The sequence below is a fragment of the Ambystoma mexicanum genome, chromosome 4p (genome assembly GCF_040938575.1).
Source record: "Ambystoma mexicanum isolate Mex_15411 chromosome 4p, UKY_AmexF1_1, whole genome shotgun sequence".
Taxonomy (NCBI): Eukaryota; Metazoa; Chordata; class Amphibia; order Caudata; family Ambystomatidae; genus Ambystoma; species Ambystoma mexicanum.
The window spans coordinates 928,324,650-928,396,738 of NC_090927.1; positions in this window are offsets into that span (position 1 = coordinate 928,324,650).

Here is a 72,089-nt window from a genome sequence, read left to right on the forward strand (position 1 = left end):
TAGATGCCAGGGCGACAACTGCCAGCACAACTAATCAAAGATGCAGCCAGAGACCTGTCACCATTTATCACCAAACTCATCAATGCAACCTTTTCAACTAACACTGTCCCAAGTAATTTGAAAGGATCCTGGGTCTTACCCCTGCTGAATAAACAAACCTTAGATCCAGCCATTCTAGCTAACTACAGACCCATCACGACGGTTCCCTTTCTTTTAAAGATACTTGACAGAGTAGCGTACATCCAGATACAACAATATCTGGAAACAAATCATCTCCTCAGCACCCGCCAATCAGGTTTCAGACCGCAACATGGCACTGAAACTGCATTGATCCATTTAAAAAAAACAAATTGAGGCACTCACTTATAAAGGGAAAACTGCCATGCTGCTCCTCCTTGACTTGTCAGCTGCCTTTGACTTGGTGGACCATGAAATCCTTTGCGAAAACCTTGCCTCAGTGGCTCACTTCTCTAAGGAAGCAGTAGCATGGGTTCAATCATTCCTCAACAATAGAACCATGAGAGAATTCCCCCTGATAGGCTCAGCAGATCCTATCTCAATAACTTGCAGCATTCCACAAGGATCATGCGTCTCACATGTAAAATATCTTCATGAAGCGATTGTTTGACAAATTGGATAATATGGGGGTAATCTACACCAATTATGCAGATGACACCCAGATCCCCATACCCCTTTCGGGCAATTACATCACTGACACGGGTCTCGTGAACAAAATCTACCTCCTCATTCAGGCATGGATGGCCATGCACGGCCTCTGCCTGAATGACGACAAGACCAAACTCCTACTACTAGGTCCCCCGACCAACCTTAAAAAACTCAACAACGAGTACTCCTCCTTCAACATTGATGGCAATACCATCAAGGTTGTAAAGGAAGTAAAAACACTTGGATTCTACCTCGACTCCACCCTAACCATGAGGAAACAAGTCAACTCCCTAGCGTCCACATCAGCATAGACATGCAAACTAATTAGGGCATGCAGACCCTATCTATCCCCAACTAGCTGCATTACCCTCGCTAATGCCCTCATACTCTCAAGATTGGACTATTGTAATGCCCTCTACATGGGGTCTAAAAAATACATCTTAAACAAAATTCAAATGCTACAAAACAACGCACTGAGAACGGCACTAAATATCCCAAACAGAGATCACATATCTGCAATCAGAAGACAAAACCACTGGCTGTCAATTAAAGACAGAATTATGCTAAAAACAACTTCCCTGATCCACAAATGCCTCAACAATGCCGCACCACAGTACCTCTCCGACCGGATAGCCAAGAAAACTACTAATCGCCTGACTAGATCCTCCAATGCTTGCTACTTTAGCGTACCGCGTTTCGACCTAGCCAAATCTGGCGGCAGAAGTTTCCCAGTCATGGCAGCCCAAATATGGAACTCACTCCCCTACTCACTCCGGGCTGATCAAACTTACCCCAGTTTCAGACGAAACCAATGACGCTCACCCAACAACCTAGTGTCAAACAACAGATCAAGCCAGTATCTGCCACCATATAAACTGACACCGAAATTCCACCTCTTATTGCCTTCCTTAATGCAACTGTATATATTGTAATGTATTGTATATATCTGTAACTGCCTACCGGTAACCTGTGACCGGTAATTCTATGACTGTGATTCTATGACTGTAATTCTATGTATCATTAAGCCTAAAGCCTCCTTGTACTGCTTGTACTGCTTGCGCCCAGCTACCTGCGGGTTTGGTGCGCCATATAAAAACAATAAACAAACAAACATGTCAATGGTGATAAAGGGAGGTGGTGGTGGCGGGAGCCCGTTCTGTAACTTTGCACTCCTTGTGAGGACCAAAACCAGGATAATGACGCACCACTTCTGGTCTTGTCCGCTCTACATGTCCTCAAAGCTGTGAGAAGTTCCAGCTAATACATTAGACTTTCCCACCACAAATTACATGTCTGAAACCAGTCAGTCTTTGAAGAGAATGGGAGTCTGCAATGAGATGACACCAACAGTGAAGTTCGTTTTTGAGCTTGAGAGCATATGGATCTGTGCACTAATATATTTCAGTGGGTGATCGGGTACACATTCCTTTAGAGACAAAGGAAATGGAAGTTTCCCTTTGCTCTAGTTGCACATTGAGAGTGGAGCGGGTTAGGAACTGAACCCTTCTGGCTCATCCATATACACACTCAGACATATTGGTATATATATTCTCAACCATGTCATCCTTTTAGAATGGTCACACGCCATTTGATGTAGAGGTAGAACTTGCCCTGAAAGTATTCTGTACTTTTCTACCTCGTAGACTACAAATATTGCACTAATGCAATCATTTTTGGGTCTTCCCAGAACACCCCTTCCAGTTTTGGCAGATCGGTAAGATTGTGGACCACAAATATGGCATTGATTAAATATGATCTGGTTTCCCAGGATTTCACGTCCAGTCTTGGCTCATGGGTAACCTACTAAAAAGGCAAACACAAGCGGAGCTAGATTTTAGTCGAACTTGTGGGACCAAACATGATATAAGCACTCTAGACAGGCGCAAACAGGAATATTATTACTGAGGAGAAAGTGTGGGGACAAGTTATCAACATACATGTTTTAGACATTATAGATTTATCTCATTGTGTTTATCACAGACAGATTTGAAGGAGATGGAATATGAAACGTTATGCTAAAGCAGAAACAACATCATTTGACATGAGAAATAGTTTGATCAATACTATATATGAGTGAGCACAATATTATCATGTAATTATCATGTAATTGATAATGGTAATTATAATTACCTTGGCAGTCATTCGTGGACTTTTTATTAATGGAAGAGATATATAAAGGAGTTACTATTCTATCATTGGAGATTTTCAAAAGATTCATATAAGAATTGTGGTGAGTTGTATCGTGGGAGTGAGGTATGCAATTTTAATAATACTCAATAAGATGTGAGGCAAGGCACTCATATATATATTTGATGTATTTTCAGAACAGTTTTTTAATATAAAATTGATGAGATCCAGTTCCTCAAAAGAAATAAATTCCAAAACATATATAGAAATGCCATTAATTGAGAGTGTACTGGACAACATAGAAGATTGTGTTTACAAATGTGCAGACAACACATTTGTTTTATGAATTTGGTGTTATTATTGGGCTAGTCAAAATATCAGGTTTTTGAGTAGAGATTGAAATATGTACTTGTTAAAGAGATAACATTTAATTAACTAAATGAATATAGGATTTCTCCTAAGGAGAGTCTGTTGCCTGTCAAACAGATGGTTTGTGATGGAGCAGTGTACATTTACATTCCCCATGTTAGCTTTACTTTGGATGCCAGTATAAAATGCATTTGCATGGCCCATTGGGCATGTCAACTTGGTACTGAAGCCAGCCCAGGCACGCTCCCTCAAACTCTTCCTGCAGCTTAGGCAGTGCATAGTGTTTTACTGGGCTGACTTGGCTCAACCATAGTGGGTGGTAGATCAGTGCCCCTTTGTGCAGTATGGACGAGCCGCCCCTGGTTCTGTCTCGGATGAAGTCAAAGCCTTTAAATGCGGGAGGAGTCCAGCAGTCTCTCACAAATCCCTGATGACATTTGCTTGTAGCTTTCTATAATGTGGCTCTGACGTTACCTATACTATTTTGCACTTTCAAAACAAGAACGGATAATGATTTTTTTTTTTTACTATTTTTGCGTAGCTTTCTCCTTTATAAATCTGCTGATCTGCTGGAGCTCTGAAGGAAATAAGTAGTGGGATGGTTATGTTGGTGGGTTTGGAACCAAGTGATCTGTATTCTAAGGCGGCTCTCCCCGTTTGAACCGCTGTGTAATCCAATAGTTGCCTAAACCGTTGAAAGTCAATTAAAGCAAAACCACTTTACGCACATGCAAGCTTGTGCCTTTCGCTGCCAATGTCTGTGAAAGTTTTCTTCTAGAAAATATAACTTTTTATGAAGTACGAAAATGACTGGCTTTTAGAAAAGTATGACTTTCACTAAGCCAACATTTTAAAGGAACCGTTTGGTTTGAAATGCTATGGAAAGCAGAAGTGTATCCATCCTACCAGGACTCAAGTCGAGGGTACGGGTGGACAGAGTCCACCTACTTTTTTCACCCATTCAGTCCCCCCCAGTTGAAATGAGAAACATTGAATGTCCTCTTTGAATTTATGAATTAATGCGGACCTCTGCAATTGAACCTGGAGCCATCGGGTTTGCAGGCTGGATGCTTCCCCACTGCACTATATAACCTGATAAAAAATAACAAACGACTAAAGGTGAAATGTTCCATTTCGGTACTTCAACTTCCACGGAAAACATTTGTATTGGTTCTTAGAGTTTAAAACATGCACAACTTTTAACGTTTATAAATACACTATTAGAATCAAATATGCTCTCTTGGTTTTGTGTGTGTGCTGATTTTATGAATGGCACATGTCATTCGTCCTGTTCAATTTGGGTGGTTATGCAAAGCCAATTTAATGAAATATGCATATTTTTCCTTCATATGCTAATTGCTGGCGATGTCACATCCCATTGTGTTTGTTGATGAGTCCCCCCCCCCTTTAATTTCTAGGACTTGACCCTTGACATGCAACATAACAGGGGCATCATTTGGGGGTCACCAGTGGTCGCAAATGCGATCCCTGTGGTTTCCCTTGCTACCCCTGAGGTCTCCCTTTCTACCCCAAAAAACAACGTTTTTTTTCTTTTTACATTGAAGCTCCTGGGTTGTGGCCAGTGCCATGTGGCTCTTTGTTTCTGGAATGGCTGGAATTTATGTTGCGCCCTCTTAAAAAACAGTGTCACACTTTGAGCAGTGACCCTAAATAAGAAAGAATAGGTGAAAAAATGATTTGTCTTTCTGGAATACTAAACAATAATTGCTAGACTAATTAAAGGGGTGAAATGTCATGTTCTATCACTTCCCATGATGTCACTTCAGGGTGGGGTCAAATGACATCACTTCCTGTAATGTCATCCGAGGTCAAGGGGCATTTTTTGTCATTTCCACTACCCCTGGCATTTTGGTGAAATGACGTCCATGCAATATAAATCACACATGTGTTGCAAGCTTAATGACATCGCTGATATAACAACATTATGGGCAGAATCAATCAATATAAGATCTTTAAGCCACAAAAAAACGGACCTTTAGTTACCTGGAAATCTGCAGCTATCATTTAAAGAAACAGCAGCAAACACCCTATGTATACAAACCTGTAAAGAATGCAATCTTAAACTTCTTCAACAATGACGTGGTGTACATCACCTGACACAGCTCGGCTTGAGCCACATAACAGCAATTTGGTGTATGTAGGAAGTACAACGAGAGTACTAACCCCAGATCATTTCAGAATCTTCAGTACAAATGAACATGTAAATCAACGTAAGATTTCAGGAGCTATGAATGTTAATTATTGCATATGGAGTCTTGGGATCAGGTTTGCTGTGCCGCCAGAAGACCGCACAAACCGAAGAGTTACCGGAAGAAGATGAACCAGGGTCACACAGGGAAGCAGGAAAGCACTGTAAGGATGAGGGAGAGGAAGGAAGGGGGACAACAGACAGCAAAAGAATCAAGTCAACAATGAATGGTAATGGGGGCCGTTCGACGTGGTATGCAGGGTTTAGGGTTTTCCACTCCCTGATGAAGACAGGATGTCTGATCGGCACCAGGTAGAAATTGCACAGAAATAAGTAACAGCATAAAAAATGCTGCCTTACTTCGGAGCAACCTCTAGCAGGCGACAAACAAACCGCCATAGAACCAGCAGAAGCACATAGTTTAGTTGTGTCAGTTTGGTTCACACAGGACATGATCGTTATGTAATATCTACTTTCCTGGAACGCCGGTGTTAAAAAGATAACGTAAGACACTGTAGTCAAAGCGAGTCTATCAGCGCATTGTTTTTCTTTGTGTATGGCTCTGTCATTCACAGCTTAGGCTCAGTCAGACAGCATTTCTGTCAACATATCTGTGTAGCTGTAAATCAACAAGGTTTACAGCAGCTTGAGGTAACTAAATACCCTACTGTCAATGATTACAACTGTTACACATCATTGAAGTTGATAAATAGTCACTTCCAATTTGCATAATTTGCAGGGACCATCTGGCTCCGCCTGAGGGGGAGTAGTCTACATCAACTTGTCCCAGTCTGCAGTGGAACTCCAAGCGATGCATTGTGATAAGGGTTTTGCTTTGATTATGCACCGCGATTCAAACATTTTCCTTTGATTTTCTTATTGTAACAGAAACATATAAGACCTGAGAAAAGTCCTACTTATACATTTAAGACTTTAGAAAAGTTGCATGGCAGAATGTTTGTTTACCCGGTCACTTTTTGGGATTGTGTTTTACTTCCCACTGTCCTTTCACAGGTGCGTCAAAAAAGAATGATATAGAGTAGTGGCGTTTGTGTGTGGCCACTGTTGCCTATGAGGGGTTTTTCGGGAGGTGATAGGGATTGGCTAAGGAAATGTCACATAAGTGGGGAACCGTGGATGAAGGACCGTGGGAATTGGAAGCCCGGATAGCTGGACCATCTAAGAAAGTTCATGATCAGGTAGGTACAGCTGAAAGCAAAACAAAATATATATATATCGGTGCAAAAAAGTTTGCCAATAGCTGTAAAGCAATCGAGCCCACTGAAGGTCAAAAAGAAACAGGGCAGCTCACATTCCTTCTCCGAAGTCCATTCATGGGGAATGCTTCTGGCAATTCACTTTGTATTCGGTGAATACACTTGATATTATATTTTCACTAATTTTCGAAATAATGGTAGACCTTTTACCTCTACATCACGTGCTGCCTTTACATGTGAAAACAGAATCAAAATGTCCTCCCTCGTAGGGACGCCGGGCGTGAGCAAGTACGGCATAAAATAATGTTGCGTAATCGTGATGATCAGCATCGACGGAACTCAGAAATAGAGAAAGGCCACTGCCAAAATCAGGGAAATCTCAGTGTGGCATTCAAACATGGTTAGTGCAGGAACAGAATGGCAACACCCAGTCTGCAGAGCAATAAAGCAAGCCCTGAACTAATGGAGAACTCACAATGTGCAAGACCACAGAACAGAAGCACGGATTCAGGAGGCAATGAGCATGGCTACAACACAGGCACTGCAAGATTGTACTGCTCGGCAGCGGTCGAAGTGAGCGGGGACGGCCGCGCACGGCTTTCCACTACTTTTCTTTTGTACTATTAATAGTTCCACTACTTTTTGCAACCATTTTCACCATTCCGGAATTGTTCTTTGTGAAGTTAAAGCGCACTTCTCCACTTTACCATCAGCTAGCAGTTACAGCTAAACTGAAATCTGTTTCAACTTAATTTGCTGTCAGTTAACATGGCTGCAACTCTTGAAAAATGTTTTGGGCATTGCTCCCTTGCTGCCTACCCTGTCCCTCGACGGGGCACAGTTCCACTACTTACTGTGGCAGAGTTGTACCACTGCTCCTCAGCAGCATTGAGCAGCATTGAGCACAATCGGCATCTCCTTGCTGGCTCCTCTTTGAGATACTCATACTAGGCACGTGTACAGATGGTGGCCTTACATTGCACTAATACAGCAGTCATCTGGAACCAACTAAAGCTTTGCTCTGCAAAGGTCTCAATAAACAACCAGTAAGCAGAAAACACACATTGCACGAACCCACCGTGGGCAAAGGTGTCCAGATCTGATCTGATCAGAGCGCTGAATCTCATATGCAGTTCTGGAAAGCACACAAACCCTTCCTCTTCTAATCCCCCCCCCACTAAATGCTATGCCCTGTACGCTTCCCTCCCACGCCCGATCTTGCCCAACAACTTCCCTTCCAGCCCTCGTCCTCATATCGCTCTGCTCTTATCGCCAGTACCAAGAAAGAATTCAGTGTGCAGTGCCCACAGTATAAATGATTCTAAACCTTCCAGCCATCACCTCTTTTGTTTTTGCTATGTCACCCCGAGTGGGACGGGTATGCCCAGACGTGGGTCCCGTGCCTGCTGGGCCTAGAGACCCAAGCTACTCCTCACTGATGAGCCCCAACAAGGGCGAAACATGTTTGGGGATGCTTGTGGTCTCGTGCAGAAGGGATGTGGCCTAGCAGTTCGGGCTGGACTGCCCCTTTTGGGGTGGGGCCAAGCCTGATTTGCATATGGTCTTTCCCTTCTGTAATGGCTTGGCAGGCGAAGAACGGTGGTCTGGAGGGTTGCCCAGAGCATTGCCAGTGGTTAAGATTAATTCTAAACCTTCCAGCCATCACCTCTTTGTTTTTGCTATGTCACCCCGAGTGGGACGGGTATGCCCAGACGTGGGTCCCGTGCCTGCTGGGCCTAGAGACCCAAGCTACTCCTCACTGATGAGCCCCAACAAGGGCGAAACATGTTTGGGGATGCTTGTGGTCTCGTGCAGAAGGGATGTGGCCTAGCAGTTCGGGCTGGACTGCCCCTTTTGGGGTGGGGCCAAGCCTGATTTGCATATGGTCTTTCCCTTCTGTAATGGCTTGGCAGGCGAAGAACGGTGGTCTGGAGGGTTGCCCAGAGCATTGCCAGTGGTTAAGATTAATTCTAAACCTTCCAGCCATCACCTCTTTGTTTTTGCTATGTCACCCCGAGTGGGACGGGTATGCCCAGACGTGGGTCCCGTGCCTGCTGGGCCTAGAGACCCAAGCTACTCCTCACTGATGAGCCCCAACAAGGGCGAAACATGTTTGGGGATGCTTGTGGTCTCGTGCAGAAGGGATGTGGCCTAGCGGTTCGGGCTGGACTGCCCCTTTTGGGGTGGGGCCAAGCCTGATTTGCATATGGTCTTTCCCTTCTGTAATGGCTTGCCAGGCGAAGAACGGTGATCTGGAGGGTTGCCCAGAGCATTGCCAGTGGTTAAGATTAATTCTAAACCTTCCAGCCATCACCTCTTTGTTTTTGCTATGTCACCCCGAGTGGGACGGGTATGCCCAGACGTGGGTCCCGTGCCTGCTGGGCCTAGAGACCCAAGCTACTCCTCACTGATGAGCCCCAACAAGGGCGAAACATGTTTGGGGATGCTTGTGGTCTCGTGCAGAAGGGATGTGGCCTAGCAGTTCGGGCTGGACTGCCCCTTTTGGGGTGGGGCCAAGCCTGATTTGCATATGGTCTTTCCCTTCTGTAATGGCTTGGCAGGCGAAGAACGGTGGTCTGGAGGGTTGCCCAGAGCATTGCCAGTGGTTAAGATTAATTCTAAACCTTCCAGCCATCACCTCTTTGTTTTTGCTATGTCACCCCGAGTGGGACGGGTATGCCCAGACGTGGGTCCCGTGCCTGCTGGGCCTAGAGACCCAAGCTACTCCTCACTGATGAGCCCCAACAAGGGCGAAACATGTTTGGGGATGCTTGTGGTCTCGTGCAGAAGGGATGTGGCCAAGCAGTTCGGGCTGGACTGCCCCTTTTGGGGTGGGGCCAAGCCTGATTTGCATATGGTCTTTCCCTTCTGTAATGGCTTGGCAGGCGAAGAACGGTGGTCTGGAGGGTTGCCCAGAGCATTGCCAGTGGTTAAGATTAATTCTAAACCTTCCAGCCATCACCTCTTTGTTTTTGCTATGTCACCCCGAGTGGGACGGGTATGCCCAGACGTGGGTCCCGTGCCTGCTGGGCCTAGAGACCCAAGCTACTCCTCACTGATGAGCCCCAACAAGGGCGAAACATGTTTGGGGATGCTTGTGGTCTCGTGCAGAAGGGATGTGGCCTAGCAGTTCGGGCTGGACTGCCCCTTTTGGGGTGGGGCCAAGCCTGATTTGCATATGGTCTTTCCCTTCTGTAATGGCTTGCCAGGCGAAGAACGGTGGTCTGGAGGGTTGCCCAGAGCATTGCCAGTGGTTAAGATTAATTCTAAACCTTCCAGCCATCACCTCTTTGTTTTTGCTATGTCACCCCGAGTGGGACGGGTATGCCCAGACGTGGGTCCCGTGCCTGCTGGGCCTAGAGACCCAAGCTACTCCTCACTGATGAGCCCCAACAAGGGCGAAACATGTTTGGGGATGCTTGTGGTCTCATGCAGAAGGGATGTGGCCTAGCAGTTCGGGCTGGACTGCCCCTTTTGGGGTGGGGCCAAGCCTGATTTGCATATGGTCTTTCCCTTCTGTAATGGCTTGGCAGGCGAAGAACGGTGGTCTGGAGGGTTGCCCAGAGCATTGCCAGTGGTTAAGATTAATTCTAAACCTTCCAGCCATCACCTCTTTGTTTTTGCTATGTCACCCCGAGTGGGACGGGTATGCCCAGACGTGGGTCCCGTGCCTGCTGGGCCTAGAGACCCAAGCTACTCCTCACTGATGAGCCCCAACAAGGGCGAAACATGTTTGGGGATGCTTGTGGTCTCGTGCAGAAGGGATGTGGCCTAGCAGTTCGGGCTGGACTGCCCCTTTTGGGGTGGGGCCAAGCCTGATTTGCATATGGTCTTTCCCTTCTGTAATGGCTTGGCAGGCGAAGAACGGTGGTCTGGAGGGTTGCCCAGAGCATTGCCAGTGGTTAAGATTAATTCTAAACCTTCCAGCCATCACCTCTTTGTTTTTGCTATGTCACCCCGAGTGGGACGGGTATGCCCAGACGTGGGTCCTGTGCCTGCTGGGCCTAGAGACCCAAGCTACTCCTCACTGATGAGCCCCAACAAGGGCGAAACATGTTTGGGGATGCTTGTGGTCTCGTGCAGAAGGGATGTGGCCTAGCAGTTCGGGCTGGACTGCCCCTTTTGGGGTGGGGCCAAGCCTGATTTGCATATGGTCTTTCCCTTCTGTAATGGCTTGGCAGGCGAAGAACGGTGGTCTGGAGGGTTGCCCAGAGCATTGCCAGTGGTTAAGATTAATTCTAAACCTTCCAGCCATCACCTCTTTGTTTTTGCTATGTCACCCCGAGTGGGACGGGTATGCCCAGACGTGGGTCCCGTGCCTGCTGGGCCTAGAGACCCAAGCTACTCCTCACTGATGAGCCCCAACAAGGGCGAAACATGTTTGGGGATGCTTGTGGTCTCGTGCAGAAGGGATGTGGCCTAGCAGTTCGGGCTGGACTGCCCCTTTTGGGGTGGGGCCAAGCCTGATTTGCATATGGTCTTTCCCTTCTGTAATGGCTTGGCAGGCGAAGAACGTTGGTCTGGAGGGTTGCCCAGAGCATTGCCAGTGGTTAAGATTAATTCTAAACCTTCCAGCCATCACCTCTTTGTTTTTGCTATGTCACCCCGAGTGGGACGGGTATGCCCAGACGTGGGTCCCGTGCCTGCTGGGCCTAGAGACCCAAGCTACTCCTCACTGATGAGCCCCAACAAGGGCGAAACATGTTTGGGGATGCTTGTGGTCTCGTGCAGAAGGGATGTGGCCTAGCAGTTCGGGCTGGACTGCCCCTTTTGGGGTGGGGCCAAGCCTGATTTGCATATGGTCTTTCCCTTCTGTAATGGCTTGGCAGGCGAAGAACGGTGGTCTGGAGGGTTGCCCAGAGCATTGCCAGTGGTTAAGATTAATTCTAAACCTTCCAGCCATCACCTCTTTGTTTTTGCTATGTCACCCCGAGTGGGACGGGTATGCCCAGACGTGGGTCCCGTGCCTGCTGGGCCTAGAGACCCAAGCTACTCCTCACTGATGAGCCCCAACAAGGGCGAAACATGTTTGGGGATGCTTGTGGTCTCGTGCAGAAGGGATGTGGCCTAGCAGTTCGGGCTGGACTGCCCCTTTTGGGGTGGGGCCAAGCCTGATTTGCATATGGTCTTTCCCTTCTGTAATGGCTTGGCAGGCGAAGAACGGTGGTCTGGAGGGTTGCCCAGAGCATTGCCAGTGGTTAAGATTAATTCTAAACCTTCCAGCCATCACCTCTTTGTTTTTGTTACAGTATAAATGACAGCAACATCAGCTTCATGAGAAAAAGTATGCTGGCTACTACACAAGGTTTCAAGGCCACGCACCAAACGCCATCAAGTTGCATTCTGTGGTGCTCACAACCACTGCAACAGGTCGACAATTGCCAAAGAGCAGCTATATTCCTGCTGACATAACTATGGAACAAGACCAGGTGTACCTGTCAACAAAATACACGGCATCCACACCCAAAAACCCAAGCCAGGCCCACTTTCTAATTCTAACTTTGCTTTCACCTCACCGCCCAACCCTTTTCTTTCCTATCTACAGACCAATGTCTGGCGACACCCTGGCAGGGTCACAATATGCCGTCTCTCAGACAAGGTCGGGCACCATAAGACCTCTGCGGAGGTGACAGGGCACTGTATAAATGCTGGATAACATAACAAAACATAGAGGCACCTGTATTGCAAGTAATGTGAGATTAATGTTGCCAGAGAACAGCCAGAACATATCATGCAAGACACTACCCACGCTGCCTGCTACAGCCATCCACCTGGGACAGAAACACAAAATGGCAGGAGTAATAACTGCCCTGGCGCCACTACCAATGTCAGCATACAATGATCTAGATGAGCATCCAGCCATCACCTGCTTATCACAGTTGAGGGCGCTGAGCTCTTCAGGCACTAAACACCATCCATCATAAATAGTTGAGAAGATGTCAGCATATATTGCATTACAACACCAGACACTAATCCATACAAAAAGCAAAAATGTGACCATTTAACTTAATAATCACAATACTAATGAACCTGGCATGGCTGCTGGTAACAGCTGTACCAAAATCAGTCACAGCAGCCTGTGTTCTGGCTCAGTATAGAAGGAAGCACGGGTCAGATGCTGGCTCAGAGTCCCTACATGAAACAATGCACAATCAACCCACACGCTACACGTGAGGTTAACCCATGAAAAGGGGACAACACAGCACGTGAAACCTGCAAGCATCACAATCCTCACAACAACAGGTTAGAGGAGACAAGGAATCACAGAAGAGCAGGCCCCTGAGAACTCAAACAGCATATGTGACAGCACCTCGAATACCAGGAACAGAAACATACCACTGGCTTAACCGGGACCCCTCAGCCCCTGCAGTGTGGGGGCCCACTAGCACATGACCTGGAGGGGGCCCACTTGGAGAAAAAAATGAAAAAATATTTTTTCAAATCTTTTTTTAAAAAAATGTTTCTTCTTGAAACTTTCGTTTTGAAGTCTGAGGGCTCCCCCTACCCCATGACATGGAAGACCCCAAGCTGGAGGCCTCCATGTCATGGGGTGGGGGGAGCCCTATGACTTAAAAAATAAATAGTTTATTTTTGAAGTCACGCTGCCTTCATAAAGAAATTATTTCCATTATGGTTCGGTCCTTAACGGAAATAACTTCTTTATGAAGTCAGAGTGAAATAGGGCTCCCTTCAACCCCATGAAGTGTGCGTGTGTGAGTGTATGATGAAGGGTGTACACAAATGTATGGGTGGCTGGATGTGCATTTGTGCGTGTATGGTGAAAGGGTGCACACTTAAATGTATGGGTGGCTGCCTGTGTTCGAGTATGGTGAAAGGGTGCACACTATGGGTGGGTGCCTGGGTGTGTGTGCCTCTATGGTGAAAGTGTTTACTGTACGGGTGGCTGCTTGGGTGTGCCTGCATGGTGAAAGAGTGCACACTTAAATGTATGGATGGCTGGGTGTGTGTATATGCTGAATGGTGTGTGGGCTTGTGTTCAGGGGTGTAGCAAAACCTACATTTCGGGGGATCTAATCCTTCAAATGTTGGGAGAGGAGCTAGCTTCAAGGGTGGTGGGGGAGAGGTAAACTTATTTGTGTGGGAGCATCTAACTTCTTTACGCATTTTAATGAGACTATTCTAGTGCACCTTCAATGTTAGAAACAGTTAACTCTCTACTTTAAGTCTCAATGCACCCACTTATGGACTACTGTGATAATGAGTGGTCTCCTGTTCCCTCTCTACCCTTCCAATCACTCCCCTGGCATGCAAGTCCTAAACCCACATCACAATTTCAATTGCCTAAATAATTTGGCATTTTAATGCAGGTACTAACAGTGAAATGCTTTACGGTGATAATTGCTGGGCCCTTGTTAACACCGAAAACCAGGTGCTGTTTAACATCTGTGTCCTATTCTGTCCGGCAACTGCTCTGAAGGTCAGCCAGGTTGAGTCAACATAGCCCAAAATTTCAGGGGGTGAGTGCTGAACCCCTGTCAACTCAATGGCATTGCACCACTACTTGTGTTTAATGCCTTGATTACTAGATACTCGTCATTACTCCTAGCCCTATTCTTCCTCATCCCTGTACCTGTGTATGAGGCAGATTGCCTGGGATGAGGTAGAGGTGCATGTAGGTAATGCTTGATTTAGCTACCTGTAATCTTCATTACTCCTAGTCCCACTCTTCCTCATCCCAGTACTTACCTATGAGGCAAGGAGCCTCATACGTAAGCTCTGGGCCAAGATAGAGGGACATGAAGGCAATTCTCGGCCAAGGAGCTGATTTTGGATGTTGGGGTAGGGGGTGGGAGGGAGAGGGGATTTATGGGGGGCGGGGTTGTATGATAAATCATAATGGTTGTCCATGTCCAGGCTAAGCAGTCATGATATGTGATATTAGTGACTAGAGTGTCATTTTGGTGCAGCCAGTCTAGTCATTCCTCAGTTTGGTATGATTTTTTTAACTGTACATTTCTGATAAATCAGTCCTGCTAAGTGCAATTACCTTGTTTGGGCATCTGTAATAAAATGATATATGATATGATATGATATGTCATTTATAACACGTCCATACACAAGTGTTTCTAGGTGCGACAAGACAAGGGAGGGACGATAGAGGGAGGACAAGACAAATGATCTTACTAGGCCTTTTGTCATTCAGATTGTGCAAATGCGAGAACGAGAAATGCAAGGTGAAAGGGAGGTGGGGAAGTGCAAGGAAGAGGGGAGGGGAAAACAGGGCAGTAATGCTCTGAGTAAGTGCAGCCAGGGCAGCATAGCTCTGGGAAGTGCAAGGAGAACAAGGGACTGTAGGGTTACAGTTACAGCCCCTAAGTGCGTAATAGGCCCGGAGGCAGTGCAAGGGTGACTGATCAATAAAGAGCCTGGACTCAGTGTGACTCTGAGGGTAGCCAAGCAACCAGTTGGTACATCAGACAGGTAGGTCAGGTAGGACAGCAGGGTAGGGAGAGAGAGAGAAAGTAGAGAAGAGGAACGTTTTGAGCTGCTTCCCGAACTTCAGGTGGTCCACTCAAGTTTGAGAGGGGCAAGGAGGCCATTTCAGAGGGAGGCACTTGCAGAGGAAAGAGATCGACCCTCCCACCCCCTCTCTGCCTGGAGAAGCATCTAACCCTTAGAGAGTTGGAGGTAGCTGGGGGAAGGGCCTGAGAAGGAAGGTATTTTGGAAGAGAGTGTTGGACCTAGTGTGGGCCCCGACCCCAGAAAGCCTTGTGGACAATGCAAAGGGTCTTGAACTTGATCCTTGCAGCCACCGGGAGCCAATGGAGAGCTTTCATGGCTGGAGAGATCCCTGGGCTTGAGGCAAAGGATAAGCCTTGCAGTCCTGTTCTGGATTAGTTTCAGACAGCAGAGAGTAGTGGAAGGCAGATTGAGAAAGAGGCTGTTGCAATAGTCCAGCCTAGAGAGAAACAGGGCTATGGAGACACTGACTTCTGGGGGAAAGTGAGAAAGGGAAGAGTCCCTTTGAGGAGCTGCAGCTGGTAGTGGGACTTCTTGGGGATGGCCAAGATCTGAGGAAAGAAAGAGAGAGTGGAGTTGAAGATGACACCAAGGTTTTTTGCCTCGCAGGAAGTCGAAGGAAGAGGGCCCAAGGTGGGCAGCCAGAGTGGGAGAGGGAAAGCAGGGTCAGGGGTGTCAATATGGTCCATAATGGTTCTGGAGGAGCAGGCAGCACCTGTTTGGGCGACACTTTCATAGATCAGAGTTGTCTAGAAACCTTGTCAGGTGTTGTCAGAGAGAAAGAGGAGAAAGGAGTAGGAGAGGTAGAGTTGGCCAAAGGGGGGCCAAGAGAGGAAAAGGGAGAGGAAGAGGAGATAGAGAACAGGATGTCCTGAGTTTGAGCAGAGAAGTGAGAGGCTAGTGCCATAGAGAGTGGCTGGGAGGGAACAGGAGAGGTAGAGACCGCAACAGGATTGACCAGTTACTTGCAGATTTTAAAGACATTGGCCGTGTTTTTTAGAGGCCGCAGAGACCTGGGCTTGAACGTGTGCTCTCTTCTTGATGAGTGTTATTGCTTAGACTGGCATTGTGTTTCAACCAGTCTAGGTATATCTAAATGTGGCCTGGCACGCTTTACTTTAATGTTATTACGTGTCTACACTGGTCTACATTCTGCAACCAGTATGTTTTCAATGTGGCATGGCATTTTTAATAGCAAAGCATTAATGTTCCTCTGCACTGTTGGTGACTTGCTTGTATTGGATTCGTGTTACCCTATAAAACAATTGCAGACACTCTGGCTTTTTAGACATTTTTTCTCAGAAAGTGTGCTGTATATTGTATTAAAACACATATGTATATCTTTCTCCTAGTACGGTGTGCGCAATACCACTTCAGCAGCACGCTCGTGAATTTTGTGCAAGCGTGATGTTGGGTGTTCTGACCCACGTTTGGACTATTATGCTACAACATTTGGTGCTGTGGGCTTACGAAATCCAAGATGGCCGAAAAAGCCCACATGTGCGCCAGAATCTATGAAAACCGCGCAGTTTGTACGCACACCAAAATGGTCGCCTGACTTGCCACCCCCCTGTGCGGGTGTGCTGGGTCAGAAGAGCCATGAGGGAAATGGGGTGCCAAAGAGAAAAACAGCAGTGCCTGTTCGCTAGAAAGCACTTTAAAAATCACCCTTTGTTTCTCTGAAGGCAAGCTCAGAATGCCCATTTCAAACATTGCAGAATATCCAACAATCTCACTGAACACCAGCAGACATTTGACAGAATAAAGTCTTGTGGGCATACAAAATCTGGAAAGAGGATGAGCCTAAAATAATGTTCATAGCAAAACTGGCTGAGCTGTGGATTTCAGCAGTTTAAGTAAATTTGGACTGAAAGACACTAAAAATCTAAATGTTTAAAATAAATGAGTGACCTACTTTTGAGTGTCACATAGGTTTCAATTGTTTAAATGTCATAGTTTTAAACTTAGAATCAGCATTCTAGCTGCATGTGTAAAAATTGTTAGTTCATTTGAATGCAGAAAACTGGGTAACTAGAAGTGACATTAGCTGGGGCCTGGCTTAAGGAACTGAATTCTGCCTGACATCTACCCCCACAGGAGTTAAAACCTGCTCATCCACTCTTCCCCTTGCCAAAAGGAGTTGTCACCTCTCTGATTAGATTAGGGGTGGAGCAGCTACAGGGAGTTGAACAAAGGCCTGTCCTGGGCCCAGGCAGATGGTTTATTAAGGTAGTCGTAAATGGCTTCCTTTTGAACAATGGGCCTTCCAGGGCCCAGGGAGATGGTTTATTAGGGGGACAGTAAAATAGCTTCCTCTTGGCAGAAGCTGGGAGGGGCAGGGTCTCTGAGCTTGGCAGAAACTGGATAAACTGGTTTCTACACCATGTGACCTGGGAAACCACACCCCTTTGGGGCCAGAACATAAATCTAAAAAGATGGATCATTCATAGAGCGGACTTGTGAAAATTTTATAAGTGATATCATTATTCTTGTGATTTTTCTGTGCACATTTGAAGATGTGTTAGGGCCCGGTGGTATGTTCAGGGGGGGTTTTAGCGGAAAAGAGGATATTACTCTAAATGTATGTATGTTAAAAATCTGACACTCCACCACCTAATGCCCACATGCTTTGCGAACATTGGTGTAAATGCGGGGACAAATCCAATATTGGTAACCCGACCAAAAAGTGAAATATGTTGCCATTTTTGAACCCAAGCCCCCAGGAAGAGCAGAGTTTGAACAGGGTATACCTCATGTGATATGTGATGGGTGCATGTAATTTCAAACCACTGTGTATCTATGAAATATGTCTTTAGGTCAAATATAGATTGTGTGTAATTTGACAGGGGAGTGTCCTTTCTGCAAGCCATTAAATGACATCGCTCTGACACTCCACTTCTTTTCCCCAATCAAGAGAGAAAGGAAAGCTTGACCAATGGGCAGTTCGAGAGAGGGGCTGGCTAGTGATGCTGCACACACACCCACTTTCAAAAGACATAAAAAGAGCCACTGGAAGCTAGAGAGGAGATGCTATTCCACCTGCTGCGGGACGCTCTGCCGGGAAAATCCATACTTTACCTCCATCAACCTCCAGAGAGCCAACATAGAAACTTCAATCTATCCACCTTCAGAGACCAAGACTTTACTTCAGAATTTGTAGCAGAGAGGTCAACTACAAGCTAAATCCCTCTTTAGCAGGCCTCAAATCATTGCCACTATTCACAGCCAGGCGAGCTGTTTGAATTCTTTGCAAGAACTCTTGCCATTTGCCAGAGAGCAGTGTTGTATCCAGAGAGAGACCAGCTGAACCGGAGACCGCTGTATCCAGACCCACAGACCTGATCAGAACCAGAGACCCAGACCAGACCAGCAGAGTAGAGCTGACCCAGACGCTGTGCGCAGAAACCGTCCGTGGCGAGTGAAGAAAACCTGTTGACCAGATCCGTGGCGAGGCCCATTCCTTTTAAAATTACATTGTGAGTACCTAGCAGAACTGTGCAGAACCAATCTCTTAGTTAAAATAATATAATTCAATCTATTTTAATCTAACCAGAACTGCCTCCTAACTGTCACCTGTCATTTGCAAAGCTGTCACTTGTCATTTTCTAGCTGCAAGCTGTAACCTGTCGCTTTGAACTTTTAAAATTGCAAATCCGAAAAACTACCTTTATTTAATCGTCCGTATCTCTGGAACCGTTTGGGCTAGGAACTTGGTTCAACTTTCCTCTGAAAGCTTAGAATCTCAGCTTTTCAACAAGCCTAGAACCGACGTCCTACTCCTCATGCTTTTGCCGTAATCACGATTCTCGCACTCGCGAATTTTACCACGATTTGCAATTTGGTTAAAAATCCAGCCACATGTGAAAACAGCAGCTTCATTGCTTTCCTTTGGCAAAAATGTGTTTAACCTGCTAGTTACTCCTAGATCCTTGCTAAAGTGAGCCTGAACTCATCCCAAGTATATTTCACTCACCCTGAACCTCCTAAAGGGAATTAAAACCATTTTCAGCATATTTCTCACTGCATTGTCACCATATTCAAAGCATTTTGCCTGTGTTTCAAAACTCCTATCTGTTGTATAAGCTGAATTGAACAGAATTCTATTTGATTGCATTCCTAAGAACTGTGTCCTCTTCATCTCCTTACAGTGCATAAAAGGGGGGGGTGAATTGTCCAAGAAAGTGTTTACATTGTCTTTTGCTGAAATCCTATCAAGTTATTTTCTGTACTGCATTTCATTCCACATTGCATCCATTTGAAACCATAAAAGTATTGTTGCTATCGTTTCCATCCTATAACCACTCATCATTGATTATAAAGAAGTGTGCTAGTGCCGGACTATCCATTATTGATTACTGCTCAGATTAAGTGTGATATTCAATTATTAATGTATTATAAAGTGTGATATATATATATATTGTTTAAATTATCAAATAAACCGTTTAAACTTGCAAAACAGAACTACTTCGTGGCTCAGTGGGGTCAGGGGGATTCCAAGAGAGGGGTGTTATATAGGGGTAGTCATCCAGAACGCATGAACTGGACGTAAAGATATATCAATAAGGGTTTCCATTCAGTATCCCAGACTAGGCATTGACTTAGCTGTAGTGTTGAATTGAATCCTCTTACAGTGATAATCTAGGTTGGCCCAGAGTGTGGCACGACACATGATTTGTTGCCGAGTAAGGTGGGAGACCACTCAGCATGGCTCGCATGGGGGCACCAGGAGTTTGTGTTACGCCACTGAAACATACTGGCCGGCATAATGCCGAGCCATACCCATGATAGTAAATGATTGATGGGTGTTCTCACAAGCATTGCTCCTCTTATGTTGTGTTGCTATGTCCAGATGCTCATTCCTCCCTCTCTGTATGCAGAAAGGCTCGAGCTAAACATCACTAATGTGGCCCGACTGACTCTGGGGCTGCTCCTTGTCTCACATGAAGTGGGGGACTTGGCATTGTGGTTCAGTACAAGAGTGTTTTCTTCGGGGCGAGGTTCAACTGACTTGCATAAGGTTGTTGTTCTTCAGTAGTGGCACATGAACACAAGAATTCCCGGCAGTTTAGAAACATTGGCAGAACCATTTTTATCATATTTGTTGAGGAAGGATGAACACCACTTGTGGCCAACCCCACTAGGCCTACCACCGCAGAAACAAGGCTGGTGGCACTGGTATCTCGAGTTGACCAGAAGGTCAAAAGTGCCAGACTTTAGGAACGCAGCAATGCCAACACAAGCAAATGAAGCCTATTGCCAAACTAACCATATCATTCCGGAAGTCAAAGAAAATCTTGTAAAATAGCATATGTGCAGTGATTATGAACGCATATACTGTGAGAAGTCAGTGGCACATTTTAGTAGTGGTATAAGATCAGCACACCTGGTTACTGCTACGAGTTTATGATCATTCCATCTAAAACCATTGCATCTAATGCCATTCCATCGACATTTTTCCATCTAAAAGATTTCCATCTAATGCATTTTTTTGTTCTTTTTTTTTTCTTGGGGGGGGGTGCTCCCCTCAAACCTCTGTTTTATACCCTTTAAAAGACACCTGAACAAAAATTAACCCATTACCCCCCAAAAACATGCATTAGATGGAAATTCTTTAGATGGAAAAAATTTGATGTAATGGTATTAGATGGAATGGGTTTAGATGAATTGACTAGATACCCTGCTTACCTATAGGTTAGTCTGAATAACCTGAAGGTGACGCATAGATCCTCAGAATATGTTTGGCAGTAACATTAACAATAGGCCGTACGTCAAATTGTGTCTAGGTTTAGAGCCCGCCTGATTATGTGCATGGATGTATAAACAATATCCAGTTTTCCCTGGGAATACCTCATGCAGTAAATATACAGGTCTGGTCCTCTTACGGAAGATCAGCTCTCTGAGGGCATTCTGTGAGTCGTGCTGCTTCTGGGCTGGGCATATGCCCACCACGTCCCTGTAGTCCCTTCAGGGGATGGTTACTCACTTTCCTATCTTTTTCTTTTATTATTTTTTTGGGGGGTGGAGGCTCTGCTTACACAGGAGAGGTCCATATGATCCACCTGTCCTCCCCCCCTCACCCCAGCTTCTGCTGTTCCTTTCATGCCACCAGTGCACTGCCACATTACAATGGTTGCGCAATGGCCATCCACAAAAAAATAAACACAGTAAGGTGGCACGCAGCTGTAAATACTGCCTAGATATGAGGCAAAACCCTTCAAAAGATCTGCCAATGTCTACTTCCAAAAGGGTTGAAATCAATATTGGAAAACACAACTATTTTGTAAAAAAAAAACATTTTTCTTTTATGAGGAGAATGCTCTAGCGCATCACTGCACGTAAACGTACCCCATGCGCAGGGCAGACTCCTAAAGAGGGTGAAAAAGGGGTCTCTGAGTTGCCCACCTACTCACCAACATTCCAACATAAGGCACAGAAGGGTCATCATCGGCCCCATTGTTCATTTCTAAACATGGCACAGGAGCAACATTTGTTGCTACTATTCCTAAACCATTTCCGTCACCCAAAAAGAGATAGAAACGGGTTATTTTTTAAAGTGGGAAAACATCACATGGTGATTTTCATAAACACTGGATTGGGTATTTCTGAAAATCTGTATCTGCCCCAAATGGCAGAAAAGCCATAATCAGATGAAGGCCGGCAAGTCACTGCATGTGTAAATGGCAATCACCATATACTGTACTGGGGTCAAAAGACCACCATGACAGTGCTTTAGTGGCACGGTTGCATCAATTCACACCAGCTGAAAGGTATCACAACAAGACCTTAAGTGAACCAGAAAAAGGGCAAACGTCAAAATAGTTGCCCACTATTCCAATGCACTGCCCGTCAATGTGTGCAGCTATGCACTTTTGAGGGGCACACATAGGGCCTCATCACGAGTTTGGCTGTAGCCCTTAAATGCGGTGGTAACGGTATTACATCCGCATTTAAGGGCTGGCCCTATCAAGAGTTCGGCGCTAAATCGACTGTTTTACCTCCAGCTTTTTTCTGGAGGTGAAAATCCCTGTTTTCAGCTGTATTACAGCCGGCTGTATTAGCCCGCATAATTAGCGCCGAAAATTCCCCATTGGATCCAATGGACCCAATCAGGAATTGGGATTTACCGTTAAGGCCCAACTCGTGATCCGGTGGTAATACCACCGGACTGGTCGGTGTTAGGGCTATTACAGTCGGCTGTATTACAGCCGGGAATACAGCCCAACTCGCGATGAGGCCCATAATGTCCGTCAAAGCATTGAATTCAGCCTTCATGTAAAGAACATTGGCTGGGGTAGAGTCCACTGCAATATTCACTGCACCTAAACCACCCGTAGGCCCTCATTCATTAGTTGGCCGGAGTGGAGCTAGCACTAACAAGAATTGCACTACCACTTGAAATACAATCAGATGTTCCAGCTCTTGGCCAAATCCTTTCCACAGTTGTCGAAGAAGACAGTGCCATGTGTAAGGTCTGTCCTCTACCAGCTCGGCTTTGGCATGGCTTTGGCATGGTTTTCTATTTGAGTTGCACGTTAAAAATCTTTGGGTCTCATTAAAGGTAAAAGGCAGTGCCACTCCACCAATGAAAGTCATCCTAGAAGGGAGGAATATAGATCCAACTTAGAGCAAAATCACAAAATCAATCAAGCCCCTAAGTGAGCAGGGCACCCTAAGTAGGGAGAGAAATAATGTGGTATAACTGTGCAGAGCACCTCTGCAGCCACACTCCAGGCTCAGCCCATTTACCTACTAGCACTGGACGGCCACACGGAGGGGGAGAAGTACACCTCCAAGTGCAACCACATGCATGACGTGCACCATTCTGAACAACAACAAGGTATACATTCAGATGGTCATAGTGATTGTGTTGGGCTGCCTCTGGTCAGCGGGACGGGCCACACCATGTGGCGGGATCACCCGACACAGGTCCTGGGGGCTGCGGTCACGCAGCTCACGTGATGCAGGGATCACCCTGCCCAGTCCGGATCACAAGACGGATACCTCTGCTGGGGGCACCGAGCACTTGGCGGCCACGGCTGTGGGGGCACCCAGGCCGGGCCAACGCACACAGGCCACGAACACGTGCCAACCCTCACTTCAACAAACGGGACACAGACACGAGTTGCCGCTTTCTGGGGCTCTGCTGCACTCCTGTGTCCATGCCAGCAGAGCCCGTTTTATAAGAGAGCCGTCATGCGAATGTCATGACACTCTCTCACACGAAAACACTAGACCCACACATAACAGTGAGCATGTCATTGCTGAAATTTAAAACCCTTCACACCATAGCCTTCTAAATGCACCCTTTCAGATGTGTATTTTGACCAACGCTAGCATTCCTAAGCACAATACAGCTGAAAGGACATTTCATTGACAGCCAAGCATGTGTATGTGTACCGGTTTTACTAGGCGAATTTGGAATCACGTTGTGTACCCAATGTGTAACCAGGGAAACAGACGCCTATTAGTCATCCCATGCAGCCTGAATCACATCCAGAAGGCTACATGAAGACAATGGGTTAAAAGCCATGAAATGATATCGGTGCAGAGGAAAACAACTCTCTATTACAATGACATGGAAGAACTGTGGGGTCGGTGGCTTTATGCATTTGCAAATATTGGGCCATTGCCCAACAACTGCACTCAGTGCGAGGACACGGGGGAGAACTCCACAAAGCTTTGAAAGGATGACACCATTCAAAGCAGCCGGGCACATTCAGGGAGGGATGCAGCAAATGGACAAAGAGTCAGGACTTCACGAGACAAACATTGTATGCACATGGGGTCAAGGAAAGGAAAATGGCCCAAGTACAGAGTGGAAAAAACAGTGTGCAGTGCTAGGCTGAAGACAACAAGCATGGGGCAGATGGGGAGAGTGCTGCAGGCAAGATGGGGTTCCTAGATGCCACAAGTTGGTTTAGTAAAGCTGATATCATGAAATCCTTGATGGCACTCTTCCACATGGTTTCAGCCCCAAAAGGATTGTGGAACAGCATGAACCTCTTTAAAATATCATAATTCATTATGTTGACTTCACTCTGCCATATGTTCGTAGTTGAGGTAGGACTCACACAACTGCACTTTTTGAGTTTTTGAGGCCTCGTTTTGCACCTAGCATTTGCATCTTGTGGGTGAGGGAGAGCTTGGCCCATCAAAAGTTGCCCCAATCCATATGTGGTCTAATTGCAGAAGAGGGGTGGTGAAGCCTGTGTTCAGGGGTTATTGGCAGGAGCTTCAGGCCAAGGGAATGTGGTCACAATTAGCCTTAGTCAAGAAGGAACTGGGCCACCTGTCACTTTTGTTTTTGACAAACACCGAGTTTAGTTAAAATGAAGTGTTCTCCTACACTTTTGGCATTTCAAGAAAGTTCCTTAACTGTGGGGTAACTAAGACCTCCAAGAGCTTCCTATGAAAGGGGACAAGAGAGATAGGACGAAAACATTAACGGGAATGGAGACAGTTCTGCCTCGTAACCAACAATTGACGAACGTTTGGTTCACACTTCTTTTTTAATGTTATAAAAGTTTGGGATATCATCCGTAACATTGCATTTTGTGTAACTATTGCATTAAAGGCCCTCCAACAAACCCCTCTGTCTTACTTTCTAGAGATGGCTGCCATTATGTACAACATTGACACATTGACAGTGGGTGGTTTCGGACTAGGAGTCACAGCACTACACTGGCAAGGTGGCATTCAGGTCTCTCCCACAACAATCTTTTGGTCTTAGAAGTGTGTGTCATTTATCTTGGGACAGGCCTGCTTTGTAATATTGAGATACTATCCTTCTCCTCCTTTAACCCTTGCAAACAATAAGCAGTGGTGTGGGATATAGGGTGTGACTGTGGTTCCCCCGAGTTCATTCTGTGAGGTTTCTTTTTATGGATATATTGCTGAATTTGTAGGTATTTGTAGACTCTTTTGTGGTGGATGTCAAATTCCTGAAACAAGTCTTTGAAGGATCCGCTGACCCCTTTTTTTTACCATGTATTGTGATATTTCCCAAAAGCCATGTGTGTCCCACTGGTCTCGAATCTTGTGTTTTGTTATTTCTTTGAGAGCTGGGTTCCCTGTCAAGCATTCTGCAAGTAGAATTTGTGGTTCCAGGTTTGCCCTGGATACCGTGTTGTGCAACTTGCTCAGAGTGTGGGACATGTTATGTGATATAACATGTGTATGTGTCATTATTCATAGGCACTATATGGCTCATTATACTATATTCTATTGCCACTCATGCTTCCTCTCCTGATTCGCACATCCAGCGTACAACATAACAGAATTGTGCTGCTTTAAAATAAAAGTGCAAGGCTCCGCGTCCATTTAAAGGGGCCATATTGTGCCTGCTTATTTTGATGTCTTTGCCTTCCCATGTGAACATAGAGCTAAATCGGTCTATTTCTAGGTACAGCTGGCTCCGAGGTGTAATGGGCAAGAATTGGAATAGATAAAGGATCCCTGGCAGGGTATTAATTTTTACTATTTCATTTCATCTTCTGATGGAGTGTAAAGGAGACTCCAATGCTGCTCAAGGTCTTCCCACAATTTGTTGATGACGGGCGTATAATGCTCATTATATATGTATCGACTGTCGATTGTGGTTTTTATTCCCAGGCAGTTTCTGGATTTGTTTGCAGGCCCTGCATTGAGTTTGTATCCAGATGTTTTGCCCTATGTCATAATAATCTTTTCCAGATCTTTTCCAGGTCATTGAACATTCCTGTTCGGATAGAAACATAGAGTGTCCTAAAAAAGGAGATGTTGTCCTCTATACCCAGTATGGTTATATGTGTTGCACTGGAGTCTAGCTGACTGTCTTCGTCAAGGGACCCTATTGATATCACAACCTGGATGTGGGGCAGGAGAGACCCCTGTCCAGTCACCCTCCTCAGAGCAAAAGTCTAGAAAACACATAATTCACCCTCACCTCATAATGGTCTGACAGTGCAGTGTCCTGTCTATGAAGGAGGGTAATAAGTAGTGTTTTCCTGAGGAATGTCCACCCCACCCTGACAAAGGCCCTCTTTGTATTGCGAGCTTGGTCAAACGTGTGTTCTGACATGCAGTTAGCCAGAGTTTGTATAGTGACTGTTATCCCAACCCGTCCTGCCTCACATAAAATCTGATTGGTCAAAAGCAGATTACGGCAGAAATGTTGATGCTCAGTCTGTTGTTTATGAACTTAGTGTATATTTTAAAGCATACATTGATGAGGGAATATAATTCTATGCAATATGCATTTGTTCACTCGTTTTCCAGATTTGGGGAACACCATTATGGTCACTTGTAACTATTCAACAGTGGAGGAGAATTTCCTGAGTGCAGTTAGAGTAGTGGAGGCAACAGGTAATGATCCAGGGGATACCCTTGTGGACTATAGGCTTTCACCTTTGTGAGATCATTCATCACTGATTGTAGTTCCTTGTTATGATATTTTATTTGTATCACGTTCATTCAGAAGTGTTTCAGAGCGCGACGAGGTCCAGGACGGGGAACAAAGGAGGCCAGAAGTGTCTCCCGATTTCTGTTCTACTGTTGGAAGTACACATTTGTCCATGAAGTTAGCAATCCCTTGAGAATCTATTGGAGCGTCGGTGTCATCATGGAGTTGTATGAGATATTTGACAAAGCAAGCTGTAATGCCCTTGGAGTCAGTTACACATTGGCGAGCCACTCATCAGTCATGTTCGTATCGTGGCTCTTGGCCCCCTTCTTTTTACTATGATGTGATGGCGGCTTTACTGCTTTATGTCCTTGTTTGCAGAATGTGTGGAACTTAAAGCACATACCCATATCTAATGTATCATCTGATAGAGCATAGACCTTCTGCCTAGTTTCCCTACTTTACTGTTTTAGCTTTACTGGGGAAGGGTCGCCTGTTGTGCAGCCTTCACCTGTTTCCTGTTTGTGGCATGAAAGATGTGTTCCCTCAGGAACATTCTTAGTGTGTCTCCTAAGACAGTGGGTGGAGTGCTTCTGTCATTATTGTCCATCATGAAGGTTTCATTATGGCCTTGTATCTGTGGGATGAAGGAGATATCTCCAAGAAATAGTTTATTAAGTCTCCATGTAGTATCTTTTGTCATCTGGCACGATGTAAATGATGCCAATACCAATGTGTGGTCAGAGAAGCTTATTTGGTGGATGTATATGGTATACATATCATAATTTACTTTCCCTGTTAAGATCACTCCCCTTACATGTGCTGACAGCATTACCCCCAATGGCATCTGAGGGTTTCTGTTCTCGCTGCATAGCTAGTGTTTATCAGCTCGGTAGCCTCCCGATATGGCAGCATGTTCCGTGCATGCCCATTATGCTGTGCATAGTCCTTTATTCTTGGGAAAGACTAGACCAGCTGGAAGCCTCGATTTCATGCTGGCATTGGCAGAAATATCATGACCAAGCAGAGCCCTGCGTTGCAATGCCTCTAACTCCTGTGAGGTGACCTTTGAGTAATTGATGCCTTATGTCTCATCTGGGGGCCTGCCCCTAGTTCTGTGCCTTCCTTTCTCCTCTATGCTTGGTATCTGTTTCTTGTTGGATTTTCCAGGCTGTTCCAGGCAGGCTGTGCAATCTTTCTCTGCCTTCCTTTCTGTGCCGATCTGCTCTTTTGACTGCCCATGTTCAGTGATCGCACTGTCTCAACACCACGCTAATATGTGGATGATCCTTTCTTCCATGGTGTTGGGAGTCTTTTCCCCCCTTATCCAGGTGGTGTTATTTTGCTCTTTTCCCTAGGTGGCAGGAAGCTTTTTATCCAAGCTATCCACTCGCAGGACTGGATGTCCCGGTTAATGACCTGCACTTAACTGTCTAACGATATGGATAGCAGGTACCAGGAAACAAAGGGGCGGGGGGGGGGGGCACAACAAATATTTAGTCTCAAGCCAATGCATGCACATTTCAATACACCAGAATCATACTAGTGTCCTTTGAAATACCTGATGTTTAAAAAAATATATTATTCAAAATCCATTTCCCCAAAGAAGATACACACAACATATGACCCCTTATGAAACCAAGTTGTAAAAGAAACCACGCCAGTAACCCAACACCACGAGGGATGGCCGTATATAAGCTAGAGACATCCATGGGGAAGAAACTATCTGTATCAGAGTTGATGGTCCCACCCTGAAGACTTCTCAAAATATGACCATTATATTTCCAATCATTTGTAGTGTCTTGTACAAATGGTTGTTGGATCAAATCAACAAACTGGGAAAAAGGCTCCAATAAAATTCCTGCGATTGCTACTCAAATCAACAAACTGGGAAAAAGGCTCCAATAAAATTCCTGCGATTGCTACTCAAATCAACAAACTGGGAAAAAGGCTCCAATAAAATTCCTGCGATTGCTACTCAAATCAACACTCTGGGAAAAAGGCTCCAATAAAATTCCTGCGATTGATACTCAAATCAACAAACTGGGAAAAACGCTCCAATAAAATTCCTGCGATTGCTACTCAAATCAACAAACTGGGAAAAAGGCTCCAATAAAATTCCTGCGATTGCTACTCAAATTAACAAACTGGGAAAAAGGCTCCAATAAAATTCCTGCGATTGCTACTCAAATCAACACACTTTGAAAAAGGCTCCAATAAAATTCCTGCGATTGCTACTCAAATCAACAAACTGGGAAAAAGGCTCCAATAAAATTCCTGCGATTGCTACTATCAGTCTTTCAAGTGGTTCACTCCGAAATGGATGTATCTTAAGTAAAAAGTAGAGCACTGGAGTAAACAGAAAAGATCCTGTCAGAAAACGACATGCTGAACCGTTGTTCCAAACTTCATCTTCAGCTTCAGTCAATAGCGAGTTGATGAAAACCTTTAAGGATTCTGTGGGGTCAGCTGGCAGATCGCAGCACCAAATGAGGATCACGATCACTCAAATGTCATTCACATTCTCGCATATGGCCCTGTATGTCAAGAATAACAGTAGCTCCATCTTGATCAGCTGATTTAATTATAATAGAATGCTTATGTCTGGGATACTTATTTTACGCTGTGATGCAATTTATCATGCTCAGCGACCGTTCATTCCGTTATCTTTGTGTCGCAAAAGATGTGTGGCGCGGTCGGAGGAGCCAAAGAATCCCCACCTCTGTGGTTCAAAACAGATACTTGTTCCACACAAAGAAAAATGAGCCACACATTTTGTTGTGTTATCAAACAAACTTGTATTTGTGAATTGTATATAATCATTTGATTGCCCTAGAACTTTGTAGACACGTGTTTCGTATTTGAACTAAGCCTTTTTCAAAACATAGAGGGCATATATTAGGTCATCTCCATATCACTACAATTCATCCATGTCAATGCATTTGACATATTCAATAATGTAAATGAATGCATTTTAATACCCGGCGAGGGCACAATCAGAATGAAAGAGCCATTCTGATTGGCCCTCGCCGAAGCATTACCCTTCGATTCTCGGCCGGGATTCCAGCCACCCTGTCCTTGCCGGGGGGCGTGGCTGCCCCTCATCCAATGAGGAGGCTCGAAGCAGGGCCATCCCTGCTCCAAGCATCCCCACGGCTGAGAGGCTGACTTCGTCACTGGCCGGGGACTAAGGTACGTTTTTTTTCCCCTTTCCCCCCTCCTCCCACCTACTTGCCCTCCCCACCCCACTTACCTTCTGTCCCTTGGTCCCCAGTGGGGACGATGGCAGCCTCCGGCAGGTGGAGACTCAGAGCGGGGCCATCCCTGCTCCGAGCCTCCACATGGCTGGAGGCTTCCATTGTCCCCCACCGGAGACCGCAGTACGTTTTTTTTTTCTTTTTTTTCCCCTTCCCCTCCCTTCCACCCTCCGAACCCTACTTACCTTACTCTTCCGCAGCATTTCGGGACAAAAAAAAGCTTTTAGTGCCCCGGTCACGCAGTTCTTGCGGGCCGGGGTACTAATAGCTAGATCCCCTCGCGGCAGGGGCATTACTGACTCAGGTAATGCCCCAGGGCTTTTGTTAAGGGTTGGTAATGCCCCCGCCGCTCGGGGCATATTGCTTTAGTATATAAAAAAAATATTTTTGACAGAGAAAAAGGAAGGGCAGAGGGGTTGGATCGGATGGATTGAATAAAAAGAAAGAAAAGAAAAATTCAATGCAAAATAAGCCATGCGTGAGAACATATAACAAAAGAAAAGAAAAGGGAAACTTTATAAACAGAATATGTATACATTATGTATGAAAACGCTAGGAAAAATCATTGAGTCATTCATTGTTCCCTATGCATTTGTTTCCTTTTAGTCCTATGTTGAACATTGTACTTCATATTACATACAATCATGAAATTAGTTATTCTGTGTGCGCTAAAAATAGGAAACTGAAACCTTCTTCACATTTTTCATTACCATAATGCACCCAATATTATATTCTATGACAAGACGGGGGCGAGCATTATGCTTTAACTCTTGATTACTTTTCCCACAGAAATTTAAAGTCAACTTTATATATATATATATAAATATATATTTTTTAAACTTGTAACTTTTTTTTTGTCCCTCCAGGACCTCCTGGAAGTATAGAAAAAACAAAACAAAGGTAACATAGGTTGAAAAGTCCATAGAATGACTCTGAACTACCAATGCCCACAGTCCTCTGGGCCTCTGTAGTCCTGTCTCCCACTCTTTAGCCAATCCGGCCCAGCCTGTCCCTATAAGATGTCCTTTGCTGCCGCTCTACTCATCTTTCTTTGTTGCTGTTCCCTAGAGATAAATATTTAATCCATATTTCACTACCTTATCCTTATAACGCTTTCACGCTATCAAAATGCATTAGCATATATTTTCTGTAGGAAGCGCTCGCTCTAGCATATACATTTTCTTAAGCGCACGAGTTACTGATTCATGAGTTGTTTACCTTTGGTAATTGTGGCGCTACCTCATACGAGATCCCGAGTGATCCGCAGAGCGTTTTTCCCACGTTTTCTGCATAGTTTTCCTTTACTGAAGGTTTCCTTCTGACATAATTATAGGAGCCGCGGCCGGAGCCGCGGGCGAACGCACTCGCATTATACTCCCAGCCCCGCCTCCTCCCTCAGCCGGGCATTGTGTTTTCCTCTCAGCGTTCGGCCTCCCGCTCGGGCGCTAGGAGCCAGCGAGAGCCGGGCTGCACACAATCGCATCCCAGCAGCCACCGCGCGCCACGCAAACATCATTCCTAGAACTCTCAAAGGAACAGTGTAGCGCAGCGCGAACGGAGCAAGTTTTTCAAAGATTTACGTTTCAAAGATTTAAGTTTCCTACTACATAAAAAAAGGAAACGTTGATTGTGGAGGTCGTGTAGAGCTAACAACAGATATATCTGGGCAAAAAAAAAAAATATAATATATATATATACTAGCTGAGGTGCCAGCCATACAGATAATGGCACAATATTCAGAACCCAGACAGTCAAGTTCCACCACTCCAGAATGGAGTTCAGAAGAATGGGCAGAAGAACCCATGGGCAGAAGGACCCATTCAGCCGGACCAGGATCTCTCTCAAAGCTTTAAAATGGTCCTGGGAGATTCCCTCTCCCATGCTCTCCCATGCTGTAGCACAAGGTGTGTTACCTCTTACCCAGAGATTAGACCAACTAGAGGCCATATTAAACAAGCAAAAGGCCGATCAGTAGAGGTCTACGAAGAGGGCGCTCAGCCCAGGCGAGGGTACTTCAGCAAGACACCCCTACCATGGGGTTGATCAAAAGGGCAGTAAAAAGGCTCAGCAGAGCAGAGACTCTATGACACCCCCGAGCCACCTAGAAGGGGTAGGCTTGATGCCCCAAGAGCCAGTTGACCCGGTGGATAGATTGAAGGAAGCTTTCCTGAAAAGGACAACAGTGCCAGGCTCTCGACCCCCGACCCTAGGGGTGTACAATGCAGGGGAAGAATTGGATGTCGGATACACACCAGACGAGGAAAGCGGGGAAGAAGACATACCCCTGCACCAGCCAGAGGTGGTGAACAGGTCCCAGACTAGGAAGGTTTGGGAACTATGTTCGATCCGGAGGCAATCAGATATCCAAGATTCACAGATTGGGTGCTGTCACCTAAGCTTTTGTACCTCTGTGGGCCTCTCGCAAAGATTATGGACTTAGCCGAAAAGGCCATGGATACAGGCTCTCCAGTGGACCCCCAAGTGCTGGCCAACTGGGCACAGCGCACAGTCTGCATTCTGGGGAACGCGAACTGCGCACTTTGTCGGAAAGGAGGCGCAGAGTGCTGTTGAAGATAGACAGCAAATTAAGCGACATGTCCTCGTACAAAGCGGGAGAGGGCCCAAAAGGAATGCTATTTGGGGAAGCCTTTGCCAGAGCAATGAGAAGGAACGTACTCCGCCCTGGAAAAGGCCTAATCATCCATCAGGAGGACATGTCCCGGACGTGTTTTTGCCGGGACCGGGCGCCAAAAGGGTCGAGCGTCCGGTCGCTTCCCTTCTCACAGAAGACCCCAGGGGCCTAGGACCCAGTACTGGGAAACACGGCAGCAAGACAATTTCTTTCCAACAAGAAGCCGTTTTCCAAGAAACAGAAGAGGGAGGGGAGCATACAGACAGCAGAGCTCCCAAGGTGGTGTGTACAGTGACTGCAACCTACAAAGTAGGAGGCAGGACAATCTGTTTTTTGCAAGCATGGCGCGACTTGTCCAACGATGCGTGGGTACTGCAGGCAGTGTCAGGCATGACCCTAGAATTTGTCGGTACCCCTCCCAAGCGCAAGAGCCAAACCTGCTATTCAAGTCACAGAGCGAAAAAGCGCTGCTTTACAGCGAACTGCGCAACCTAGCAAGCAAGGGAGCGATAGAGCAAGAGGTGTAAGGTGGCCCAGGTTTTGCCAGCAACATGTTCTTGGTACGCAGAGGAGAAAAGGTCAGACCCGTTATAAATTTGAAAAGCCTGAACGAATGGATAGTGTACAGGCACTTCAAGATTGAGGAGATTTTCCTCCTATGGGATCTCCTCAGGTCAGGAGATTGGCTAGTCCGTTTGGACCTCAAAGATGCCTATTTTACGATCCCAATCACGGAACATCATAGAAAATATCTCTGGTTCAGATGGGGCACAGAGGTGTGAAGGTTCACATGCCTCCCCTTCGGACTAGCGTCCGCCCTATGGGCCTTCACCAAGCTCATGAGGCCCGTGGTAGCAGCCATTCGGGAAAGAGGCATAAGAATGATTATTTACCTTGACATATTCTGATTCGAGGGCAGAGCGTGGCGCTCCTACGAGAGCAAGCAGCATGGGTCAGCAGCCTAGTGACCTCACTCGGCTTCATCATCAACGTAGAAAAGTCAGACCTCCGGCCCGCTCAACGAATTCAATTCCTAGGCTTTGTGATAGACACAAAAAAAGCATCGCTAGAATTACTGCTTGAAAAATACGAGCGATACCGAAAGGACTGAGGACAGTTTTAGCACGCATAGTAGGTCTCTTAGCAGCCTCGATTCAGGCGATCTTTCCAGGTCCCTTGCACTACAGACCCCTACAGATGTTAAAAATCAGACACCTCAGAGACGGGCTAGGCTATCACCAGTTGATTTTGCTGGACCAAGAAGCGGTTACAGAACTCTAGTGGTGGTTACAGAACATGGAGGCCTGGAAAGGCAGAGCTATCTTTGGAGACACGCCAGACTTGGTGATGGAATCCGACGCCAGCAGAGCAGGCTGGGGAGCTCGGTGCAGAGGACTACAGACAGGTGGAAAATGATCACAGGAGGAGCTCAAGCTGCACATAAACTGCTTGGTACTTTTGGCAGAATCCTTCGCAGTAAAAGCATTTACCAGAGACCGAGTGAGCTGCTGTGTCCGTCTCAAGATGGACAATATTTCGGCAGTACGATGCGTGAACAAACTCGGAGGAACATCTTCCAGAATGATATCGGAATTAGCGAAAGATTTCTGGTATCATTGCTTACGCCAACAGATATCAGTATCAGCAGAATATTTACCAGGCGCTCAGAATACAGTGGCAGACTGGAATTCATGATATCTGGTAGACTCCAGCGACTGGAGACTACTCCCAAGCATTTTCAATCGCATCCGACAGCTGTGCGGGCCTTTAGGCCTCGACTTGTTTGCCACTAGACTCAATACACAGCTCCCCAAATTCTACCGCTGGAGGATAGACCCGGAAGCAGCAGGGATGGACGCATTCTTGCAACAGTGGACGGAAGCCCTCCACTACTCCTTTCCCCCATTTATCATGCTGACGAGGACAGTAGCAAAAGTGAGGAGAGAACAGGCAGAGCTAGTACTCATAGTCCCATTGTGGAAGTCCCAAACGTGGTTTCTAGTGGTGATGGAACTTTCTACGAATTTTCCGAGAGTGATCACTCACAGAGAGGACATACTGCAGAACCCCGACGGCCAGTTTCACCCGCTCATAGCGAAGGGCTCGCTTACCCCACTAGCGTGCAGGGTTTCAGGCAACGTTGGGAGTTGCCAGGAATTTCACAGCTTGCTGCAGATTTCATCAGAAGCTCATGGGCGCCTTCCACCATTAGGAGCTATGGTGCCGCTTGGAAACGATGGGTGGCATACTGCACAACTGTCAGTGTTCATCCCATTTCAGCAACTCTAGTACACATGCTGAATTTCTTGGCACAGAGGTTCGAAGAAGGGTGTGCCTACAGAACAATAGGAGTCTACAGGTCCGCAATTTCAGCGGGGCATAACAAAGTAGAAGGTCACCCGATAGGAGAGCCCCCCACCGTAGTTCGGCTGTTAAGAGGCATTGAGGGTCATTACGGGGGTTAAAGGCGCCGTAAAAGGCTGCGGCAGCGTTAACCGCTTAGCGCCTAATTACGAGGTCCCTTGCCGGGTCCCAACCTTAACGGCTGGTCTGGACCAACCGTTAAAGTAGGGACCCGCAAAGGGACTTTCGAGGTAATTACGGTACCGCAATTTGCGGTACCGTAACTACCGCCTTCCCCAGTCCCATTGAGACCTATGGGGCAAAAATGGGAATGGGGAAGGGCCAATATTAAATGGGGAATTACCGCCACGCCAACCTTGGAATGGGGCGGGATTTCACCATTTAACATCGGTGGACTTGTTACAATACTGGCAGCAACCATGGTGCTAATAGCGCCATTGGTTACCGCCAGTGTTGTAATGAGGGCCATTAAATTGAAGAAACTGCCCGAGGCCAAATACTCAGTCCTCTGGGACGTGCAGAGAGTTTTTCAATTATTCTCAGATTGGCCAGAGAACAAAGATCTATCGCGATCACAGTTGTCAGGAAAGCTGGCCATGCTTCTATGCCTCATAGCATGTAGGAGAGTATCGGATGTGAAAGCCCTGGAGGTTGACAGGAAGATTTTCTACCTAAATGGGGTGGCATTTAAAGTGGCGAATAGGACAAAGTCAGACTCGACTGTGATTTCTTATCCCTACTTCCCAGATAACTCGAAGTTATGTGTAGCACAGTGCATCAAACACTATGAGAAAGCTACAGCAGCAATAAGGCCTAGAAGGGTGACTCAGCTATTAATTGCATGTAGAAAGCCCTTTCATGCAGTAGCGACAGCCACCATAGCAAGATGGGTCAGGGAAGTGATTAAGTGGGCAGGAGTAGACTTATCGCAATTTGGCACGCATTGAGCGAGAGGCGCAATGTCAGCCAGCGCATTTGCGGCAGGCATTACTTTACAGGATATCATGAAAGCAGCTGATTGCTCTAATGAACGCACTTTTAAAACTTTCTATTTTAATCCTGTTTCTCATATTGCTAACAGAGTAATTGATAGCTTTGAACAAGCATAATTCTCGCCTCTGTCTTATCATAGAATGAAGATTGGCCAGGTTTACAGCTCAGGCAATCTTGATTCTATTAAAGACAAGGAGGCGAGCATTATATCCCACCCTCGTGGATCATGACAATAGTATGGATTGTTTAATGACTATGTGTTGAGAAAAGACCCACCCTTATGATCACATCTCCATTCTTTACAGGGGAAGACCAGAAAGCACCCTGAGATCAATCAAGCATTCTCAGCGTTTGGAGAACTAGAGTCAAGTTTCGGCATGCCATCACAAGCCAAGGTTCCGGCGAGGATGCGCATTTGAAGTTTTGTTTTTCCAGTTGGTGCAAGTTGACAGTTGAAGAGTATTCAGATACAAACTAGCTGCCAAAGAAAGAGAAGTAGAGAGGCAGTTAAGGACATCTTATAGAGACAGCTGGCCCGGATTGGCTAAGGAGTGGGAGACAGGACTACAGAGGACTGTGGGCATTGGTAGTCCAGAGCCGTTCTATGGACTTTTCAAACTATGTCACCATTGTTTTGTTTTTTCGATACTTCCAGGAGGTTCAAGCAGATTCTGGTGCAGTCAACTCTTAGTTGTGATTTGATCTTGTCCAAGAAATTGTTTCATTAGGGGACTGCACAAGTCATTGGGATAGATACCTCCTGCAAATCATTGGTTAAATATTTACAATGTATCTATTCTGAATATTTATTAAACTGATCTGGCATTGCACGTATTTTACAGATGCCGTGTTCACATATGTTTTTGATATCGTTGCAAGTGCCTCGGTGTACAGATACGCTTTAGGCATGTAATAATTACAGAATAATTGTATTCTATCTGCCGTGCCCTGCCTGTGCCGTGAGTCGGAAGTCATGCCACTAAACAAAGTAATGACTCTACATCAGTGATTACATGCATCTCGTCCCATTTCTTTTGTTTCATTGCCAAAATGCTAGCCGTGCATGTTGCATATCATCTAATTCTATACCTATTCATGCAAATGTTATTACTTTACGAAGCATGCCGTCCTTCATAAGGGACTCACAGAATTTTGCTTTCCTCAAACTAGAAGTCTTGCGAAATCACATGCGTCGGCCTCGTTGCTTTCGTGAATTCAGAACGAGGCAGAATCCTTGTGCATATCGTTGTGTTCACATAGTAACATAGTCCTTTTTCTATTACCTTAGTTCCAAAGTGCGGATTAAAGAACCTCCATCTTAGAATAGTGCACTTCATGTATTACCTACTGTTTTTTCAATTTAGTTCACTCAATGTTAGTGTTTCAAGTTTACTTAGTAGGCATAAACTGTGTTTCAGCATTTATTTAAAGTTTGTTTTGATATACCGAGAATATGTGTGACATATATTATATGTTAAATATGTACCCCACTGTAACACACTTCTCATATTGTATATTTAGAGTGAGCTATCGTTGTTTATCCTTTTTTAACGCACACTTCAATTCGAATGTATACCTCTGTCCCTACATGCATTCTATACGGTTGCATTAATTCAAATATTACGATACTTGTGGCATCTTGCCTGGCTCACTCAAACTTCCCAAAGCCTTGTTATTTATTCAAAAAAATCGTTATTTTTATACTCCTTATTGAATTAGGTTATAGTGCATATTGTATCTGCGCACTGATTCTGTCTTACTTACCATTAATACCCATATGGTTAGGAATATAGAAAAATGGAACAAGTTATTTCTACCCATATAGTTTTTACAGAAAGAAGTCTAACTGATTTACTTATACAATTATGTCGTCACCGCACACATGATTTATGTTGCTAAACCAGATAGTTAGTGATACATGCACAAATAATACAATATAATAGAATCATCATTTTCCAAATCTCTTAAAACTTTTCTTTGATTCTTGGACATATTAGTTCTCATATGTCCACAATAATTTAATCATTCTAATTTTTCTAAGGTGTAGAAATCGTCTAGAAATTTGGGAAAACTGAATTATGCACCTGTGGATTGAACATTCTTTTGGGACCAAACTCTCAAGATTCACTCTCAAGTAGTGAAGTGGTAGATTCAGTTTCTAATACTTTTAATTTCCTAATGAATCTAAAGAGCTCAATATGTTCTTAAATAAAGAACAATTATATGTAGGAGCAAATAATAAACCCTTATGTACAGTGTTCAATTCAAATGAAGATAAAGTTTAATGAGACACATTTTGTTTAGTGTTGCAGATCATTGTGTCTGTTTTGTGGAATATTTTGTATCTAATTATACATGTACCATTTATGTTTGTCCAACAGGCACTGCTGCACATGTAAGGCGGCTCTACAGGGTGTTTGGTTGTGCAGATCATCTTGTGTATTTTAGAGAATGGGCCTCATTACGAGGCCGGTGGTAATAATTTTTATCCGGTGCCCCGAAATGGGCAATTACCGGGTCATTGGGGCCTTGCCTGACCCGGTATTTGCCCATTGCTGGGTGCCGGAAAGCATTCTTCCACATTCCCATTTGAGCCCCATAGGTGTTTCCAACATTCTGTGCTCGCGGGTGCCTTTCATTCCGCAAGGTCAGACATGGCGGAATGAAAGGCACCCGCGAGCACAACTCAGAGTTTGCCGGTCCGGATACAACGGTACCGGCATGCTTACCAGTACCGTTGTATCCTGACCGGCAAGCTCGTAATGAGGCCCAATGTCTTTTATTCACAGATATATTATTAATGTCATCCCTCTGACGTTAGTGCGCATTTCAGGTGCCCTACTGGTTGTTTTGTGTATAAGATAATCTTGTGAGTTTTACAGAATATATTTCATTCTGCTGTGTATTTTTCCTTTTATTTTGTCCCTAGGACCACTCTGCGTATGTACTCCAGACCTACTAGGTGTCTGTAAAATACAACAGATGATCTGCCACAGCAGAACATTTTTCCTTTTGAGGTATATTTTCATTGTTATATCCCCCACTATACCATGTGTACCTCTACACCTAATATGCATGCCTGTAAATATTGGTACCTTGTTAGTTTAAAAAGTGAATGTCTCAAGTTTGGCTTATGTGATTTTGAAAATGTTTGTAGTGGGCACTACTTACGCCTAAGGCAGAGGTGTGTTTTAAACACTTTGAAATCTGAATTAAAATATTTTGAGATATTGTGCGCTAAATAAGGCATTTGATGAAGCTTCAACAAATCTGGTATGAGTTTTCAGATTTGACCCAATCATTGGCTTGCCAAATATATTGAATCTATGTGGCTGTGAGCAGACGTTGCAGAGGAATGCATTTTTGAATTTCTCTTTATAAAGTCTAATTTAACCATATCCTGTGTCTTTGTTTTTCCTGCAGAAGTATTTTTTATGTTTTTGATTATACACTCTGTGAGAAACCTGAGGGTATCCTCACACCTACTCCCCTTGGATCCTCTTTTCAGGTATCCAAGGAAAGGCCATTATTTTTGGATCCTGACCCTGGGAGTGGAGATGCGAGGGAGGAACACCTAGGTGGAGGGTCCTTGGGTATTGGGGAGAGGATATCCACAGGTGAGACATGGTACCCCCCTTTTCCAAATGAGAACCAACATCACCCTCCCCCTGCCTTTTTAGGCTGTTGTAAATCCTCTCCCCTCATTTCCTCTCAATAATTTCACTGTAGTACTGAGACGAGGAAGAGGCACTATGAGTAATGCACAATAACAGATCCTTTGACCACTCTAGTACTGAGACGAGGAAGAGGCCTACAGTAAGAGTCAGGCATGTCCACAGTACTTCACTAATTGTGAAGAACAAATACCATATATTGCAAGTTAAGAGTGAACCTGATGAAATGCAATGTAAAGCAAGTATAGAACATTTCTGAGGAGTGTAAGAGCAATGTGTTGAAGGGAAAAGAGCACCACAAAGTGAACTGTGTAACAAACCTCATGGGGGCTGTAAAGACTGGAGGGGGGTGTCCGTACTCCCGCTCTCTATATGGTAGAGGAGAGGCACAGAGGACCCCAGCCAAGATTCTCTATTATTGGTAACGTAGTCGTAGTGGTTCTTAAGTACAGTGTAGTCCCCAAGCACCCACAAAGGAATGTCTGCACACTGTATCGGTTAAAACACAGTGTTTATATAATTAATATTCAAGGTTATGTATACTAGCACAATAACTCACTTTCTGCTCAGAAAATCAACAATGGTAAATATATACAGTTCTACAGTGGTACCACAAAGATTATCAGATCTCATTAAAGTGCATCAACTACACTGTCAAAATGTAACACAGATCAATAAAGAGGAAACCAGCAGTAGAGAGAGGAAGGAAAGCAAGATGGTTGAACATTTGGCAGAATACTGGTCGCTACCGTTAAACACAGCTCTGTGTGGAGATCCCCCCACCTGGGCAACCTGTAAAGCAAAGATGTATCACAAGCCCAGTCCATATATTGTTCTATTAGTCTTCCTTTCTTGTACAATAGTTCTACAGGCCCAATGTACCTAGAATGTAGCTTTCGTCGTCGGGGAATCGACGGCCCTTCTTGAGTGCCCTCCCTCTAAGGCAGGAGTCACGGGTCGTCGAACGTCCGACGGTGAACAGGGTGAACCATGGCGGTGAAGTGGCAGCTTTGTTCCTAGCGGTGTTCGTCGTCGACGGAGCACCGGCGTCCTGCAAGGAAGAGGCGTGCGGGGCACCTCAGTGACGATGGTTCTGGACCGCAAAGAGATGATGAAGAACTGTGGCCCAGCAAGGGTGTCGAGTCGTCGGCATCTCTAGGTGGCGGGAAACCCACCAGCGGATGCTCCTCGGTGCGTCGACAGTCAGGCCTTCTCCAGCGAGATAAAGAGGGCGGCGATGCAGACAAGAGCATCCTTGGATCAAATGAAGTTCTTAGGCAAACGGGAGCACGGCGGCTCCAGTCAGCGACGGCGGTCACCGACAGAGGCAGACAACAGTCCGGGCGCTTCTCTTTGGGATTCTGCGGCAGTCCCCGTCTCCAGTCGGCAGCCTGTTGTAGGGCTGTCTACCAGGGAGCTTTGGCAAAGATGAGCTGGTGCACGATGGTCCCTCATAGCTCAGGAAGAGGGCGTCTTACCAGGTCCTCTCTGGGTCAGTTCTTGGAGACACAGCAGCTTTCAGATTGTGAAGGAGAGCAACAGCAATTCTTCTCTTCCAGCAGGGCTTCAAGGTTAAGCTTCAGTTTCACTCCAGTAACTCTTCAGCTTCTGAGCACGAATTCTAGCAGTGAGAGGCCGCCAGATATACTAGTTGATCTCCCATTCATTCTGCTGGGTCACACTCAGGCAACCAATCGGTCAGAAGGGCATTCATGCAGGCAGGCATCCAATCAGGTGCATAGTGCATTCAGGCCATTCACTCCTCTCCAGACACTCACAACAAGTTATGTGTATGGGGACAAGTACCCAGCCATTCAACACTCCACACTGCATTCATACCAGTTTCGGGCAGGGCTGTCTCAGTCATTGTGTCAAACACCAGATACTAGACAACCACAACAAAGAATGCATATTCGTCACACACTCCATTCACCCAGGTCCCACCCACAGGGTGTACCCACAACATACAGTCACTGGGAAGGCTCCAGCCAGTCTGGCCTGGACTTCACAACAACACCATATATGGAACTTCCACCCAACAGCCGGTCAGGGGGAAGGGAAAGAGTCAGGGCTTCCCAGGACTTTGGGATAACAAGGTAATAGGCAATAGAAAGCAAGAGGCCACAGGGGCCATCTTGTTTCCTATCAGGAATCAACTGATTCCAATAGCAGGGCCTGGGTATCCCAAAATGGAGGATACTCAGGGCACCTGTCGAATTCAGCATGGAGCTGCCACCAGCCCATACCATGCTCTGTGGCTCACACACAGGTGCCCAAAAACATACACTGGGGCAAAGGGTTGTACCCCCACCCATGGGTGCCATAAGGGTATCCCAAGGGTCTGTACACCAAACCAAAAGAGAGAGCTGCACCTCCAGGACATGAACTCCTGCGTGGAAAAAACGACAGAACAAACAATGAAAACCAGTAAAGGACAAGGATACGGAGGCCCTGTCCCTCCGATGCATTTCCTGCATCACAGGGGCAAAGTAAAGCGACTGGCAAAGAGTGAACATTTTTGTGGCAGTGCCAAAAGGCTGGAAAAGAGAGAGCCACATGGATGTAAACCAGAACACAGGTGCAGCTACAAAAGAACCAGTGTGGGCAAGCAAGCCTAGGGTAACTGGTTGTGTGACCTGTAATGGGTGGACCGTGTGGTCTGATAACTGAACCTAGACCGGGTATACCTTATCTGTGGAAGCCAAAGAAATATACAGAAAGCAATTATACAGAAAGCAATTATAAGTGTCTAAATGGGATTGCTGAACTGAAGCAGAAGAAAGCCATCTGTGTGAACTATCAATAACTAGAAGGAGTATAAAGTTGACCTGGAACTGGTTTTGAATATTGACAGACTGACCTTAAGTACAAGCCGGCAAGCTGAGCAAGCTGGTGTCTTGGGGAAGGAGAATCCTGAGACCAATGTGAACTGTGTTGTTTTCTTGGGGAAGGGAAACCCAGACTTTGTGGAACTGTCGTGAACTTGGGGAAGGGAAGCTGGAAAGTAAGCCCATTGCTGGAAGAAGCCCAGAAATGTATCTGGAACACTATTTCTTTTGATGCTGACTTCCCTTCACATTGTTTAGCTTTAGTTGTGAGGGCAAGCATAGGTTTTGGACACAGACAGACTTTTAAGTTTAACTTACTAACTGAGACTATCCTCATTTTACATAGGGCAAGTTAGGCCTTCAACCATCCTGACATTTAAGTTAATAACCATTTTTGTTTGAACTTTGAATCTGTTTTTTGTGTCTTGCTACATGATGCCTTCACAACTTTCACCTTTTACCTTGTTTACTGTAATGACTTAAACACCTCCGAGCTGAGTTGTTGGAAAGGTTTGGCCATAGCTAATAGAATCCCTTTTCCCCTTTTTTCTTTTTTGGCCAGAATAAGATTTCACCCCACCGAGTAATCTGAGAAGAGAACCTCTCATTTTAAATGTGCGGACACTGACAGCATTCACATAATCCTAATTAACATTATAGGCTTCAGACCATCACTGCGAGCTTTTCACTTTTTAAGATGGAGGCTGAAGCTTGTTTCCATTGCCATTGCTCCATAAACAGCAAGCTGGGGGCAGGGGTGGCATTTTTGTGGCGGGAGTGCCCTGTCTGGTATGTTAAAGCTGGAGTTGGTTACATTCCCTTTGAGTTGTGTATGCATTTTGAGGCCCCCTTCGGTTAGCAGAGAAGCAGATGGTAATTGTTATTAGGCTTTTGTTAGAGTGAAAACACTGATATTGGAAGCTGGGCCCAAGATCTGCAGGTGCCCTCAAAGGCGCACAACCACTTAGTGGTCCCCGGCAGTACAAGCAGGCCAATCACCCGTTCACTCCATCCATCGTACCTAAGTAGCCATAGAGGTTGGGAGATAAGGGGGCATAAAATGTAGATAAGCTTTCCCAGTAAGGAAATGTCATATTAGGTGCACCAGGGACCTAGGAGAGAGTGTTAGCGCCAACACCCACAATTCAATTTTATGGAGAAAGAAGGTTGCAGAAGACACTCTAGGCTCTGCCCCTTCTTCTACACCTTTCTTACATTCACTCCTGCAGGTGGGGTACCAGGTCCCAACCCTACTATTCCCATCCTGGGTGGAGAAGAGAAGAAGCTCATAAAAGGTAGTTTTGTTCGGTTAAGTCTTTTCAGGCATCATAGGTGCAGCAGATGACTACAATTTGATGGCAGACTTGCTGGTTGGCTCCCTTTACTCCCTTTATTGCTACAAAATGGGATTATTGGGCAAACCAGAACACTGATGAGTACCCCTTGGGCCACCGAGATTTAGCTACATTGCTTGCCATGTACCCCACGTCGGCCACTCCAAACTAGAGGCCACCTAGCATGAGATATAATAACTGTATTTCTCATTGTCCATACTTGCAAGTTGTAAGGTATTGTATTGTTTATTTATATAGCACCTATACACAGGAAAGTGTTTAAAAGCACTCAAGGAGGGTGGGAACATGGGGAAAAACAACAGTCAATAGGAGCCCTTGAAATTCGGAGACGATAATAGCCTGTACAGGTCAGTAAGTACGTAAAATACATTTAACAGTTGAGACACAGCAAATATTCCTGACAGTGATTCTGCAGTTTTACCAGTGCAATTAAGGGGGGAAGAAAAGGGAGAACAAACTGACGATCTTCAGCAAGTTCCATTTGGATCGTGCAAGTGCATAGACGGTCACAGAGAGGGGGAGGTCCAAGTGCACCCAGTCGGCGGTGACTGGGGTAAGTGCAAAGAGAGCCACTCTCTTGGGTTATTTCTAAGTGCAGTGAAGGTGGGTGGGTGTAGGGCCCTGAGGCAAGTGCGAGAGAGGACTGGCGGGGGTGCCCGGGACTGGCGAGTCTCTGAGGTACACCATGAGGCCAGTCAGCAAGCTTTTAGGAAGAAGAGGGAGAGATGGAGAGAGCAGAGATCTAGGTTAGAAGGGTGGAGGGAGAGCGAAGGAAGAGAAGAGGAAGGTCTTGAGGAGGTTCCGGAACTTAAGAAGGTCAGGCTCAAGACTGATGGCGGCAGGGAGGCTATTCCAGTTGGAGGTACCTTTTGAGAATAAGGATCTCCCTCCAAATCTCTGCTTGGAGAACCGGTTCACTCGCAGATGGTTGGAGGTAGATGAGCGGAAGGCTTGTGAGGGACAGTATTTAGGTAGGCAGCATTGCAGGTAAGTAGGTAAGTTGCTGCATAGTTTGCATTTGGTGAATAAAGCTGTGCACTTTCCCCATCACCAAACATGTGCACTAGTTTTTTTTTTAAGGCACCAGGTTGCCATGGGATGCGCTAGGGCGAATGGCGGTAACAACTACTGTGAATGAGAAGTCCCATTGTCCAAACATTAACTGGTATTGTTCATAAGAAGCCCATTGAGCCGAAGGCCAAGTGTAGATGTTCACTCGTACACTACCTCCAATTCACCCTCAAGATTAGCTCCCCCCACATCTTAACCAGTAGCTCCGCTAGAATCGTCTAAACATGAATACACTGCCTGTCTCATTCTGGGTACGTTATATGCTTTTATCAAATATTGTCAAAGTCAGTTTCCAGTGCACATAATGGATTTTGACTTTTCACTTTTCGCAGTGAATCCCGGTATCCTGCGTAATTATTGCCTCAGTCGTTTTTTGGTAATAGTAAAAATCATAAAGAATGAGAAAGAGGATTAACTATAGCTGCTCAGTACAATTGAACATAAAACACTTTTCAATATCTGAATAGATAAATGATGGACTACTTCAGAGTTTTTTGTGAGCAGCCCTATTTGGTTTTCGAATATAAATCAGTACTCTGAAAACGTATTAAATTATAAGCACAGTAGGCTGATTCAGCAAATGGTGTGCGCCCCCCAGGCTGTGGAATCCACGGTGTCCTTTCTTCATTCTGTCAGGCTGATTTCAGATAGAACATCTTGTCTAGCAGAGCAAAAAAGTTCTCAGTTTCTGAACTTTGCAGCCTGGAGCAAAACTGTCAGAAGTGAGCAGCCATAATTTGCGTCCAATGGGATAACGGGCAGTTCATTAACTTGCCTTGAAGAGGTAGGTAGCCCCGTCAGCTCTACTGTGGTGCTGGCTGCACATGTGTTGCCTTCCCCAAAAGCGATTCCCGTTCATACTGCAGTAGCTCAAGCTTCATGCGGCATTCTAGTGCAGCCGCATGTTGCCCCACTGCTAATAGAGGGTAGACTCTAGTTTCCATTTTGGCGAACACTACACAGCAATATTATTGGACTGTGGATGGTAATAGATCTGATATATGAAGTAGACTGAAAAGTGTAGATTCTTCTGATATATATCATGTATTTTGGCAATTGCTATGATGTGATATGATAGGTTATATATAACGCGCTTAATACCCAGAGGTTTTCTAAGCGCAGAATCTAAGCGCGGACCTGGGGATCGAACCTGTGTTGCTCCAAGTCGTGATGCTTCTAAGGCAAGCACGCTGCCCCTGAGCTATCCTCCCGATATTCTCAGCTTTAAAAGTTCTTAAAGGGTCAACTTCCTTCAGATTCTCTCCTTTTCAGTCAAGTGAATGGGCTCAGGAAGCAATTCCGCACAGACGTCCTGATCCCTACTTTCTCATTAGGGTCAAGTCAGCGGTTGGGACCTCTCACCCAGCTTGCAAGGTCTTCATACAGCGACACCTTTTCAGGCGTTTTTTTCTTTCACACTGGAACATGCTGACTGTTCTTGTTTGTGATTGGTAGGGGACTGCCCTCCACTTTCTTTTAAATTCTATTCATATATGTAAAAAATCTTCAAAACATTGTCAATTACCCAAAGATGCCTGAGCAACACTGCCCCACAATATCTGGCTAGGAAAATAGAACAATCTGAATCCAGCAGACCAGTAAGGTCCCTCCACGCAAATCGGCTGGTCCTCCCCAAAGTGAAAAGTTCCAAAGGAGGTGGAGTGAGTTTCCCATCAGATGGCGTGAACCAATGGAACGACCTCCCCCTAGAACTAAGAGCAGAAGACTCCTATTGGGCCTCCCGCAAGGCCCTGAAAACGTGGCTATTTACCTAGAGGTCCTTCTAGGACACAACCAATGACTTCCGCGCCAATCTGTACTGTTAGCACGCTGTTGTGTCATGGGGGGTATGACACTGCTCTATTGAAGCTTTTTGTATCTTGTAACTGCTTTGCAGCAGCGCCCTGATGCCTCTGGGTTTAGGCGCTTTACAAATGTAAAAAATAAATAAAATATTGGATTTTAGTTTTAACCCTTCCATTTGCTCCCCCTCACCGAGCAAAAAATAGCATAGCATAAAAGCCTTGTCTGCTATTTTTGAAAAGTTTTTTGTGAAACCTACCAACTGGAGATTTTTTATCATGAATGTTTCTTTAAGGGCTATTGGAAATTCATCACATACCCCTGCCCTGGGCTTTAACATCTCCTAAGACAACAGCAGTGATTAATGTAGCCCCTGGTGTTAATGCCCTGGCCAGGGTGCGCACACTTTAAACTTGCCCCAGGACAGTAAAGGGCCACACAGGAATCACTCCGCCCGTCCAGACCAGCTGGTGAGGTAGGCGCTGAGCAATCCGCAATTCTAAATGAAGACGACAGGAGATGCGCCACAATCCTGGGTTCCTGATCTTAAATAAGGCACATCACACCAGAGGGGAGTTATTCTATCTTCTTAGGCTATATATGAAAACCATGTAAACCTGTAAGCCTTCTTCAATTACTTGTTGGCCCCCTTTCTGTGTCTCCAAGCATAGTTTGAAATGTCATTTATGCAAGTAAGAAATACTCTATGGAACAAACTCCACTCCATATGAAGTTCAGACAGGTTCCTGTTGACACTTTCCCTGAGCTCCCATCTCCTCATTCTAAACCTTCCCATTTACTCATAATACCAATTTGATTACATTCATTTCAATGCCATTGTCAGCTGCAGTCTGCCCTTAAAATCCCAGTTCAATGACCAATTCATCAGTTGCTTGTTAAATATGGTAACCCCAAAGTACAGTACCTTCTTGTGGTAAAGTCTCTGTCCTCCAGTACTGTCCAAACTGCTCTGCCACGGGTGGCTGCCACGGGTTACACAGTTTTCCCTTTGTGAGGCATTGTCAGACTGTCATAATAATATTTCCTCCATGGCAGTACTTTGTCTGATCAGGTCAGTGAAGCCTTGGATTTTCCTCCTCTGGTGATTTTGTTATATAGAATTTACAGAGCCCTGATGTCCTCCATGGTGGTGTTTTCCTATTGACTAGGACTTATATGGCCTGATTGTCTCAGTGGTACTTAATGACTGTCTTTCCTCCTTGGCGGTGCATTCTTACTAGGCGGCAAACGGGTGCTGGCAATGTTGGGCTCCAACAAGGTGCAGCTCAAGCCCATGATGAAGAGCCCCTGCCACGAATGGACACAGTGGCCAGGGCTCCAGTTAAGCCCGGCAACCACCACCCTTTGTTTGTGGCTCCCGGGCACACCGGTCCCCGAGTAGTGCTGGCGGGCCTGTGCATGCTGCTGGTGGCATCGGGGTAATGGAGTCTTCACTGGCCGTCCTGTCTGGCCCGCCGGGCGGGTGTACTGCTACCCAGGCCACCGACCATCTTCACCTGGGACGCTGCGCACCACGCAGCCCCGGAAATTTTCTCCTGTCAGCCCGGTCTGGGCCCCGGGTGGACCTTTCCTCTGCATGCCATGCTCTGGTTCAGGGACGCCTGCTTGCGCAGCCCTGGACTGGGGTGTTTCTTCACTGGGGCACGTAGCCTTTCTGTCATTCCCAGCCTGTCCAGGCTGGCCCCCAAGCGGGGCGTTGCCTCTCAGGCCATGGCAATCTTCTCTGCGCCGCCCTGCTCATGGGGCTCCAGGCTGATGCGTTTCGTCACCTGGGCTGCAGCCCATACACGGCCCAGGGCTTCTGATCTTTGCTGAGCTGCAAACCAGTACATGGAGCCGCCTGGCTTACCACTTTCTCAACGCCCTGGGGGGCCGCTCGAGGCTGTGACCCCTCAGGAGGTGCTTATCTTCCTTTTCCCTGCTTTTTTCTTCCTACTTCTATCTATGGATGTCTTTGTCTATCTTCTCCTACTTCCAATTGTCATTTCCTCTTTTTGTTCCTTTCTAGAATCTCTCAGGTAAGTCTATTATTGTTGATGGCTGCAGATTCTTGTCCTTTGTTCTCAGTCCCAGACATCTATGTGTCGCCCATGTTGGGGAGACATGGTACAGCCAGGTAAACCCTTACAGCCAAGCACATAAACATTTAATAAAATACTTTTAAACCCCCCTGTGTTTGTATCTTAGTTTTTTCTGTTAGCCCTTCCTTTACTATCCCTCTCCCACCAAATGCACCTGCCTATGACTCCTCCTCCTACCTAACCGGTCCGCAATTGTACCCAGCGTTACATTAAGCAAAAGGATGCCTCCCTTGCTCCTCGCCTCAAACACTGCTTTCTCTCTGTGGCTTATAATTTAGCTGCTTTCTTTATTGTTGCAGGTGTGGCATGTGTATGTGTTTGTTTAGTTGTGTGGATTGGCACTACATAACCCATAAAAAGGAAAGTGCCTTGAGATTGCCATTTGACCAGCTGGTGCTGAAAACATGCTTAGTGTTCCTTTTCAGATGCATTGTCTGTTCTGGCTGAAGAGAAGAATCCTTCTTTGTACATTTTGTGTGAATTTGTCAGAGAATTCAGGAAATGTTCAAACTTTGGAAACATTTTCCATAGGATCGCTGGCTGCTAGTTTGGACATGATAGCTAGACTCTTCGTGGGGTCACTTTAACTTGTCTTTCAAAATATCACATCAACTTTGGGATTTCGTGGGGTTGTAGAGTAGGCACAACTGTTGCTTCTTCACTCCCAGAGTTAGGTTGGGCATCATTGTTGGATTGGGCAACCTAGATGAGGATCTTAAAGGTTTACAGTTTCTCCTGCACTCTCCTGTTGGCTCCCCTGCACTTGTTGACACCTTCGCGAAGTTGTGGATTGGTTAATATCGCAGCATACATGACAAAGGGTATCTCTGGTTAGCTCTTTTCATTTGGCTTAATGTAGAAGACCCATTGTTCCAATGTCCATAGGTGCGTTACAGAAGGGAAATTTGAGAGATATGTTCTCATTCTCCACATCTGTAGCAATGGAGCTTTTGAGAATAATTACAACTTTAGGGAATTTCTATTTTAGTCATTCCCTGTTTTGCCTGCTTAGACCTTCTACCCTACTTCACCCGAACAGGTAAACAGAGAAACTCCAAATAGACCTCCATAGTAGATATAGCTTTGGGCCATCCCTCTCATCCTCATTTTGACCCACAAGGAGGAACCCTGACCAAACCCAGCCTTTAAATGTTTTAGATCCATACCTACAGATCCTAAAACCTTTTTCCGTCCAGTTGTAGGGGGAACTTAAAAGCCATTTATTCAAGACCAAGATTGTGGTGTATAGGAGAAGGAAGCTTGTGGAGTGAGTGGAAGATGGAAGTGAACCAGAAAGTAACAGAAGAGGAGAATGAGGCCCAGGAGTGGATGGCAGGGGAGAACCAGAAGGTGGAAGGAATAGAGGAGAAGACTTGAGAGAGGCAGCAAATGAGGTGTGGTGTAGGAGATTACATCTGGAGGAGGAAGTGAGAGTGGGAGGTGGTTGCAGGGGGAAGCTGATGGAGGAGATTATATATTGGGGGGAGGAGGCATACATAAATTGGCAGAGAAGTTTGCATATGGAGGATGACCGAGGCCTGGAGATGGAGGAGGTGGAAGCAGTTGGTGGTAATAATTGGTGGTAATAAGACGTTGAATGAAGAGGTTACACTTCAAGTAGCAGCGGGGGTGTTGAAGGAGATATAGGGGAAGATGAAGACGATGATAGAGGGTAGGAGGTAGGAATCACATACAGTAGAAAAGGGGAATGGTGTACCAGGAGGGAAAGGGAAGAAAGAACTAACTCTAGAGTCTGAAAATGAGATACAGCCCATTGTGACATCTGGGAAAGAGTGGCAGAGCCAAGGTGAAGAGACAACTAAGGGGCAGTATGAAAAGGACCCCCCATTGTAAGGGAATCGTACAAAAATGTCGCCCTCATTTGTGCGCCCCCTCAGTTACTGCGACTTTGGGGGTGCACAAAATGAGGGTGACATTTACTGCGCCCAAGCACAGCAGGGGTTGTGGGTGTGTCCCCCGCTCTGCTTGGGCGCTGTAACGGGAGTCAGGGGTTGCGGGGGTGTCCCCGCTTATCATTTTGGTAAGCGGGGGACGCGAAAGAAAAAAAAGAAAAGCATCCTGCGGCGTCAGCTCCAACCCACGTTAGTGGGAGGAGCTGATGCCGCAGGATAGCAGGATGCAGGCGGCACACACAGAAGTGTGCTGCCGTGAACGGTAAATTGGGGGGATGGGGGTGGAGGGTAGGAAAGGAAAATCAGGCTGGGGAGCAGGCACAGTGATCTATATGATAACTGCGCTGCGCCGTAACTGGCTTCGGCATTTCGGCAGTCGCAGTTATGGGCGGCGCAGTGATCACATTGTCAGGGCTGAGCCATCAACAGAAGGCAGGTTTTGGCTAGCTAGGCTAGCCCCAGGCAGTTCTAGATAGTGGGAGGAGGAAGGTGAGGGGGCCTCAGAGAGTATTGTCAGTTTAGAGAGGTTGAGGGGGGCAAGGTCTCACAGGAGGCCCAAATGATAGGATCAAGAGGCCCATCTCTCTAGCTTTTCCTGCTTCTGGTGGCAGCCACTCAATGGCTCCATATCGTGCATGGACTTGTACTAGCCTGGGGTATGGGACCCAGGGAAAGCATGCAGTGAAAGATGAGAATTTGGGAGCCCAATGAGTCCACAACAACAGAATAGAGGGAGGGGGCACAGCCACCCTGGGTACTCTAAGGAAAAAGACCTGAAGCCGAAGCCAAGGGAACTTGGTGCCCGTAGTTGGTGTTAAAAGAGATTTACACGAAAAGTCAAGGAATAGGGTTAGATAAACCCGAGAGCCCATAAAATTAGAGCAGAGGGTGGTGATTTGGATGCCAGAGCCAGGACACCTGACAAACATCCGGTAGGAAAGATACTGACAAAGCTTGACAGGGATGTTAGTCCAATCATGTTTCCTTTTTAGTTTGGGCAATTAGGTGAGGTTTGCTATAAGCGGAAATTATTGCATTAGAGTACAACTAGGGAGGAATGGCATATGAGGAGGGACACAAAGCGTGTAGGTGTTGTCTGGTTATTTGCCCACCCATTGTCAAGGGGCAAATAACTAATCCCTATGGCCATTCATTCCAACCCATTTCCTGCTCCTCCCCGCCCAAAACCCTGACCGATGGGAATTCTTTTAGCTTGCTTTAATCAAGCCTTACCATCACACTTTGCACTCAAAGTACCTGCTAGTGTTTTTTCTAAGCAGTCTTTTGAGAGTAAATGACTACATAATTGGAGCTGTAAACACACAACTGGTGTAATAACAATGTCTTAACTAGGTCTGCCTTCCGCCACTCCATGTATAAGCTCTATTAATGTCCTTCTCTGAAGTCCTGTTAAAGAGAAGCATTGCCAAGCCAACCGTTTTGGCTTGTGTATATGTATTAGGCATTTGCCAGTCACTGCTACTAGATGCCCAGGTACTCGCAGCATTTTCTCACCTGCTACCATCAATAACCAGTTAATACCATTACGGCAGGGATTGGCAAGTGCCTCTCCCATGCCTACTCAAAAGCCCAAACTATTAGCATTGCCAATGCTTGTTTTGTTTGTTCGCATTACTCTTTTACTTGGCCTGTGTATAAAATCCCTAATAACGCTGTCTACTAAGTGAATGGTCTTGGATTCCTTCGTGGTCTCTGATGTCTGCTATGGGACAGGCCCTCCACTAATATTTGATTTTTCTGTCTTTACTGGTATCTGTATAGTTGCTGGCTTAATACTGATTATTACAAAGTAAACCTCGGCACTTGGCAGAGGGACTTGCACATATTTGCATTTAAATTAAGCAAATAGTGCACAAAACGATAATAGTTATTTAATTGATACACTGAGAAATCTGCTGTTTTAAAATGACACCCATATAGATCGGCATTGCTGCATGAATACACACGTTCTCGTGCAAGAGGCACAGTCGCAAACATACTCATTTTCAAAGATTACAGAAATGGAGTGCCATAAGCTTTTAAATGCACGTTTTTAGATGTACCCTTTGGACACATAGGTGCTTTTGAAAGCAACAGGAAACCCAAACCTTAAATTAAAGAATGTTTCCACTAACTGCTGTTTTGAAATGTCAAGTTGTGGTTACAAATACACTTTGAAGAGGAAGAATCAATAGGCCGTTCACCTCCCAGTCATATAAAGGCTACAGATGTTCTTGTTTGTTTAACTTTCACATGAAGGTTCTGTGGCCAAGATAAATGTATAGTATTGACATTTCCCTCCTGGCTGCCTCGTATAAAATCCTTACTTCTTTGGTTTTGATATACTTGACATCAAGGACTGAATTACCAGGCTCCCAAGAAATATATCAATCGGGTTTCAAGAGAGGGGTGAGTGTGTCCCTAAATGGTTTAATTATATCCCTTTTGAGCTTTCAAGCTCATTACGAGTCCGGCGGTAACCGAGTCGGTAAAACTGCCTGGTTACTGCCGCACTCGTATTACCATTCCTCCTCTGTGATTCCCGGAATTACCGGGGCATTACAACCCCGGTTTCCCGGGAATCACAGTTGCGGAATGGTGTTAATCCCCATTCCCATTGAGTCCTGTGGGACTCAATGGGAATGGGGATCATGGAAACACCGGCAGCATCTTGTAATGCTGCCGGTGTTTCCTCGTCCGCCTGCAGGCGGGCGGTGTTAAACCCGCCAGGTCAGACCTGGCGGGAACATCACCTCCCGCCTGCAGGAGTCAGGATCAGGCAGTCCGGAAACAACGGTGGCGGCGGATTTACCGTCACCATTATTTCCGGACCGCCTGATTGGAAAAATGAGGCCCAATATCTATGTGGCCTTCTTGGACATATCAAAAGCATTTGTCACTGTGGACCGATCTTTGGTGTCGGCATAATTAGGAACACAGGGGTGTCCCCTAGCTCTGATTGATATCCTAAAAGACGTGCATGCGGAAACAAGACTGAAAGTAAGGCTTGATAGAAGAGTAAGTAGCTCAGAATGGTTAAAGAGTGTGTGTGGCCTTCGTCAACGTGCCCTTCCTCTTTAATGCATGTACATATCAGACTTGGGGACTTGCCATGAGCATGTGAGCACCAATCCGCCAAAGCCGGGAAATCTACAGATACCATATTTATCATATGCTGATGACTTGGTGCTCTTCGATTATACCCCAGTTCAGCTTCAACGAGCACTTACTGCTGTGAATGAATACTTCGGGAACTTGAGTCGTGATCTTAATGTGAAGAAATCTGAAGAACTGATATTGAATGCATCAAGAAAAATAGTAAAACATTTAATTGGACAATTAAGGGCATAAAACATGAACAGGTGCAACGGTTGAAGTACCTGGGGACAATGATCTGCGCAAACTTTAAACTGTATAAGAAACGTCTTTACTCTGCCGCTTAATTAAGAGAATTGGCCAAAATGTTTGGACGATTTTTCTTGAGCACTGTACTAGGATTATCAGCAGAAGATTGTTCCCAAGGTAATTCATTTTGCAGAGGTATTGGAAGAGGAGGGGTGCTGGACACTGTTGAAGGTTATCTTTGGCGTAAGGTCCTCTCCCTGCCTAGGGGAACCTCTCTGCCCACGATAAGACATGCGTTAGGTATTATCTCATTAAAAGCTGTAATTGACTGGAGGCCTCCGCAATTGTATCATTTATTTTTCATTTTTTTTAGATCCACCGATTGGTAACTTATTTATAAAATTAAGAATGGTGATGTTATCGGGGAAGTGCAAGTGTCTCTCGGTCTGGGCAAATAAATGTGCAGAAATGTTGGATTCATTTGGGAAATTGGAGGAAGGTTTATTGACCATACCCAATGAAATGAAGGAGTGCCTGTATGAAAATGACTGGATAGAAAATAGATCGAGACTGACAAACTATGGTATTTATAGTAATGTATTTATGACATAAAACCCCATGATTCGCTACAAGTCATTTTGTAAAAATATCCGTCGAAGAAGTATTGGCAAATCTGTGTTGCGCCTAACATTTAACGTATTGCCTGCATTGGAAGTACTATGCTTGAGAGAGAAAATTCCTAGAGTGGAAAGAATTTGCAGTTTTTGTAAGATGGAAATTGAAATGCTACAACATTTAGCTATGCTAGTCATGATCGTGCAGCTATATTTGATCAAACTTTCATACTCTTCAGACTGAATGTGGAGAGAGATTATTGCATGTTTTACTTTGTGAACCATCCCCTCCACCCGTTAATTGCTGCTATGAGATTTTTAGATTTGATATTTGGGGCTGTGGCTTAAAGGGGATATGTATTTTATTATATTTTATGAAACGTTTTGTAATTTAATTGCTATGATATAGAAAGTTAAATGGAGAACTGTTGAGGACCTAGTTAAACAAATAGTTTCTTGTAAAAAGAGCACAAGCTTTTAGATTGTGTGGGTCACCTCGAGTTGGGCGGAAGCAGGAAAATGCAGTGGTAATGCTATTACTGCCACATTTACCGCTCCGTCCAATCCCGTATTCCGGGGCATTCATCTCCAGCTCTGAGCTGGAGGTGAATGTGCCATCTTTATAGTTTTTGGCCGTTTTTGGTACTTTTACCGCAGCGCACCCAACCTCATTGGGTTCAGTGGGAATGGGGAATTATGCCCTGTTCCGACCCATCTATTCAGGATACGGCGCAAATTGCGCCGACTGAGGTGCTGCGATAGCACTAATTACGTTGGGTGGTATCCTGGCAAAATTATAGCTGAGATACCGCCCAACGCATGATGAGGCCCTTGTGTATTTTAAGTATTAGATTGGATATGATTTTCAATGATCTTGTATGAAATATGGTTTTTATGGAAATTGTTTGTTTCTTTTTATGTGTGGTTCTTTCTCGTTTATCCTTTATCAGAACATCCATATGAATGCTTGTGGTTTGAATTTACTATGTACATATTAATTGAATGAAATATTGACTATGTTTCTCTTTTTAAATAATGTAATGTGATGGCATTTAGGATTCTTCTTTTATGTGTGAGAAGTGTGATGTAAACTATAGCACACAATAATTAAATACATAAATAAATAGTACTGACATTTTAGTTTCTTGCTTTGAAATGTGTCACCAACAGAGCAGCGTATTGAACCTTTGGCAATATGATTTTCACCAAATCAGAAAAGAACAAACCTAATTTAAAAATCCTCTCCAGAGGATATAGCTTGATGTTCAGGAGAAGAAATAAATGTTTCTACCATTCCTCTATGACCAGTGCTCAATCCCAAACAGATAAACTCTTCAAAATATACAGCAAAATAACCATCCTTGAACAACCTCCCCGCTAATACCCAAGACTGGGCTAACAATGTAGCTCTCGCTCACCAGACAAAGATAAAGAAAATCCAGGACACTGTGGACAATTTCAACCTTAACGACCGCTCATCACCCCGACCGCTGAACCTCAGCATCAGTCACCTATATTGAAAGCCTTCACCCCTACTTCAGCATGGAAAGTAGAAAAGATATTAATGAACCTGAAGGCACCCTCTGCTCAAACCGACCATTGCCAGCCTCCATAATGAAAGAAAATAATACATTCCTACTAGCACAACTCTGCAGTGCCTCATTCTCAACTGTCTCGTACCCCACTAAAGAAACAACTGATAGTACACGCCTGAAAAAGACTAATCTTGATGCAAATAACCCAGACAACTATGGACCAATCTTGAATCTACCATGTATAGACATAAATCATAGAAAAACTAGCAGGCAACCAATTCACCCAATTCTCAGAAACACACAACCTCCTCCACAACAATCAATATGGTTTCAGACACCACAAAAACACTAAAACCGCACCTCTATACATGAGAGCACATCCTACTTGCATTAGATAACAACAACCTGCCTGATACTTCTAAACCTCTCTCCAGCGTTTGACACTGTCAGTCACCCCACACTTTTTAAACACATGCATTTCCATCCAGCTATACAAGACTGTGCCCTAAAATGAATCGAGTCTTTTCTCCAAAACCGTAGTAAAGGTCAGAGATTTCCTATTGATCCCTAGGCAAGTTACTCAAGGAATGCCTCACGGATGCACCAACTCCATCAACTAATGACTCGCAGCCATATAAAAATGGATGTGCCACAACAATGTGTGTCTCAGTCCCAGCAAGACAAAGACCATGGTCTTTGGCACCTAACACATTCACCACCATCCTTTTATATGGACAGCTGACCTATGAACCCCTTTCAACTAACTCAGAAGCACAGAACCTGGGAATGATGACCCCTATGCCAATCTCTTTTAAGAAATCAGAGAGACCCAACTAGTTTTGGCTTCCTGTATTTAAAGCCTTCTTCTGAGATACTTTGTTCAACTAATGTAAGTAGGGGTATGTCACATCCCAACAGTGTTCATACACTGCTCTGAAGATTCACAAATTTCTTAGAAGAAATTGCGATAGGAGTCATAATTGCTTTTAAATGTTTTAAAAAAGCTTTGCATTGTACTGTCACTAAACACATGGTGTCGTGATGGTGCAGTCGAAATATCACTTATTGGACACAATGGGCCTCATTACGGGTCGGGCGGTCCGGAATTAACAGTGGCGGTAAACCTGCTGCCACTGTTAATTCCGGACCGCCCGATCCCGAGTCCTGCAGGCGGGAGGTGATCTTCCCGCTAGGTCTGACCTGGCGGGTTGAACACCTCCCGCCTGCAGGCAGACGTGGAAACACCAGCACTATCACAAGATGGTGCCGGTGTTTCCACTTCCCCATTCCCATTGAGTCCTATCGGACTCAATGGGAATGGGGATTAACACCATTCCGCCTCCGTGACTCCCGGGACACCGGGGCTGTAATGCCCTGGTAATTCCGGGAGTCACAGAGGCGGAATGGTAATACGAGCCCGGCGGTAACCAGGCGGTTTTACCACTGCGGTTACCGCCGGACTCGTAATGAGGCCCATATGTAATGTTTTGTATGTTGTAAGGGTATGTGTGCATATACATACAAAATACATGTATTTATTTTACAATAAATTGTTATTTTAAAAGGATAAAATTATGTTAGAATAAAGTATGATTTTCACTTTGTTAATTATCAAAACCCAGAAGGGTTACATTTATAAAGAGGGGATTTTCGGTTTGTATAAGTTTGAGACAAACTACAGGACTACATCTCACAAGAACCCAAATTCATCACCTTCAGAAAAACTGTCCAACGACTTGTTCACTGCCCACCTTCAATCAGAAACCTAACACTCAACCTGCTTCAAACTTCATACGCATAACACTTCACCTGCATGACCCTACTCCCCCATTCATCTGGACACCCCCTTTTTCTACTATATATTGTGAGGGGTCAGCAAAGCGAGGTGGACAACTGTTTGATAACTGTTCAAAATATGCCATTTTATTAAGATAGAAATCATACCAAAATTCCTCACTTTACCCTACTGTACTGCGGGGTGCCCTACCTAACAAACCTAAGGGACACACTCTAACACTGAAGTTCGTGCCCTCACACTAAACATCAAATACAAAAGAAAATATATGGCATTTCAAAGGTAACATCGACAATAATATTGTCAGTGTCTTGGTAACCTTTTAACAACCTGGGTCAACTCCCTTCCCCAGGTTTCAAGTTGTATTCAGCTTCAATGTTCATCAAAAGAATATTAGGAAACCCACATAGGTAGAAAAGTCTCATCTCAGTTCTTGAAGAGTCAATTTTAGATAAAGATATGTTAGCCACAGTTCCAACAGCAACAAAAGTTCTTCCTCCAATGAAAATAAAGACTCTCCACTTTCTCAGAAAAGCAGCAATGTGATTCTCAGCCACAATGCCCTTTTACCACTTCCAGGTCTCCAATAAGACTTGACACAATAAAAAATAAAAAAAACTCTAGTATGTTAATGGAACAAAAGTCTTGGTTAACAGTAATGATTTGTCTATTCAGATTAGAATTCACAATAGGAATATTTGTCAGGATCACTTCTCCGTTCTGTTACCTCTACTTCAACAATCTTCTTTTCTACCTCATTTTACAATGAGGACATTCTCCTTTGCCTCATAGCATTCCACTTGATTTGAACCACTGCAGTCTTGCATCTACTGACAACCAGATATACCATCACAGCTAGGGTTTGACATGGTTCACTTTAAGGCACTTCAACACCCTCAGATAGGCAAGGCACTCTTCCTTTGAATATCTCACTTCAAAAGAGGCAGTGTATTTGCCTCTCTTGTTTGTCTGCCACCATAGTAACAACCCAAGATTGCCTTTTAGACCCACTTTGTTCCTTCTACACCGGACCTTGGCAATCTAGGTTGAGACAACTCTAATAGTGCCTCTAAGCAACAAGGTTTCCCTTCCATAGCTTGGCCTACACCTCTCTGCCATGCCAACTCTAAGCCAGCTAATTACCCAGAAGCCTTGCTGCCACACTCTTGGCTTTAGGTAATGCTTGCACACTTGTAACTTGAACAAAGCAGATCTTCTATTGGGCTCACAGCAATTGTTAAACCGTTTTCGGGCCTTGAAAAAAGGGTTCATTCAATCTCAATAAGGGAATACTCTTGGCTTGGTCAATGCTTGGGCTATGCTTGTGCTGTCTTCAACCACAGATACAGTGTTTAAACACTTAACTTCTTTTATGGGAAATAAGTGTTTGTTTGATTAAAGAGGTAAAGGTCACTTTTCACTTAGAAAACTAAATTAGGCACACACGATCACTTCTTCTTATGTTTTAGGAGCCTTAAGTGTTTAACAATGGGTTTCTCAATGTTTGATCTGCTTTACGAGAGACACGCAGCCACTTCTTCATTGCGTTTAAGGGCTTAACAATGTCTTTCAGTAGCTTTTGCTTTCATTCAAGTTAGAGAGACTTTTCCAAACATACGCAAGTGATACTTTCCATTCTTCCCTTGTTAGTAAATACAACAAACGACTTCAGCTCGCTTCTATTTCTGCTTCCGCGCGAGTGAAGTTTAGACTGGATACTGTTACTGGCAGTACTTGTGCAAGGAATCATAATGCCAGGTTTGACTCACCGGCTTCTGTAATACTTGTTCTGCGAGCTGCTCGACTTCCACAACTTTGGGCACAACTTCTACTGCTTCTGGCCTCACAGGGACCCACACCCTTCCTCTGCTCAGGTGTTTCCGGCCCGACCACTCATTCAAGGAGCCCCTCTCCCTCCTGAGACCCACAACTTGCCCACAGCTCCTCGTCTCGGTCTCCGACACGTTTCCTGCACAGCAACCATGGAAATCAGGGCCATATGGGGAAAGACAACCCCTCTGCACGTCTTCCGCTGCCCAGCCTCTACACTTCAGAGTTTGGGGGAACAGGAACAGAACTGTCTCAGAACACGCAAGTGAAATCTGATGCATCCACATTCTGGCATCCCTCTGCTTCTCACACTTCTGCCAGCTTCATGCCTTCTTCTTCCTGCTTCTGCTACTACTGCACACACTCCAGTCACAGTTTCAGCTCCTTCTCTTAGCATGCACCTGAGGGGGCCTTGTATCCCTCCCAGGGTCCTTCAGGTGTGGGATATTAGACTTAATTGCCTGACTAGTACCACAGCATGTCTCTTCAGACCTCTTCCTCGTCCCAGTACTCATAGGATTATTGGACTTGTAGTCTCCAACAACAAAGTGAGTTCTTTAAAGTACGGGCTGGAGTTTCAGGGTAGATGTATTCCCCTTACAATTATTCATAGATGGATCTTTAGAATTTGTTATTAGAGAGGAAGACATCTGACTATAAGACATTTTTCTAGATCCTTTTACATTATACCTTTGGGAGTAAAGCTTTATCCTTTGGTAAGGCTTGCTCAGATTTTATGATACATGTGCCCAGAGCGCCAGATCTTCTATGTGTTCAGGGACATTATAGTGACAATAAGCCATTACCTATTTTAGTAACATAGAAAGGTTTTCCTTTTCAAAAGACAAATAATGTGTCTCATCCGACAGGATCTCCTCACCACCCTGGGCCTTGTCCCCTCCCATGCGATCCTCCCCCAGTTCTAAGGAATAGAGGATATTCTTTCTATCTGGTGTTGTGTGACTAGCAGACACCAGATCCGGTGCTTATAGTTAACATGACAAAAGTAGTTGTAGCAACCCACGCAGGATTTGATTATTGAGAGAGAGAAGGGACGCTTTTTTTGTGTGTGACGCCCTCCTTAAAAAATTGTGATGCAGGATGTTGTATTCTGCCAATGGCATAGATTGATTTTAGAATCTATGGTGCTATGATGAGATTGATACTCACTCGGCATATGGATTGCTAATATCCAATGTATTTGGTATTTCTTCTGTGCCACAGGGGAAGAGTTGTTTGGTGGTGACATTCAGCTGAAACATGACTTTCTAGTGACTCAAAGACCGGCGTTATAAAGTCGTAAATTACATTTTTGTGATGTTGTATGAAATGGAATAATACCTTGTATATTGTTGTGCCTTATATAAAGAGTGTAATTCCCATTACAAACACGCGCCCCTGATGACTTTCCCAAAGCCTTCTGATAGGGAAAGAAGTATGTTGGGCTACATGAACACAGATACGCAAGAGTGAGAATGTATATGTAGTGTGTATGGATGTGTCATTTTGAGAATGAATGCAGAAGTTTTGAATGCATTACATCAATATTAGTGCTGCTACATGGTTAAATAAATACACAGTATTGGACACAAAGTGGGGTTTACTAACATATAATTCCTTCCCCTGATGTGTTGTTGGTGTGTTATTGTTTTGCTTGTTTGCACTCGCTGTTGGCAAGCACTTCTTTTTAAGCTGTTTAGACAAATAGTAAATTATTAAAATTTTGTATTTTTGGAAAAACAGACCTGTACTAGTATTTAATGTGATGGTGCAGTCCTGAATGTTGCTTTTCCCTTGATTGGTTACTGATTGTAACATCCCACAGGCATTTGTTGTATGCTAAAGTTAAGGTTAATAACCTTGTTGAAGGGTTTTGCCTGTGGATAGCGCGTCCTTCATACCTCCTTTTGGTTGTTCTGTTATCCTCCCACAGTACACCACCCCAAGGTCAGGATCATGAAGTGTCTGCCTGAAGCCAGGGTTTCAGTGAGGGATCTGTAGGATTCTTCATAATAGGCATTTAAACACCCTAGATGCCTCTCTCTACTCCTCCTCCTTCCAACTTGGATAACACTTTCCCTGCCACCTCTTATCTCCCTCCTTCTATCTACCCTTTACCACAATAGCAAATACCTGATATGCCATGTCACACCCAATAGCACTTTTAAATCTTCAGTAAACTGCAAACAGTAAACTGTAAACTTACTTTCAATCCAACCCTGCCCTCCTTCTTCTCACTGGCCACCCACTCAGCCTTCCCCCATGTATGTCTCCTTTGCAATTTTGGATCATACTCTCTTATGCCTTGAAAGCCTGCAGGGATCCAAGCGCGCTGGGTGTTGGCGTCCCGCTGGGCTCTCGGTGGCCATTCCTGCTGCTGATGGTGTAAGCCCCTCCCACTTGCTGCACAAACTGACCATTAAAACTCCCGACCTCCCTAGCGAGGGTGAAGCCTGTGGGGAGCTAAGGGCACAGGGTGTTGGCGTCCCGCTGGGCTCTATGTGGCCAATCCTGCTGCTGAGGGTGTAAGCCCCTCCCGCTTGCTGCACAACACGGACCATTAAAAACCCCAGCCACCCCTGCAAGGGTGAAGCCCGTGGGGAGCTAAGGGTGCAGAGTGTTCGCGTTCCGCTCCGGGGGGTGTTTGCAGAACTGTGCAGGGTGTCCCAATCCTCTGGACCTCCCTCCACCTTTATCCTCCGTAGGGAGCTCCGCGAGGACTGAGGCATGCTCGACAGCCGGAGCAGGACTTTCTCAACACAGGCCTGGACGAGACAACATTGCTGAACCATGCACTACTGTGAAAACTGTGCTAAGTACACACCATGTCCTTGTGTCTTCTCTGCTGCTTGCTGTGACGTATTTTGCATGATGAATCTGAGCCCCCTGGTGAAGAAATTGAGATATTGGGACTATAAAGACTATAAAGACTACAAAGTCCATAGTGCACATTCTTCACTGATGTTGATTCTGAAAATCTTTAGGCTCTGCTGAGATTGAGAGTGCTCCCCACCCCATGGCCCAACTTGACTGTATCCAATCACCACTAATCATGCCATCCCTGTGTGCCAAGACCCTGAAGCCCAAGAGGAAGCACGTTTAGCCTCTTCTGCACCTAACCCTGGAAGTGACTCCGTACCTGGCATTGGGCATGGACTGGGTCCAAAAAGGAACATTTTAAGGCTCAGGAGGAAGATGCAAAATCCAGAGTTAGTCACTCCAAGTCCCTCAGGTGCAGACGACCTGGAGCCCACAAGACCATTGGATACCACCGGCCCCAGTGCTAGCTCATTCGGCGATGCTCACCTATTAATTAAGAAAATTCAGCCATTCTTGGGTCCCACTAGTGTGCCTACTAGCTCGGTGGATGGGGGAGGGGCTTTGTTGATACTGAGGCCCCGACTGTGGACATTCTAACATCTCTCAGTATATCTTGGACAACAGCTGTTAACACAGGCTCCAAGAACAAGGAGGAGGTGGCTGCTGACTGCCAATGTATCCCCCTGGTCATCCACAACCAACAACAGTGTCTAGGAAGGATCCCCAGTGCCATTAATCCTGACGTCCCAACTCTTTACCTCGCCACCTCGGCAGTGATGGCGGAGTGACCATAGGTTTACCATGCTTGAATAGATGGAGATCAACATGCCTGTAGCAATCGATAGTGCCAGAGAACCAATGGGACAAATGGATATTGAGGCTGGAGGTATGCTCGAAAAAAGGGATTTTTGCTAACATGGGCACTTGGCATATGAACTTGATGGACATGAGACTAGGGGAATAGTACTTCACCCTGCCCTCTCATGTCTACTTTCTCCAACCACCAGGGCCCAAGTTCTTCCCAATCTACAGTCCCCCTTTTGTCTGCATTTACCCTTGCACCTGCCACCTGCTGGCCACACTTCTTGTTATTGTTTTGATCCCATGTACAGCACTGCCCCCCCCCTTCCCCTGGCACTTTTCCCTTCTCCCCTCCCCTGCACTTGCGCGATCTCAATGTCACTTGGCCTAGTAAGATCGTTGTCTCTGTCATCCCTCTGTTCCCCCTTCCTTGCCTCATCGCACCTTGAAACAATTGAAATCATGATATGCCATATCATATCATATCATGATCGGTAGCATCGGAAAGTAGTTTATAGTACTTTTTAACGTATAAAAAAGGCCGCTATCAAGGATGACTCTCTACAGCAAGTGCTCCCAAACTTTTCTATGCCCCCCTTGTGATGAAATAATGTTTCCAGGTCCGACCAAATATTAGACCTGCTAATTATTGTCCATTATAACCTAAAAATGTGTACTTCTTACCCACATTGGTCAATATGCAAGCTATACGAGGCGGTATAGCCCACAAATATTCAATAGCCTGTGCATTGCAGTAGATTGCACGCAACATGAGTCCTCACGCATCGCCTCTCAATGTGGAGCTGCCATCGTCCCTGATAGCGCCTGTTGTGATGTAGCTCCAAAGACTCTGTGCCTGCACATAACCACAAACTGCCACATCATTGAGCATGGGTTCCCCTGACTTCTCCTCAATGCCTTTGTACCTTTCGCACATCTGATTGTGGTCTTGGATTGAACTCTAGGGACCACGTCCGTCATCGTTGACTGCATCAGTATTGCGCGTGCCTCATGCCTTCGACATCACAATCCACCTCCACGCACCCCTCTGGGCGTAACCTGCCTCTAAAGCACATCCTCTGGTTGCAAATCAATGTCAGGTCGCTTCAAATGTTCCCCTCCTTTTGAACATGACACAAATGTCATGCAACCTCGTCGGGGAAACAGGCCTAGAGGATTCACTTAGCTACAAATTAGAACATCTGCCAATAAGTAAAACAGCAGCACACATCACTGGCAACTGCAGCCCTCGCCAGCACAATACACTTTCAAAAGCTGATCTGGGTTCCCGTTTGCGAATTTCTAATTAGGTAACACACAAACGGCTAAAATGTGGGCTATTGACATTTTTAAGATGTGGTTGACTGAAAACAAATACCAGCCACCTTTCAATCTATATAGCATCAGCACTTAATAATCTCTTCAACAGATTTCATTTTGGAGAGAAGTTCATCTGGACAAGAACATCAACCAGCAAGACTAGACTCTGTATGAACCGCCTTAATTGTCACATAAACAACCCTCCACACGTGCAGAACGTCAACCTCAGGCATGGTGACATGTTCCAAAGTGCCAAAAATGTGCTTATTTCCATTAATACAAGATCAAGGAGCAAAGGAAAGGATATAACAACACACAAGTCACAGGAGGAAAATCTGAGGAAAACGAGTAGCCTCAGCTCCTGCTTCTGAGTCATAATCCCGCACTTTAAAGCCTGAACACAGAAAAGACCCATGTGTTTCTAGGCGTTATTGTGCGGTATTATTACATAGAACGCCCTCCTTCCCCACATCCACCCTCTCCCGCTCATTCTCTCCTTAATTTAAGCCCCGAAATCCCCCTTTCCCCTCCCACCACCCCCTTCCCACATCTAAACACGCATTCTCCCCACACATATCATACAGACACATACACGCACACACGCACACACACATACAGTTCCCAACGTACCTGTCACTCCTGCACCAGTCCCCTGGGCCACACATTGCCTATCAGCCCCTGCGCGCACTCGTGTGGGGCAGGGGCTTGACAGTCCGATTTAGAAAGACCGCTCCATGCCATCATGGAGGAGCAGTCTTTCTAAATCAGTCTTTTTTCCATTCGGAAAAAAAGAAAAAGGTCTTTTGACCTAGTACTGAGCACCTAGCTACTACTCTGCAAAAAAGAGACTGAAAAGGAGGCGGTGCTAACGTTTTTTTTTAAAGCCCCTCACCTGTGTGACAAAGCCCCTGGTGAAAGAACAGTGTTTGAATGGTCCCCAGTGAGTGCTGCAGCCAATGGAAAGGGGGACAGAACTAGCAGAAACACAGTAAATGGAAGGCTGAGTGTGGGTTGCATGGGTGAGGTAAGGAAGTGTGGAGGAGGGCCGAAGGACCAGGCTGAATATGGATGGTGGAGAGTGCAGGTGAGGTATTAATTGTAATACATCCACCAAAAACCCAGTGTGGCATTATACAGAATAACAAATGGAATTGTATTCAAATTGTACATTAGTCCAAATTTCCCAGTACATACTAAAATAGTTTGTGGCATACAGTAATAATAATGAAACAAGCCTCATCAACAAAAAACACAGTTGAAGCCTAAACAACACACTACAACATACAATGTCCACAATGCATAAATATAGCAGCAACCTCACAATCAAAGTGCAAATATTCTCAACATTACATGAGTGTGCAACACTCAAAAGTGACAAGTGAATTAAACCAAATATCAATGCCCAACGCGTGTTGTACTTTGTATACTAAATACATGCTTTAGGAGCCAACACCTTACACCTATATACACCCAAAGGCTTGTGGCATACCACTACATAATAAAGGAGTTCTAACTAAATCCTAATGCTTTTAAACAGCTTCACACCCATGAATTATTTCATGAGGTCAACATCTGTGGGTATTGTTATTTATTTCTGCAGGTGTATTTGCTTCTTTCCCTTAGTGTATGAATCTAACAATTGCAGGTCCAATTATAATTCCATTCTGTTTCCAATGTGCTTCACACCTGTACAATGCATAACAATACATCATTACACGGAGGTACTAATTGTGACAGAGAGTGAGACCAGTTGTATGTACTGTAGTGCGATATATGTGTGGAAACCTAATTTCTGGATGTTAACCATGTAGTGCTTGTTTCCTTCTTAGGTTGGAGAAAGCTTTTTTGAGTCTGTGCTTTTCTGCATATGACTCTGGTTGTTTCATTCATCTGTGTATTCGGCTATTATCTAATCAAAGAATATGCATATTCTTTGTTAAGATTTTCTGTATTGAATGACTTTGCCCTAAATAGTGTAAAATGACATGCACCTTGTTGTTTTGGGTGTTGCTTGCTCGAGTTTTGTCTCTGGGCGTTAGTAGGGTAGTTCTGCAATGTCTGTGTCCTACCACAATTACTTTCTTGATAGTGACATGCCTAGAAACCTCTGAATCATAGTCTTTCATTCTTATTGTATTTTGTATAATTTGAGCAGTTTGATTACTGTGTTTCAATGGACACCAATTACATGATGTCCTTTAATAACCTCTGTGCTCTTAATTAATGAGAGACTGTGCAATTGATTCTTCTATACATAAACCACAAGTTCTATGAAGGCAATTTTAACATGGCTGTGTGTCAAGGTTTGCAATATTTTTTTCATTCTGCTTTTTTGCAGTATTCAAGTAAATCTATTTCAGTTCCTATCCATATCAGCAAAATGTCATCGAGAGACCATCCCCATAGTGATATTTGGGCATTGCAATTTTCAAATTCTTATTTGCAGGCATGTTTGATTTCAAATTGTTCGATGAATGAGGTAGCCATTGTCACAGCAAATTTAGCTTGCATGGCAGATTCTCTACGTTGTTTGAAAATTATACACTTGAAAAGATTGATACTGTTAGTTTTCTCAAACCCAGAGTTTCCAGACCATATCATTGTGCTGCCAGTAACTTGATTGTGAACTTAAGGCAGTCTCCACTGGTTCTTTTCCCACATCAGGTTCAATCGATATATGTGAAATTGTCATCTCTGTACCTATGATGTAGCATTTCCCATGTCACATTATCCACTTTTTGGGACATACTTTAAGTAATCTCTCTCTTCTTATATCACGCCTTTTCCAGTCATTGCATCCTGAGCAGACTAAGACCCTGCTGTCCCTGAGTGGGACTTAATGCACCTTAACTCGGCCAACGTTTACACACTTGGGGACCACTGTAGTGGTGAACTGGTGCAGCATGAAAATCCTTAACAATTATATTAATAATATCCATGCTGCGAGGCACATCCGAGTCATGTCTGACAACCAAATAACCCAGATGGCGGCTCATATATTTAGAAATGGGCTCAAATATGGAGGCTATGTTACTGATAATCGGGCAGAAGGCATGGAAATCATACGCATCCTTGTGCATCTTGGGTAAAAATGTGAACCATGACCAGATTGGTATTGTCATCCTCATAAAGTTGGACTCATTTTTGTGATTAGTCCAACCAGTTTCCATCTATTTAGTGGCTCACTAATCATTGCTTGCAGGGTCGGTGTTGGGTCTTCTTTGATTATCTCATGACAGTCCTCGTTAATGAGATGAATCATACCTTGTTAGATGTAGTCTGCAGAGTTCAAAATAACAATATTTCTGTGTTTGACATCTTTTAATCACTATAATCTTATCTGATTTGTGGACACTTATTTCCATTCTCTCGCATCGTGTAATATTATGTTTCATGCAACATTTAAATTTCGAATCTCAATTGTATGAGATATTTAAAGAGTGCTTAAAAAACAAGTCTATGTACATTTTGTGGATCTAACTATATGATTACATTGGATCTTGGGTGGTTTCTTGGCTAAGAGATTATTCAATATCTAACTCACTCAGAATCTCATCTGGCGCTAGATGCTCATCTGTTATTGATTAGATGAGTGTTATGTCATGTGTTTCCTGCAACGTTACATTACTTGGTTCAATACTTGTTGCTATCCATCTTTTTTTGATACTATGAAAGCACATTTTTGGCTTGAATTTTTTAGAAAATGTGAACATATCTGTCTAGATAAAAGCAGTATCGCATCTCTGAATTGGAGCAAATGAGAGACACATCTCCAATGTGCTAACATCTGTGCTCAAGCTTCAATGATTTCTGTTTTTATTTATTTGAAGAACAGGATGTCAATTTCGATCAGAAACGACTTACAGTAACACATGTACAGATGGTGGAAGCATTCCCACGAATGGTGCCTTTACAATACGATAAAGATGAGAACAAGTAGTGAGCCAGATTATGAGGGTGTAAAACAATGTGGAGATACCAGGGACAAAATAGAGAAAAACAAAATGTATATGAAAACAGGTGACTTACAGGTAACATTAACCTAAGGGGAAAGGCTTCAAACTAAAGAGTAGTACAAATTAAATATATGAACAATTACATTATCAAGCGTCTCTGGAGACATGGTGGGGTCAAGTACAGCGGATGTGGGCGCCCCCCTTTAGCAAGTGAAATTTAAGCCAAGCTTTAAAAAGACCTGCAGGCAGGTTGGCTTTGATTGTGATGGGCAGTGGGTTCCAGTTGAGTGGGAGGAGCAGGGAGAAAGAGCAAAAGTGAGAGGAGGCACAGGGGGGCATGATACATTGAAGTTGAGTGCAGAGCAGGATCAGAGAAGACGAGGAGGTGACTAAACTGAGATACAATCAGACAGGTAATGAGGTTTAAGACCATTGATAGTTTTGTAGACTAGGAGATGTAACTTGAAAATTGTGCGGTTATGCACAGAGAGCCAACCAGCATGTTGTTGGGTGGGAGAAGTGGCATGGATCTGGGTAGGGGAAGGTTATGGGAGTCTGGGAGAAAGATGACTTCCGTTTTTGAGAAGTTCATCATTAAGCAGTGGAGAGTCATCCAGTGGCGAATTGCGTGAGAAAGTTTGTAATCTTTTCTGAGATTGCTGGGTTGAAGGAGGGAATCACTTAAAGGTTATAGTGAAAGCCAAAGGATGAGATAAGTCTTCCTATGTCAGAGGTATAGAGAGTGAAGAGCAGAGGTCCAAGTACTGATCCTTAGGGGGCAGCAACAGGAGGAGAGGTGGGGTCAGAGGTTTGCGAGTTCCAAGACATTTTAAACAATTCAACTTCCAGGCAGGAGGCGATCCAGGTAAGAGCAGATTTACACAAAATTACATGTATTTATTATCATACTCTTTTTGACTGCACTGCTCTTGTGCTCTCTCCCATAGTTGAGATTGTGCCCAAATTCCATGCCTTAATTCTAATATTCGGTGTGTTGCTCTTTTGAAACCCCCCCATCTACATCCCATATATCATTTTCCTTGTTGGTATTTACTAGACCTCTATGAATGCACCGCATATATCGGTGTACTTGCTCTAAAACACCATGGATCTCATATTGCTCGCAGCGGTTTAGGAAAATGGATGCGCAAAAGCAAGGGATATTACTCTTACGCCTCCATTTTGTGCTTTGCCCCATTTTTGTGCTGAAACAAGGTACTGTGGGTCATGAAGCTGAGTTAACCTCTATGCTGTGCTTTCCTCCTCTGGCTAGTGTGAGCACTTTGTTTTACACCTGCATGCGATATTCCTCCAGGTTGGAATCCACTTCGAATTAGCACCTACCAATTCAGTAGTAATTCATTTGTGAAAAAAAACCTGCACGGCGCAGTTTGAAGGCAGAGGTTACTTTTTTGCAAAATAGAGAGCATAAACTAATGAATAAAAGTGAATTTGCCTTGTTTTACTCTTTACTCGTCGAATTGCAAAAGTTAAAAATTCAATGCATGGGTCCCATGGGTCCCAAATAGGTGCGGACGTTGGTAGTCTTTGCATTTTTTTTTAAATGACTGCCTGTGTACGTTAGACACCCTTGTTTGCTGTACTAGTGATCAGCTTCCCGAGGTGTCACTGTCATGTCCACTGGTTTGGGGTTTGAACTATTAGTTAAATGATCTTGGTGTGCTTGCCACAGGGCTAATTGAGCATCATTCATAATCAAGCATATTTTGTTATATCTAATAACTACTTTCTCGCTCTTTAAGTTGTAGGAATCAGGCAGTATAAAACATGTTGCTATATTTGCACTATATCATAGGAATACAGTTATAATTCAGCATAGGTGTGAGACAAGGGAGAGACCCTCCGGCCCAACAGCTCAGGCCCACCTGGCATTGGTGGAACCATTCATGCATCTCACTCACACAAGATTTCATGAGTTGTCATTCACTCACAGGCACCAACATTCTACGTCTATGCACGGAGCAGCACCTGGACATTACAACACCATACTTCATCCATACATAGCACCCAAAACCAGATACCACATGTTTGGGCTGGAAAGTGTATGGCATACAATTTAAGTAATATGAAAAATGTTCTTTCTTTTCTCATCTTCAACTCATCCTGGTAGATGTTTACAATTCCATGCAATATGTCAGAGTTTTGTTGAGTTTGTACTGGCGCGTTTATCCCACCTATTTCCTTTATAATCTGCTCTATTTACTTCTCAGTTTTGGAATGGCTGTATTTCACATGGGTGATAAGTAACTTCATCAGCTCTGAAGTCGTTTACTTAAGACTGTGGTCTGATGTCTAAGCCAATTCCTTATCATTCTATTCTTCAAAGTTGGGTAGGAGGCAAATCCGTAAGTGTATTAGTTCCAGTGTGTGTTAGTTTCCTTTTTTGATAATATTTCTAGGATATGGAATTTATCTGTAAGCATTTCTTTCATAACTGTACATGTTGAGAAAGTAAGCATTGGCAGTGCTGCCTTCTGTGATCAAAAACATCCTTTCAGTGTGAAGTGTATTTATGTGTAATTGGCCACACATTGCATCCGATAATTGCTACTGACTTGATCTGTAATGTAAACATTCTACAAGAGAAAGAGTTGCAAAAGAGCAGGGTTGTGCTGCTTGTTGACTTTTATATGTGCAATGATGTGCTTTTCTGTGCTTGAAATTATGATGACTAGGTATTAAAACATATGTCTACGCTTCCTGGAATTTGAGAGGGATAAGGGACTGTAATAGTTAAAACATTTCTTTGTGATCACTATGGTCTCACTCTCACACACACACACACACACACATACACACCCCACCCCCTACATACGTATATGAATATGTCACTGTTTCAACAAAATGTTGGCTTCATGGCTTGCCCTATCTTTTATTGTGATAAGGTTTTGACCATATAAACCTTTCACATAATTATACAATTAGAACACACTTAAGACACGGATTCGACATAGCATTCTTACAATCAAATAGAAAACTATACAATCTTACTCTCAGTCAACCTTCGTTCTGTTACCATATAGATTCTGTAAAATTACTAACAGACATAGTATAAGGTACTGAGGTTAAAATCGTATTCGTCATCACTAATTATCAATTCATGTCTTCACATTTACACTTATATCAATTAATCATTTCTATACACTTAAATCTTAAAATATTCATTGTGAGGGACTCGATTCAATACTGTAAATCAATTTCGATATTACTTTTGTTTTGCAGTATTCGATAACAAGAAGCAAAGTGTATTTACCATATTAATCATACATTTTTCTCATTTTTGGTGTTATGTGTGTTATGTGTGAGGATCAAAGAGGGACGCTGCAGACTGGGTAAGGGTGTATCAAGACTTTTATTGTACAGCGCAGAAAGAAGCAGCTACCGTCGCAGGCAACCAAGCTTCCTGTCTCTCAACCCCCAGCTGTTGCAGAACTCTCGCGGATTCTGCAATGCTTAAAAAAACATAACACATATTCCCCCTTGAGGTGGACGTAACAGAATGAGAAAGAGTTAGGGAAAATGGGAACAACCAGGAAAGAACAATATACTTGCAAACAAAATATATGAATCACACACAAAATCCTTGTGCTTGGTGGGAAATCTTTTTGTCC